Genomic DNA, 72,089 nt, shown 5'->3' on the forward strand with positions numbered 1-72,089 from the left:
GTAGGATAACTAAGTATAAAAAAAAATGATTTATCGCATTCAAGATTATGTATAACAATACGTAAAGATTATAATTTATTAAATCTACCTTCTCATGCAAATCTTTTTATGAGGATTCTCTTCTTCTATAGTTTTTGTTGAACCATCTGATGAATGATTCATATGAAGTGTATTGAAATGTTGTTGATTAGAATCATCTATTATACTAATTGGGATCTAGGAAGAAAATGCCTCAGGTTGGTATTGGTTGTCGGTTCCACCAATCTGATAATGATTTATCAAAATTAAAGGCAAAAATATTATGTGAGATATAATATGTGAAATATAAGAGAAATTTATTATTAATTCAAGATATATTACTAATCCTATGTGTTCATAAAAAAAACAGAAAATAAAAACAAAATTCAAGATATGTTACTAAACTTTTACAATTGAAGATCAACCTGCCTTTTTAAAAAAAAAAAACATATTGAAAGAAGATGTACCTGATAATCAAGAGGAGTGAAAACCCAAAATCGATGCTTTAATGTGCCAACCGCTTGCACTGAAAATACCTAACCATGAATTTGATGTTTGAAATCAATATATTAGAGGTTATATGTAGTGTAGGCATAAGAAATAAGAATTGATAAGAATATAAAGAGATATTGATGAGAACATTAAAAGTAGATTTATCTTGATTTAAGTTATTTAAAGTACGTAACTTTGGGTAGGAAATAAAAATCCTATAATATTAAGAATTCTTATAGGAAATAAAAGTGCGTTCTCAAGACAGACTTTACCTACCTTGAAAGACCACCTCAACTATATCGAGTCCTTTAAGTGCATGGACTCCTATGGTGTGGGTCACACACTAAATACTCCCCACCATCTGAGCAGAGATGTATTGTGAATCCTATAACCTAGCCATGAGTATAACCTGCATATTTTGATTAACAATGAACGGGTTTATAGAAATTTACAAACCCATGCTCAAATAAGAATTTATATTTAACCGTACAGGTCAAATACATATAGTTAATTGGATTCAATTAACTTTTTCTTTTCCATAAATTTCGTGCTATGCACTGTGTCTTGATAACTTACTTAATAATAAAATTTATTAAGAATCCTATTTCCAACATCTGATATTGACTTCTGTTATTAATGGTTCCTTTTGAAATTAGTTACTTTTCTACTTCTTTTAGTGATAACAATTCTTATTTACTTCGGCTCCCTATGCAGTACACAAATTATTGGCATGAATTTGGAGATATATCTAATAGAGATATTTATTTCTCTTTTATTTATATCGCATTACTTTCCAGTTCTTTTTTTGGATAGGAAATAAGAATCATATAATATTAAGAATTCTTATAGGAAATAAGAATTGATATATATATAAACAAAAAAGGAGCAAGCCACGTAGGAAACTACTTGCCATCTCGTTAAGCCACGTAAGAAAGAGAAAACATAAATGGATAAGAATGAGAATACTGTTGTGAAACTAATAAAATAAACTCCCAAAGTAGGGATTGAAATAGTAGAGTGAGAGATAGAATATTATTATATTTACTGATCAAAGTACTTCCAGGTTTCAATGTTACAAATGAAGTAGGATTCACCCCTATATATAGGTGATCCAAGATAGAAGGTACATGAACCCTATTAAGTACTAATACATGAATTTAGTACATCAAGTACATCCATAAATGAGTTCATCCAATGTACCAATGAATCTAGGGAGAATACATGTGACTATCATCTTGAGAATGCAAACGGACATCTTCATCTTGTAATCCTTCTTGAGAATATCAAGGGACAGCCACATCTAGAGAATATCAACGGACATCAACATCTTATCATTATTTCATAACACTCCCCCTTGGATGTCCATGACACAAAGAATATGCCTCGTTAAAACCTTACTAGGGAAAAACCCAGTGGGATAAAAATCCTAGTGAAGGAAAAAGAGTACACTATTCTTGTGTAATAAATTCTCCCCCTGATGCAAACATTATATGAGATCTTTTAGCCGACGCATACCAATATTCTTCACCAGTTTCCCAAACGTAGCAGTCAGCAAAGCCTTGGTAAACAAATCTGCCAAATTATTATCCGATCGGATTTGTAGCACATCAATCTCACCATTCTTCATTCCAACGTCGTCTTGTAGGCGAGAAATTAAATCTTGCTAATAAATTCACAGCAAATGATATATCTGGTCTTGTACAATTAGCAAGATAATAAGCGCACCAATGCACTGAGATATGGTACTTCAGGACCAAGTATCTCTTCATGTTCCTCTTGTGGCCTAAAGGGATCCTTATTAGGATTCAATGATCTGATGACCATTGGGGTACTTAATGTATGTGCTTTATCCAGACGAAATCGCTTTAATACCTTCTGGGTATAAGTAGTTTGGTGGAACAAAAATTCCACCTTCTAAATGCTCAATTTGTAAACCAAGGCAGAATTTTGTCTTTCCAAAATCTTTGATCTCAAATATATTCGACAGCCTTTTGGATCTCTTCAGGAGTTCCAATCAAATTGAGATCATCAACATATATCGCAATAATCACAAAATTTGACCCATTTCTCTTGATAAAAACACATGGACATATTGGGTCATTTTAGTTAAGCATTCATTGAGGCGGTTATACCACATACGTCCAGATTGCTTGAGCCCATACAAAGACTTTTGTATTCTAATAGAATACATATCTCTAGGATTTGATTTACATGCTTCAGGCATATTGAATCCTTCAGGGATTCTCATGTAAATATTATTGTCAAGATTCTTATACAAATAAGCAGTGACAACGTCCATCAGACGCATATCAAGTTTTTCATGCACTGCAATACTCACAAGATACCTAAATGTGATCGTATCCATTACAGGTGAATACGTTTCATCATAATCAAATCCAGACCTTTGTGAAAAGCCTTGGGCTACAAGTCTTGTTTTATATCTCACTATTTCATTCTTTTCATTCCTTTTTCTCACAAAAATCCATTTATATCCAACTGGCTTGACACCTTCAGGCGTTTGGACTACAGGCCCAAAAACATTTCTTTTAGCCAGTGAATCTAATTCAGATTGTATTGGCCTTTTCATTTTGGTCAATCATTTCTATGCCGACATTCATCAACCGATCTAGATTCATGATCCTCATCAACTTCTATAATATCAAGTGCTACATTTCATTAGGCTCCAATTAACTTTTCTATAATTTCATGCTCTTCAGGAGCTGGCTCTTCGGGAGCTGGCTCTTCAGGAGCGACCTCTTCAGGAGGTTAAATTTTGTCATGACATTTATTTAATCTCCGGAGATATTTGAAATCAATGTATACCTTATATAGGTAGGCCGGCCTTTATTTGTAGCACTTGTACATGTCCTTCAGGGACATCAATTTTAACCAGAGTATTTCCTGCAGGAATAGTTGATTTAATAACTCTTCTGGAGTCGATAAATATAATTTTCTTCAAATGAAGAATTTCTTGAACTTCTAGTTCACATTGTTTTGTATGAGGATCGAGGAAATCCAATTGTTCAGATGATTTCCTTTCGGTTGATCTTTTCCTCCCCCTAATGTCGGGATAGATCACTCATCAATAGATCATTCATCAATAGTTCACATAAATTTCTTTTGGAGCCATGTATAATATAAAGGGGGTATGTATAAATACTTGTCGACATTCAAATATTCTCACTTTTGCCAAATCATATATTCATTGGGATCAGTAAACTTCTGGTTTACTGCATGTGATGATTATAAATCAAATGAGAATAAAGATAACTATATCGATAACCATTACACCCTCGAATGATTAATATGATATAATCAACTTTCATCTGACTTGATTTTTATTATTATCTCATTCAGTGTCTCAATTTGATATCCATCTCGACGGATATCTTTAATAAATTTCTTCGAGTGTTGGGAGAGAGTTGTGCATGATTTATACAATTTTGGTTCCTTCAGGAAAAATAGAGTGACTCTTCCAGAGCCCTCAATTAATTTTGCACTACCACTGATGGTATTAAATTTGTCTCTCCTATCTCCAAAGAAGAAAAATATCTTTTATTTGTCAATATAGTGTGCGCAGAAGCACTATTAACGAGACAAATGTTATCATCACCATTATTTGATCCCAAACATTTGGCATCCATTTCTTCTTCAGGAAGAAAATAAATGAAACTAAATATTGATAAAAGATACGAGAATAGACATATGCAAAGTAAATTGATAAAACTAACAACATATCAAACAACATACCAAAGTAATGGACAATCCTACAAGACTAACAACATATCAAATATCTAGACAAATATTAAATATATGATCATTTTGCATCTTCAGGATGCTCAAAGAAATCGGCAACATCCAGATGTGTCATGTCAGTACCATCATCATCATCATCATTCTTTTGGTCGATAAAATTTGTCTCGACATCTTTGTCCTTCTTTTTCAATGATGCTTGATAAAGGTCAACAAGATGTTCAGCCGTACGACAGGTACGGGACCAGTGACCTTCCATACCACATCGGTAGCATTTTTCTTCATAAACTTTCTTTTCTCCTTCTTTCGGATCGTAGTTATTTTCTCCTTTTTGGGAAATATTTTGTTGCTTGCCACGGCTATAATCTTCACGAGGCACAAATCTACCATACGAGCATCTTCATAAACTTTCTTTTCTCCTTCTTTCGGATCGTAGTTATTTTCTCCTTTTTGGGACGGCTATAATCTTCACGAGGCACAAATCTACTACGATCACGTCCACGGCCACGGCACCCACCTCTACGGCCACGTCCACGACCTCGACCAGAATTTTGAAATTGAGTCCCATTCGCTTCAAGGAATGGACTTGCACCAGTTGGTCGGGACTCATGATTTTTCAGCAGTAATTCATTATTTTGTTCAGCCAACAGAAGACATGCAATAAGTTCAGAATATTTTTTAAATCCTCTCTCTCTATATTGCTGCTGCAGGAGCATATTAGAGACATGAAAAGTAGAGAATGTTTTCTCTAACATGTTTTCATCAGTGACTTTTTCGCCACACAATGATAATTGAGAAGTGATTCTGAACATGGCTGAATTATATTCGTTGACAGATTTGAAATCTTTTAGTCGTAAGTGGAGCCAATCATATCGGACCTTTGGAAGAACGACCAACTTCAGGTGATCGTATCTTTCTTTCAAATCTCGCCAAAGGACAAGAGGATCTTTGACAGTAAGATACTCTACTTTTAGTCCTTCATCTAAATGACGACGAAGGAAAATCATGGCCTTAGCACGGTCTTGGTTTGAGGCATCATTCTCATCAACAATAGTATTACCAAGACCCATTGCCTCAAGATGAATTTCAACATCCAATACCCACGATAAATAATTTTTTCCAGAAATATCAAGAGGTACGAACTCTTGTTTTGTGAGATTAGCCATAAGACTATGCAATAGATTCGTAGGAAAGAATATTACCTTGATAAGTAGCCAAAAGTTGTTCGGGCAAAATCTTGACACGTTTCGTGCTTCACTTTTGCTTCGTGCCTTTCCTTCACTCAAATTAGAGACTCGTGCTGATAACGTGTTGTGAAACTAATAAAATAAACTCCCAAAGTAGGGATTGAAATAGTAGAGTGAGAGATAGAATATTATTATATTTACTGATCAAAGTACTTCCAGGTTTCAATGTTACAAATGAAGTAGGATTCACCCCTATATATAGGTGATCCAAGATAGAAGGTACATGAACCCTATTAAGTACTAATACATGAATTTAGTACATCAAGTACATCCATAAATGAGTTCATCCAATGTACCAATGAATCTAGGGAGAATACATGTGACTATCATCTTGAGAATGCAAACGGACATCTTCATCTTGTAATCCTTCTTGAGAATATCAACGGACAGCCACATCTAGAGAATATCAACGGACATCCACATCTTATCATTATTTCATAACAAATACGACTTTATTATATATATATATATATATGATTAGATCGGTATAAATAGGTAAGCCAAAAAATGGGTGGGGTAATCCAATTATCCATCTACAACCAATTTATTTTCACTTTTTACAAGCCTACCTAAATACATTTTGTAAACTAAATTATCAATTTATACCACTCTTTGCACCCATCATTAATATTAAATATTTACTTATAATGCCAATAAGTCTAATTACCAATTTTTTCCCATCGTGCGCCATGTCGCAAAATTGCATACTATTTAATAATTGAACAATGAGAATATAAAAATTTGAACCAAATAATATGAAAGTTAACATAAAAACATAATCCAAAAACTTATCCCACTCCACCCTTTGCACCCCATCATTAATTTTAAATATTTATTTATAATGTCTAATAAGCCTAATTACTAATTTTTTTCCTCATCTGTGCACTATGCCGCAAAAGTACTTACTATTTAACAATTGAACAATAAGAATATAAAACTTTAAACTAAATAATATGAAAGTTAAAATAAAAACTTAATCCAAATACTTATCCCACCCTATTCTCTTAGTCAATATTCTAGAGTTCGTAAAAACTTCTATTTGTTAAAGTATGTCAATTGGCAAAATGAAAATTTGACATGTACTTTTCAATATTTCGTCATGATTTCAATCGAGCAAAATATTAGCTACCAAACACAACCAAGAACCAATTTCCTAGGTAACTCAATTTGAAGAAATGCCAAAATGAAAGCAGAACTTCTTGTACCCAATTCTCAATCACTTAGTTAACCATACATCCGACTTTTCTATACAACTATTGGAACTTTAAAAAAAAAAACCAAAATATCTTTGTTCTTTAGAAAATAGTCAAAATACAACTACTTCATTGAAATATTCAACAATACAAAGATCATTGAAACAATGAATGCTAGAAACGACATTATGAGCAAATGTGAATCATTTCAAAGCATCTATATCAGATATTAGAGATTTCAACATTTTCCTCAATAGACGGGATATTTGACCGTCATTTTTTTGAAGATTTGCTCTGCAATACGGGATGCATTACTGGGCAAGAAAACATCCAAACCCAATGGCAATGGCAGCTTTCGCTTTGGCACCACAAACCAGTCTCTAGGTAAAGTGTGTTAAAACATAGGAATTAGAATAAAAGGGCCTAAATTAGATATTCCCTCCTCCCCCAACCCATCTCCTCCCCTCAAAGAAAGCCTTATGCCTTGTTTGGATTGCCGTTTTCCGTCGGAAAATTACGTCGTTTTCCGTGATCACATTTCCCTATTACCTTTTTTCCTCACATACATCAAATCGTTACAGTATTTTTTCCATGAAAAATCATGGAAAATGCAATCCAAATACAACCTTAGGTTATTCTGTTTTTCTTAAGATGTATGAATATTAAGTAGCTGTTCAAGGCCTTATCAAAATCATACCACCGAGTTAGTTGTGATGATATGACCCTCCAAGGCAGCCGAGCTGGTCTCACTAAGGGTTAGTACACTCGAGATCCAGTGTTCGAGTCTTGTCACAAAATGGGGAATAACCCAACAACTCGAATAAGGGTTGGGGCCTGAAGTGGGGCTAGGTTCTTTTTTTTGACAAAAAAAAAAAAAAAAAGTTAGTTGTGATGATTCATCAAGCATAAAGGAGCACAAAAGCAAGACAACTTTTTTTGTTTTGGATGCTAACTATTGTGTAGAAAATTAATAGAGTAGTAAAAGTCAAACTTGTCACTGATTGGTCACGAAGACTATTCATATAATGATCAATGGCTTCATTTGCTTTTGTTACAATCACTCGTGTGAAAAGAATTAACCATTCACCACCAACCCATGTAATTTCTAGAGTGTTTTTATTTCATAAAGGAAAATGTTGTCTGGTTAGTAGAACTTTCTAATGATGTCCTATATGCTGTTAAACATTGACTTCAAATAGTAAAATGCCAAGAAAGAGAGATTTTAAATTTGTGTATTATTTATATTAGGAAAAATAAATTAATCAACTCTACACCAGCGAGTTGGCAGAATTCTTATTTGTACTTCCTAACAAAATGATCATTTTTCTTCTTCTTTTTTTTTATCAATAATTACCACTCTTTTCGTTTCTTTTTTCCTCCAAACTAATCTTCCTAATGTTCCTGTTAATCATTGTCCCGAACATGATTACAAGAAATACCCTATTCGTTTTAAAAATTATACATGCCTTCAATGCATTTGCATATTGTCAAATTGCTATTTTTATTATTTGGATGAATGATATCAATGTTTGGAGTTAATGAATATTTGTGGCATGTACAACTTCTGTTTTGTGCACATAATCTTGTAATTGCATTTTCACTTCACCCCTAGCAATTTTTATGTACCGTATGAACTTTTATTGATCATTGTCTTTACCTACGTCCGACCGAGTTAGCATTCAACAAGCTGAAAGAATGCTAATTTAACAAATAAACAAAAGAAATGCAAAACGACCTTTGACCAATCCTCCCTCCAATCATCTCAACTTCCTGTTAGCCTAACCATCTCAAGGACTCATCTAGAATCCCGAAGTAAACAGAGAGTACAAGCCACAATTCACAAGACACAGCACGATAGCAGCGAAGGCGCCAACAAAGCTCAGTCGACCAGCCTAACAAATACAGGAATCAGCTATGAACTTGTGAAACTTCGTGAAACTTAATTCAGCTTAATAGTCACAAAACTGGGATGTTTTGGCAGTAATAATAAAAACAAAATCCAGTTCTACAAAAATTCAAATCATCCACTCTTAATTTAAGTACCGCGTCATCAGCCTAATGACATTGTCTGTGTTTTCAGGCCATTTAGTTGTGCCCATTTTCAAGATGCAGCATCGCGATTTTCCATGCATATCCATGGAGTTCTTGCTGAAATAATCTTTTTGGTTGTGTAGCTAAGCTGCTACATGCTAGATTTACTTGCATCCTTGAGAACTTTGCTTCTGAGATTCTCGTCCTCATCCTTTGTTTCCTTAACATCCTTTTACCAAATCACCTACAGCAGACCTTTCTGCTAACTTGATGCTTTTCGGGCTCGAGTTGGGTACCTAAAAGCAGAAACTCTTTGGCTGTTATAAAGCCCTAGGCAATTCATTTGATAACATCAAAAAAAGTAGTGAAGATGACGTGAATGCCATAAAAATTCCAAAAACTCAAACTCTGAAGAAAAGACAACGTTATCAAACGACAAACCTTTTCTCTGAAGAAACAGAATCATCTTGTTGTTTTATCTTATAAATGTTCTCCGTGCTTGCTTTCTTCTTCTGCAAAACCAGCAACGGCAAACATAAGCCTCAGTAAGAAGAGAAATCTAAGCACTAAAAAGGGGGGGAAAAAAACCTCTAATTCTAATTTGGATCAAGTGTTAATGCTCCCAATACCTGCTCCTCTTGTTTAAAGATATCAAAAGTTGACTGGAGGAAATGCCCGTGATTATTGTTCAAGTGGAGGAATGTAATAAAAGTTAAATTTGAAAGTGCAGTCCACATACATCCTATGCCAAAAGTAATGGCCAAGAGCTAAAGCATTGATGAAACATCTATTTTAGACAAAACATCCTATACAGGAAATTATGGCTAAGACATACAGATAAAGAAAAAACTTCTCTAAACAGAAATGTTAAAGGATTTGAGTCTGTTTTCAAGGTCAATATTAGGATTCTATCTATTACAATAGTTTCTCTCCTTTCGTTTCAATAATTTTATCTTTTTTTTGACAACTGGATTGATCCTTGGATTTGAAACAAATGAATGTTTAAAAACCCTAACCAGCTAAGTGATTAAAATGATCAAACAAGAAAATAATCTTCTGTAGATAACAAGCAAGCCAGCAAAAGAAAACTGTACAGAGGTTCTGGGAGCATGTCATGGCAACATAAATCTGCAAAAGGGAACTTAACTCTTAGTGTGGTGAACATGAGAATTAACTACCTATACAAATTCGGATACGGGGAAGGCAAGTACAACATCAAGAAAAGCTTAATGACAACTTGAAAATCCTTAATAAAGGATAATGACAGCTGTCTCAAACAGTACTTCAAAGCCGCAGCAGCAGCAGCAGCAGAAATTGAAAGGTTTCATTGTTTATTCTATCAAATCACATCCCAGAAATCTCATCAATATATGAGAGGGAGAGAATTTTTTTTTTTTTGTTTTTTTTTTTGGGGGGGGGGGAAGGCGATAACAGAAACACCACAAATAGCATAATGAAGAAAAAGTAGGAAATCAGGCAACTAACTTGATGACAAGAAGTGTTGCCAAGCAAAAACCAACTTTCTTTTTCCAGATTCAAATTCTCCTCGTTCCCATCAACATATAAAACCTGACACAAAGACAAGAAGCATGTGATGACTCATAAAAAAAACTTACTTCCATTCAACATCAGCACATTCTCAATCACCAAAAAATGTCAAACGAGTGAGAGAAAACTGTGCTCCTAAGCTTGTAACAATACAATAAAAAAAACTTAGACAACCGCTGATTAAAGTAGCTAAGATGGATCAATATGTAACAAATACACCAGCAAATGGATCTTCCCAAAAAATTTTTATTCTTAAAGAATATGAGGAGGGTTTACAAAGTGTTCTTATCTCATTATGAGGAAAGGACAGAGATCAGAGACTAAAAGCAAAAAATGGAGGCATAATAAAGGATGAAGCAAAACCAAGGATGGATTTTAGAAGAGTAAATGATAGCAAAAGTAAAGGTTTAGGCTATGAATGTGAATATTATCACCTTATGTTTCTTCGTCAAAGGATCAAAAGCATCAATAACACCTTCATAAAACCTGCACAAAAGGAACTGGATAAGATAGAACACAACTTTCTGCCTGTTCTCTGACATAAATATTAAGTTTGACAAATTATCCCATATTCAATTGCAGAAATTTCAACTTTGCATTTATCAATGAAATGGAGGAGCATTCCTCGAACAATGCCCTCCAAAGTAAACATGAAAACTAGGATGTCATGTTGGGAAATTCTGCGCCAGGTGTCTTTCCAGTAGGATGTTCATGCACATAGTGTATCTATGCTTATGTATCTAATCAATATATCAACTACCAAAGTCAAAAGTAATCCCAAGTAGCATTGGAGATTTATTAATGTTATAAGAAACACTTAGATTCATTACTTCACCTCTTGAGGAATCTGACGTCCATCAACATCACTATGCCTCCTCGACATGCATCCCTGTTAGTCTTTTATCTGGTAATAGCAGTTAGCGTACTGTTTACTACCCCAGTTCTAAGCTTTTTTTTTTTCATCCCTCCGGGAGAATTTTCACTATCTGTTCATGATATCTCATCTTTTTCCCTATTCTGTTTCAAGATAACAATAGGAAAATTTTCTTTTACAATGGCCTGCATCATATCATGAGCTTCCTACAAATGGAAATAATCAATTACAGCTGCTGAGTTGATTCAAACAAATAAATTACCACCCACATACACACTGCACAGAGACACATATGTTCATATATAACATGCTCACATACATTACATTATCAATGAAAGATTAAAGCAGAAATCACCATTGACACCCAACTGGCCAGAAATATTCCTAACCACTAAAACTACAAACAAAATAAATAAATAAATCTAACAGTTAACACAGGCCACAACCTTCAATCACAAAATTGAAAATCAGAAAAGGATGACTTCAGGATGAAAACAGCGACTTTATGTAGCAACAAATACCTGAGTTTTGAGGGACTAAATCATCATGTACTATGAAATTCTTTAGTAAAAGGAAAATGGATAGGGCAGCAAATGCCCAGAATTTGGGATAGGAAAAGATTCACAGATGTCGGTCAATTAAAGGTTTGCTAGAACTACAGAAAAGAAGTCAATAAGCCAACAAGATTCTAGTTTTACCGGTTGAGATTATGCATGGGTTTTGAAAAACCATAGTCTTGCTGGATTGGAGGCAATAGTGGTGAAACAGTCTCCTAACTTGGCCAAACCAACTTCACAAAATTGGCTTTTTGGCCAAAACATCCTTTAAGACAAGTTCTACTTCTCAGTTAAGGAAGCTTCCACTGATGGTGTTTAATTGGTAAGGCAGGAGATTATAAATCGTACCATATTATAGAAAACAAAAAAAATAAAAAGATGGGAGTTTAAACTGAGAGAGAGTGGGGAGGATTGTAGTTGATGTAGTTTAGGTGGAACGACATGTCAAAATCAAGCAGAAAGAAGGCGGGGGGGGGGGGGGGGGGTGGGGAAATAAGATGAGTATAGTTACAGATATCCAACACCCATACAACAATGCTACCCAGATGACTCTCCTAGCACTCTTTAACTGTTTTAAAGAAACAGAACCACCTGGACCAAAGTCAAGATAATAGCAACATTCAGAGATTCAACTTACAAAAAAAGTACAGAGGATCAATATATTGTCTCTCGAGCATTATCAACAATTTAAGTCACTTACTCACTGTCCATGGACCACCAGACCTTTATCCTTGAACCGACTAACTCTTCACCATATTCTTTGACAATTCTAGGCTTCTTGCAACCCTGAAGTAGTATAAAATGATATATTTGGACGTTAGAAAGCAGATATGAAAATCACGTCAGGATATTGCAACAAACACAAAGCTTCAAAACGAGGCATATCAAACAGGCAAGAAATTTAGTTGATCATTGCTAACAAGCATGTGAAGAGAACAGGGTGCTTCCTCAAGTTCTCAGCAGATGCCAACTAAGATTCCATTGATCTATTTTCTATAGTAGAAATCTTTAGACTGAAGCTACAAGAATTGATTCACCTTTTACACGAAAAATAAGATTTGTACTCCCTCGTATCAAATTGAACATCCTAAATTCTTATTTGCGTGGTGACAAAACTATGTCCACTTTGCTTACTCTGAAAATTTAATTACAGGTAGAAATGCACCGACACATCAATAAGGAAACATAATACCTCAGTATAAACTTCAACTGGTTTTATAAGAGAATTGGGTTTTCTTTTCCTTCTATTTGGCGTAACTCCTACTCTTGCTCTTGGTTGCATTTCCCCTCCACTTTCTAAAGCTCCAGAGGCGAAAGATATTTCAGCCATGCTCTTCAGCTGCTCAATTTTTTCATCAAACTGCAATATCTTCGATGAACTCCTATCATCTAATCCATGGTCATTAGTGTCTGCCTCCTCAGCTTTGCAATCATCTATAAGTGACTTGCAAAGCTGAGCTTCAGTTTCCACAAGATGAGAGGCAGTTGTTTCCCCCTCCACCATCACCTGATTAATTCAAGGATTAATTCAAGATACATAAACTACGGCCAATCCCTACATTTTAATGCAAATATTCAAACAGAAGAAAGATTAGTGACAAAGCAGCAAAATATACAATGGGATTCTATACGATCTAAACTAGACTGACCAAAGACATTAGCAAGTCAAACAGGAGAATGCCAACCATTTGACATGCCTGATCTGCTAATTTTGCTTAACAAAAAACATATTATCTTGTCTTCAGAAAAAGTTCAACTCGTCAATTCTTATACAGAACTCCAGACATGGAATCAAACAACCCTCTGATGAATCAGAGACAACAGATACAGTCTCATGTCTGGAATATATAGCTTAATTTTGAAGGAAAAACTATTAATAACAATTATATTTTGATGTTGAAAAAACAGAAAGATCTTGCTGTTTTATCTTTGTACATATTCTTTGTGTTCGTTTTCATCTGCTAAATCAGCCAAAGTGAATATAAGCCTCAGTAAGAAAAGAAATATAAGCACATCTAAAAAGAAGAAGCTTCTGGTTGAAATTTCGATTAAGTGTTCATGCTTCCAATGCCTGCCCCTCCAACTTAAAGAACACCAAAAATTGACTGGAGAAAAGACATTATTGTTTCAGTGGAGTAACGTTCTAGAAGTTAAATGTGAGAGTCACTTGCACATACATCCTATACCAGAAGTAATGGCCAAGATATAAAGAATTAGATAAAACTTCCATCATAGAAAAACATCATATACCAGAAGTGATGACCAAGACACATACTGATAGATAAACCTTCTATCCTAGAAAAAGATACTTCAAAGGATTTAATCTGTTTTCAAGGTCAATATTCAGATTGTATCTATTACGATAGCTTCTCTCTTTTTCATTTTAATTATTTTGTATTTTTCCCTTTCTTTTTTTTTTCCCTTCCAACTGTATTGACTCTTGAAATTGGAAAAAAAAAGGGAATCTTAAAAATCCCTAACCAGTTAAGTGACTAAATTGATCAAAAAAACAATCATCATCCATGGATAACAAGCAAGCCAGCAAAGCATACTGTACAGATGTTCAGAGGGAATGTCATGACATCTAAAATCCACAAAAGAAAACTGAATTTTCGGTAAGGTGAACATGAGAATTAAACTAGTTATGCATATTCTGATATAAGGGAAGTGAAGAACAACACCAAGAAAAGCTTGACTGACGACTTGAAAAAACTTGGTAATAACAAAGTAAAGACAAGTTTTCTACAGAAACACGTTTTGAGGATCTAAAAGGATAAACTCATCTGTCTCAAACAGTACTTGAGAGCAGCAGCCCAAAAAAAAAAAAAATTGAAAGGTGACAGATAGAAAATCAGTGACTAACTTGATGACAAGAACTGCCGCCAAGCAAAATCCAACGTTCCCTTTTTAGATTCAAATTCTCCTCATCACCATCAACATAAAAAACCTGAAACAAGGACAGCAAGCATGTGATCACTCGTAAAACAAACTTAACCATTTAACATCAGCACATTCTCGATCACCACAAAATTTCAAACCAGTGAGAGAAAACTGTGGTCCTGAGCATGTAAAATTACAGTATAGAAACTAAGATGACTGCTTATTCATGCAGTTAAGATGAATTAATATGTCACAAATGCACCAGCAAAATGTTTTAATCCAAAAGAATAGGGCGAAGGTTTACAAAGTATTCTTATCTCATGTTGAGGTAAGGATAAAAAACAGAGCCTAAAAGCAAGAAAATGGAGGTATAATAAAGGATGAAGCAAACCAAGGATGAATTTGAAAGAGTTAAATAATAGCAAACGTAAAGGTTTAGGCAGTCATTGTCAATATTTTCACCTTATGTTTCTTCCTCAAGGGATCAAAAGAATCAATAGCGCCTTCGTAAAACCTGCGCAAAAAAAAAAAAAGAAAAAGATAGAACATAATATTCTGCTTGTTCCCTGACACATATGGCTCAAGTTTGGTCGATTTCAAACATTAAGGTCGACAGATTATCTCATTTTCAGCTGTAGTGATTTCAATTTTGTACTTATTAATGAAGAGAGTGACTACTCAAACAATGCCACCCAAAATAAACACAAAAATTAGTTGATTTTGTTATTTGGCAAATTCTGCACCAGGTGTCTAGCCACTACGATGTTCATGCACATAATACAGTTAACAATTATGTACTTAATCAATATATCAACTATCGAAGTCAAACATACATATGAAAAGGAAATTACTTATCCCAAGAGGAAAAATTACATGTCATTGAGGTCCAAGTTTCACTCACAACCATAGCTAGAAAGCTCTTGAGGACGTCCCAATTTCTTTACCTTTTTGCTGAGTCAACTCAACAAAGCTATTTCCGACGCAATTGAAATCTACCAACTTCCACAATATTAGTCGCCTTCAATCAAGTTCAGCTTTCGTGCTTTAATGGTATTCAAGTACATTGTTGAACAGCAAAGCTTCACTACTGCCCTCATCCTGTCATGCTTAGATTTAATAACAGACACTTAGATTCATAGATTCATTACTTCATCTCTCTTGAGGAATCTGATGGCCATTGACATCAATTTTTCTCCTCGATGTGCATCCCATGTTAATTTTTTATCTGGTCATGCAATTAAAGTACTGTTTACTTCCCCAGTTCTAAGCATGTGTTTTCAGTTCTGTTCAAACATAATAATAGGAAGGTTTTCTTTTCCAACAGCCCGCATTAATATCATCAGTTTCTTACAACTGGAAATAATCAACTCTGGAATCCAAGTTGATTCAAACAAGTTACCACACACATGCACACGCAGATGCACATATGTACATATTTAACATGCTCAAATACATTACATTACCAGTCAAAGATTGATCCAAAAAGCACCATTGACACCCAACTGAGCAGAAATATTTCCAACCACAGAAAAATGAAATATTAGCACAAAAAATATATCAAACTACTACATTAACATTAAAAAAAATCAACACATAGCAGGCCATGGTTTTCCATAGCAAAACTGAAAATCAGAAAAGAATAACTTTAGAATGAAATATTGGGTTCATCTAGCATAAATATAAGTTTTAAGGGCACTAAATCATCATGCACTATGAAATTCCTTTAGTAAAAGAGGGAAAGGACAGGGGCAGCAATGCCCAGAAGTGGGGAGAGGAAATATTCACAGATACGCTCAGTCAAAGAAAGGTATGCTGAAACGGAGAAAAGAAGACACTTAAGTGAACAAGATTCCCAGTTTTTCAGGCTGAGATCATGCATGGTTTTTGAAAAATCATAGACTTATTTGGTTGGAGGCAATAGTGGTGAAATAGTCTCCAGCCTTGGTTGAACCAACTTCATAAAATTGGCTTTTGAAGCCAAAATCTCCTTTAAAAGAATTTGTACTTATCAGCTAAGGAAGTTTCCACTACTGACATTTAAGGGGTAAGGTAGGAGCTAATAAGTGGTGTTATATCATAGAAAAAGAAAAGCTGATGGAATTTAAACTGAGACAAAAAAAAAAGGGTTGTAGTTCATGCATTTTAGGTGGAAGGACACACCAAAATCAAGCAGCAAGTTGGGGGAATGGGGGACAGCTTGGGGGAATTAGATGGCAATAGCTTCAGCTATTTAACACCCATATCAACAAAGCCACCCAGAAGATTGTCCTATTACTTGTAAACTGTTTCAAAGAAGCAGAACCACCTGGACCAAAGTCAAGATGATAGCAACATTCAGAGATTCAAACTTACAAAAATAGCAAAAAGGATCAACATATTGTCATTAATTTTGATCATTTAACAATTTGAGTCACTTACTGCCGGTCAACGGGCCACCAGACCCTTATCCTTGAACCAATTAATTCTTCACCATACTCTTTCACAATTCTAGGCTTCCTGCAACCCTGAATACCAAAAGATGTCTTCGCACATTAGAAATCAGATATGAAAATCATGTCAGAATATATGGAACAAACACAGAGCATCTAAACAAGGCATATCAGACAGGCACGAAATTTAGCCAGTCATTGCTTACAAACATATCGAGAGACCGGGGTGCTTGCTCAAGCTCTCAGCATATGCTAAGCAAGATTCTAATTATCTACTTTCTGTAGTAGAAAGTTTTAGACAGAAGTTACAAGAATTGGTTCACCTTTTACATGAAAAATAAGATTTTGTACTACTTCATATCAAATTGAACATCCTCATTTCCTATATGGGTGGCAGGCGGAGAACTTGTCCACTTTGCTTAATCTGACAGTTTTAATTGTAGGTAAAAGCACAGAAACATCAATAAAGAAACATAATACCTCAGACATTAATTGACTTATTAATGAACAAACATGATATTTCAAAATTTTCAGCTTCTTTGCATTCCATTCCTTTTTGTCCATCCTTCATTCTTAATAAAACCAGTGGTTTTCCTTCTGATCGCTCTGGATATCTTTTTCCTTCTTTACAAGTACTCTTTTCACACCAGAGGTGGCTTCTACTGTGAAAACAGAATTGCTTCACCTTTACATGAAAAATAACTCCCTCCATATCAAATTAAACATCCTAATTTCCTATTTGGTCGCTGCAAAACTATGTCCACTTTTCTCTATCGCAAAATTCAAATCAAACATCACTAAACAAACATAATACCTCAGATTTTTCAATTTCTTTGTCTTTCATTCCTTTTTGTCCATCCTTCCTTCTAAATAAAAGCAGTGGTTTTCCATCCAAATCACTCTGCATGTCTTTTTCCTTTGTTACAAATACATTCTTCATGCCAAAGGTTGTCTCTATGTTGTTACAGACAGCAGATTTCTTCCTCCTTGAATATCTCCCAGGTTTTTTGTCAGCATTTTCTGTTTTGTCTGATCCTGTTCTTAAGCAACCATCAGAACCTGGCAAGCTTTTCTTCTTAAGTTGATCTTCCAGTAAAACACCTTCCTTGTCAAACATGGCAATGTTAACATCATGACTAAACATGCTCTCTTTCTTCCTTGGCCTACTCTTTCTCTGAAGACTTTTACCTCCTTCAGTTGGATCTAGGGAAATGGGAGCACATCTGCTGTCAAAATGTGACGTTCTTGGCGGAAAAGAACTTGGCTTGTCATCCTTTTCTGGTTCAGGCTGCAAAACAGACTCCGTTGCAGATGAATTACTCGGTAAGCTGCTAACTTTCCCAAGATTCTTTTTCTTACAAGGTATTCTGTGAGAATCTCGGTGTCCAGTTATCCCAGAATATTCATAACCTTCCTCCGGTTTTATCAGAGAATTGGGTTTTCTTCCCCTTCTATTTGGCATGACTCGTACTCTTGCTCTTGCTTGCATTTCTCCTCCACCGTCTAAAGCTCCAGGGGCAACAGATCTTTTAGCTATGCTCTTCAGCTGAACAACTTGTTCATGGCTCTGCAATAGCTTTGAAGAATTCCTATCATTTGATCCATTATCATCACTGTATGCCTCCTGAGCTGTGCAATCATCTAGCAGTGACTTGCAAAGCTGAGCTTCATCTTGCACAAGGTCAGCAGCAGTCATTTCTGACTCCTCCATCACCTGATTAAATTAAGATTGATAAATTAAAGCCAGTCTCTTCATTTCAACACAAACATTTAAATAGCAGAAAGAATAGTGAAGAAGCAACAAAGAACAAAACCAGATTCTAAATAGTCTTACTAGACTGAGCAATTCCAACAGGAGAATATCAACCATTTCAGCTGCCTGATCTACTAATTTTGCTTAAAAGAGCATTTTCCTCATCTTTAGGAAAAATTAGACTCATTAATTCGATTTACAGAACTTCAACTATGAAAACTAACGATCCTATGATGCATTGGAAGCAACAGAATCAGTCTGACATCTCAAGCACAGCTTAATTTTAAAGGAAAATCTATAGCAACAATCATTTTCTGATGTTGATTCTCTTCCTGAACAATTTCTGGTTTTTCTATGAGTTACAGGAAGATGAATATAGAGTTATAGACTATTTCTTAACATCTCACGTATTAGACAGTGGGGGGAAACAACAACTTTAAGGAAGTCCAAACATATTTCCATCATTCACAAATACAAGGAGCAAGATAAATTACAAGAGAAGTATGAAATTTTGGAGACAGTATAAAATCATAAACCTATCTGCCTTTTGCCAAAAAAAAAAAAAGGTCCAGTTGAACGAAAGAAAAATGCGCACCACATTGGCCCCAGCTGGCATATCTCGGCATAACAAAGCAACTATATCGGCATAATCATTAATATCTAGACTCATTGACTTCAATGCATTCATGAGATAAGGTTTGACTTTAGTTGAGCAGTTCTTTAGTACTTTCTCTCCTAGCCAAGAGGAAGCTGGTGAAGTAATCTGAGGCAAACAACAAACGTGGTTGAGTACAGATTATTTTTTTTTAAAAAATGGAGAACAAATGACGCAGAGATCTATACAAGGAAGAGTACCTGATTTTCCTTTTTCACACTATTCAGAAGAGGCTTTAGAAGATCTAATGAAATTTCATCACTTGCATCTATAAGACAAGTCATAATTTCTGCCATGTTGGAGAATACAGCATGCGGGTGGTTGAACCTTGTATTTAACATTCAAACATAAGAGTATCTATCAGCACATGATAGTTTAATATGTTGATAGGTACAACACAGGTGGAAGACAAACAAATGAACACTCATAATTTGATTGTTCGAATTAGAGACCATGATTTAATCACTCAACAACACATCAAAAAGGTTTTCCCATGAGCTCATCAATTTTTTAACCTTTGCCGCCACTGAGGAATTCATGAAGCGAAAATCAGATCATATATTCAGGAAAGAAGGTTGAAGGTAATGTAACACATCTAGTAACTTCAAATTAAAGAGTATTGTAACTACCAGTACTAGAGTTACTTTGAAAAAGCTGAACGATAGCAATTACTAAATGATCCAAAGAGGACAAACAGTCAATTAGAAGATTTTGTCAATAAAATAAGATTTTAGACTTACTTAATGGTACTTAGAAAGAGTTCGAAGATTTCAGTGACAAATGCATTGCAGCCTAGGTCCAGCAAGATAACACAGCATCTGAACGTTGCAGCAATTTCAAGAATGTGCAAAGCTTTAGAATAACAGCGACCAGATAAAAGAGACAACTTCTCAAATGCAGCTAAAGTTAGCTGAAAAACTTCCTGCACGCCATCAAAATGCAAAGGCTGACAACTGAGTTCTAAATAAGTGTAGAATACAAAGCGCAGATGCAACTAAACCAAGAATAAATACCACCATAGGTTCTTCAGCTTACTTTCATTTTTTCATCCTCGTAAGGTTGATGTGGAGCTGTGATTCTTAACACCTCAGAGATGCAAGACATAACCGAAATCCTGACCTCCGTAGTAGGATGTCTAAACAGCCTATCAGAGATCAGAGCCTTCATCGAAGGCAACAGTGCATCTCGTATCGAACTGAAAGCATCTTGACCTAGGACCGATAAAAGGCCCTCTAGTTTCTAAACGACAGGACGAAAAAGAAGATAATAATTAATTTACATCAGACAGAAAAGAGTTCTCGAATATAAAATAATACGCAGAAGTAAGCCAGCAGTTTTGAATCGTGAAAAGAGAACGTTTATCAGAGAAAACGAAAGCCTCGATTAACAACATTTCTTAGGGAGAAGTAACCTATCAAATAAACATTGAACCTACAGGATCAAACACTCTGTGCCTCGTGCGTGCTTGGTGCAAGCCTATTTCTATCAATTATTGTTACTATGTGCAATTAATTTTGAACTTTACAGAAGCAAACCCAACAAAAGTTTACATTATTAAGCAGCAAAATCACCAAGATACAAACAAAACAGGATTTAATAATCTCAATCAACAAGGACTAAATCAACAAAAGCATTCAAGAGACAAAAACCAATACTTTTATATTTGATTTTGCGCATGCATGCAACATAGCCCAAAAAAAAAAAGGAAATAAGCCAAGCCAATCTCTAAATCTTCCAGATGCCTCATGAACAAGTGATCTTTACATCGAGGGAGGCAAGGAGATCATCGGTAGAAGAGATTGGCACCAGAAGCTTCACCCCAGCATTAATCAGCTTGTGTTGAAGCTCCCTCTCCGAATCCATCCTCGAATTCACAGCCAAGCTCCTTGAAAAATTCTCGATTATCCCAGAAATGCAACAACCAACACGAAAATCTAACCTTTTTGCCAACACGAAATCAAGAAACTGATTATCTCTGTCATGATAGTTGAAATCAAGCTGGAAGGACGATTTATAGTAAAGGGTCCTAGGGAAATCAGCCTAGGATGAAGGTAAAGGTAGAAGACAAAAAGATCGTACGAGGATTAGCATAGTACTAGGATTTTGGGGAGGTTTTTGGCGGTGCATATGCCTCCGTGTAGACTTAGCCGTCAGGAAACTTCATGCATGGGGGAAGAAGAGACAAAATGGTCGAATCGTGCACGGCCCGTTTGGATTAGCTGTTTTTGGAGGGTGTTTTTCAAATATTTTACTGTAACTACGTATATGAAAAACTTTTATTGTAGATATTTTTAGATTATTTTTAGAGATATTTTTAAATATTTTTATAATTTAGAATTTTGTTGAGATTCTTTTTAAATATATACTGGCTCTGTTTCTATATATTAATGTTTATTTATTTATATATATAATATTTTTATTTCAATTTTATTTTTTAATATGTATATTATTATATATTTAATATACATATACAAATATATATTAATATATATTAAAATACATATTATAAAACAAAATTGATATGTATATATTTATATATTTATATAAATATATTTTAAACAAATATTAATATTTATATATAAATACATATATTTATTTCAATTGATATAATATATATAATATACATATTAATATGCATAATTTAAATTACATATTAATATTAATATAATTTATATATATAATAAAATATACATAATTGAAATATACATATTGAAATATACATATTAATATATATTAATATACATATTATAAAACAAAGTTGAAATAAATATATTTACGCATTTATATAAATATATAAATAAATATATTTATATAGTTATATAAATATATATATAGATATATATTTATATTTAAATAAATAAATATAAATAAATATATTTTAAAACAAAATATTTATATTTATATATAAAAATATAATATTTATTTCAATTGATATAATATATATATTATACATATTAATATACATAATTGAAATATATTAATATCACTATAATTTATATATATCTTATATTCATAATTGAAATATAAATATCAAAATATACATAATATATATATTAATTTACATATTATAAAAAAAATTGAAATAAATATATTTATAAATTTATATAAATATATTATTTATATAAATATATATAATTAAATATAATTATATAATTAAATAAATAAAAATAAATATATTTAATTATATATATTTATATTTTGTATTAATATTTATATATAAATATATTTTTATTAAACAAAATATATTTATTGTATATAATATTTATATATATTTATATATAAATATTTTTGTATATTAATTTTTGTATTAATATTTATATATTCATTTATATATTTATTAAACAAAATATATTTTTTTGTATATAATATTTATATATAAATATGTATATTAATATATTTTTTGTATCTATCTTTTGGAGTTTTTATCAAAAGGACTGCATCAATTAAAAAGGTGATTTTAAAATATATTTATGAAAAATATTTAAAAAAATTAAAATAATAATCTAAATTACAAGCCTATTTGAATTGTTAGTTTTAAAAATTTTTATAGAAAATGTATTATAATAATTTGATCTATACAATGTAAAAAAGTGATTAAAAAATATGTTTATGAAAAATATAGAAATTTTTTATAAGAAAAAGTACAATTCAAACAAGAATATACTCACAAAAAATGTAAAATAATTTTCCTTAAAAAACAATAAGCCTATTCTTCGAATTGATACTTTTAGAAATTTTATTAAAAATATATATTATAATAATTTAATATACATAAATTAAAAAATACTTAAAATTTTATTTACAAAAACACGTAACAATTTTTCCGCCAAGACCCATGATCCAAACAAGGCGGCATTTTGTGTATGATGCCTTGCGGATTCTGCGTGAAACATGCATTTTGGCTAGATATTGGGTTTGAAATCCGATGTTAATCCATGGGCATTGGCGGGAATTCCTTGTGGCCTTGATGTTAATTCACTGGAAGTGAAGTGACATGACGATAGCAGATTTTGAATGGGACAAGATTTGATTTGACTGTTGTAATTTGGAGTATTTTAAAGGGATAATTTCAGAAACCTCCCCTGAGGTTTTTGACATTTACACTCACCTCCCCTGTGGTTTGAACAATTACACTAACCTCCCCTGAGGTTACTAATCCTTTACAAATTCAGTCCAAATGATTAAAATATTGTTTTAGAGAGTGAAATTAGAATTTTGTACCTGATTTGCCCTTTGTGCTACATATCCAATGAATGACAAAGTATTACAAATTAATTAATAATTAATAAACTTTAAGGAGCGTAGTTTATAGGCAAAAACGTATTACTTATTTAAAGTACCAGTTCTTTACGAGTATTTTACTTTCAAACATTTACTTTATTACAAATATTTATTCTCAAATACAGATTTGTATTACTCTCAAATATTTAATTTTTGTTAAATAAAAAATCTACCAGTTTTTCTTCCGTAGAAATATTAATATAACACTTTTTCAATTTTAGTTATAAATATTTATGTATTTAGCATAAATTAAATGATTCATGATTAAATACTCATAAAGAGCTAATACTTTACTCATGTAATGAATGAAAATCATAAAAAATTAATACTTTATGGGCCATTTCTTTTTTTAAAAAATATTTAATTTATATTAAATAGATAACCTACTGATTTTCTTTTTGCGAGAATATTACTGTAACACTTTTTAATTTTTAATTACAAACGTTAATATATTTATCATAAATTAAATATTTGAAAATAAAATATCTGTAAAGAGTCGTTACTTTAAATAGGTTATGTGTATTTGCCTATAAATTATACTCTTTAAAATAAGGAGTATAGTTTATTGATTTAGCTAGTAGAGAATCTTTTGTAGGTGGCGGGTTAGTCCTCTGAAGAGACAAAAATGGGTATGCTTTTGGTAAACTGATTAGTTTATACGTGTAAGTACGAGCGTGCACACAAAAGTGGTTGGGTCTATTTAACTGTCCGCACAATCAATAATCTTTGGTAAACCTTCGACGAAACTTCAGAGAGAGAGGGGGACCACACTGGATCAACGTAGTATTATGTAAACTATTGGTATAATAGCTGTTATGGTACTTGTGTCTAAATGAAATATTTGTACCTGAATCTCGCACCTGCTAAAAACGCCAGGCAAAAGGAAAAGAAACATATACATATTATTGTTCTTTGAAACATTTTCAAAAAAGATGGGTGAAAATGAAAGAAAACTTTAATTCCGAGACCATTTATTTTATCAACTACACTCCTTACTTAAATTAATAAACTACACTTCTTAACTTAAATCAATAAACTATACTCTTTACTTTAAAGAGTATAGTTTATAGGCAAATACACATAACTTATTTAAAGTACCCGCTCTTTACAGATATTTTATTTTCAAATATTTAATTTATGATAAATATATTAACGTTTGTAATTAAAAATTAAAAAGTGTTACAGTAATATTCTCGCAAAAAGAAAATCAGTAGGTTATCTATTTAATATAAATTAAATATTTTTTTAAAAAAGAAATGCCCCCATAAAGTATTAATTTTTTATGGTTTTCATCCATTACATGAGTAAAGTATTAGCTCTTTATGAGTATTTAATCCTGAATCATTTAATTTATGCTAAATACATAAATATTTATAACTAAAATTGAAAAAGTGTTATATTAATATTTCTACGGAAGAATAACTGGTAGGTTTTTTATTTAACAAAAATTAAATATTTGAGAGTAATACAAATCTGTATTTAAGAATAAATATTTGTAATAAAGTAAATGTTTGAAAGTAAAATACTCGTAAAGAGCAGGCACTTTAAATAAGTAATACGTTTTTTCCTATAAACTATACTCCTTAAAGTTTATTAATTATTAATTAATTTGTAATACTTTGTCATTCATTGGATATGTAGCACAAAGGGCAAATCAGGTACAAAATTCTAATTTCACTCTCTAAAACAATATTTTAATCATTTGGACTGAATTTGTAAAGGATTAGTAACCTCAGGGGAGGTTAGTGTAATTGTTCAAACCACAGGGGAGGTGAGTGTAAATATCAGAAACCTCAGGGGAGGTTTCTGAAATTATGCCTATTTTAAAATTAGGACCTTTTTTTTTAGATGTTAAAATTAGGACTTAAAATACTAACTAGTAGTAATAATTCATCTGATTTGACATCGTAAAGTTGACTGTGTTGGATTTGGCCAAGGAGGCATTGGTGATTGGTTCGTATGAATTGCATTTTTCTGAATTTTTTATTAAAAAAATTATTATAATGATTTGAAATATGTGAAATAAAAAAATAATTAAAAAATATATCTACACAAAATATAATATTTTTTTTTGAAAAATTACAATCCAAACATAAATGTAAGGGTGCAATAATTTTTTTTGTTTTTATTAATTGACAAGAAAACGTAACCCAATTGGTAAAACATTTTACATCAGTTCGAGTAATCAAAGGAAATAAATAGGGGACTATTATTAATTCTCTTATAAAAAATGTATGGTAGATTTGAATACATGTAATAACATGATAAGTTATATATAATTTAAATGCATTAATAAGTACACTTACAAATCTTTTAATTTATCTTTCAAAATAAAATTACTAAATCTTAGCATGTGGAGTTCACATAAAAAAAATACATACATTGTTGAGATTTCACTTTAAAAATTATTCAAAATTAAGTACATTATGAATTCTACAGTTCATTCTATAGCATAATACAATAATGCCTGGACAAAAACCTTTTCGGAAATTTTTTTTTGGAGATTTTCTAAATTATTATTACATCACCATTTTATTATTTTAAATTGTTTTTTTCTTCAGATACAATATATTACAAAAGCATTATTGTAAATGATTTTTTTATGCACAAAATCTTCAATCTAAATAAATTGAATGCCTTTCCCTGGCATTCCGCCCACTTCTTTCCTATTCTTTCTCCCCACTTCTCACGCGATCCCCTTACATCCATTCTTTTCCCCCTTCTTGAGGGGGAGAGGAGGTGGGAGGAGTATTGCAAGGTGGGAAGATAGAACTTAAAAGGGAAATGTAGGAGGAAAAAGGGGTGAGGCATGGTAGAGGAGCATTGGCGAAAAGGGTAGGAGGAGGAGGAAAAGGTGGTGTGGAAGAAGGGGGTGATGGTGAATGGAAAACAGATCATAATTTAATTAAATGATGGCGTATGTTTTTGTTACTTTCCTTTTTTTTTATTTTGTTAAACTTATTATAGATTTTTTTCTTTCTCATTTTTTGAATCTCTACCCTTTATGGCTTAAAAAAGGAAAGAAAAAGAAATTTTAAAAGAAATTGCCGTAGACTTTGTCTAAAATACTTATTTTCTTTCTAAAGAAAAGGGATCGAAAAGGACAAGCAAACTTATGCACATCACTAGACTAAATTTTTATTTGCAAATTCAACAATATTCATCTCACGTTTAAAGATTAGGCATTGTCTATATATTTTTTAAGATAACGAAGGGCTAGTGAAAGTGGTATTGGAAGAAAATTGATGAGGAGGAAGGATAATTTGCCAAGCAACCTTATTTATTTATTCTTTTTTGGTAAATGAGCAACCTTACTTACTAACTTTTTCTTGTTATATGTGGTTGTGAGTATGTGCAACTTTTGTGACAACAAATGTATATGAGGCAGAGAAATTTGGATGAAGGAAAATAAAATTGAAGGACTTTACTAGTGAAGTTTTGGCAGTTCATTTGCTACCATGTTAGCACCCATTTTTTATATTTTAGGTATTTATTAGGCAGTTTTCTTGGCTAATTTGTCATCTACTGATAAACTTTGAGAGAAACCCAAAATGTTTCTCCCTTGATTTGGATGATGGGATCAAGGAAGAATTTTTTTTTTTTTTTTAATTAAGAGGTATATTTTGCAATGAAATCTAAAACATCTTGCAAAGTTTGGACTTTGAAGGCAATAATGATTTTGCCAAAGGGGACAGTTTGTCCAGTTTAATTTGCAGGAGGAATAATGGTTGATTCTAAAAATTTGTATTGTTAACAAATTGTGGACAATCATTATGGTATTAGGTTAAAAGTGAACTCAACAAATTGGATGACCTTCCTATTTGTGATATTGAAGATGATAGTTTAAACAATGCTGAGTCTTGATCCTACCTAAACTGCAAGAGTTTATCTGGTAAAGATTGACCAAAATCTGCAAGACCATTTGTTCTCTCTTATGAATATATTCATACATATGATTTTCTGTTAGTTTTATTATGATTCCTTAATTTGTGTTGCCCTGTTTTTCCTGAGTATAATGACATAGCAATTAATTTTTCAAATTTTATACAATTTCTAGTAGTGTCTGGTTAACTTTTCAATCAATTATTTGCCACCACTAGCATTGCACAAAGTATCTTAAACTTGCACAAATAAGTCTAAAAAGTTGCACAAACAACCTTTAACTTGTACGAGCGTTGCAAGGACCAAAATAAATTAGAGCCGGACATGTTAGCGATTGATGTACTGGCCCTTAGAGACCTAGGTCAAGGTGTTTCCGTTTGGATTATCTGTTTTTTAAAGTGTTTTTGAAAAATTTTACTGTAACAATGTATATGAAAAATTTTTACTATAAATTTTTTTTGAAATATTTGATATATTATATAGATGAGATGTTTTTTTGAGTTATTGTGTATTACTGTAGCATTGTATTTGAAAAACTTGTTTTTGAAAAAATGACCAATCCAAACGGTAATTAAATGCATTTATCTTTTGAAGAGATATATGAGTTTGTTTGGATAGGAAGATTTGCAATAGAAATATATATTTTTAAAAAAAAATACATGTTTTTAGTTGCATCTTGTCTATAGCAGATTGCTTTCAATTGGCTGATGAGTTAATTTCAGAAGTGGAGTTATTAGAGGAAGAAGTGGATAGTATCTTCTGACATTATTTTTTTTCCCACCATCTGACACATGACAAACACACATATAGAGGAGGAAAACATTCAAAGTTATGCTGGTTAGTGCTGCTGCGAGTGTCTAAAGATTCAGTTCACTGTCTAAATTGATGGGAAATTTTGCTGATGATGTTGCTGAAGGGATGGCTTATATTCATCCCAGTGAATCCCATATGCCTTATATGTACAGCAATGAATACTACTGATCCATTTTACTGGCATGTATATCTTGCATTATAGAATATGTTCTTCTTCTATGTACAATTTCTAGATATCTGTTGGTTAATTGCTTCGGTTTAGTTGAGAATCCGACATATATTTCCCCCCATTAGTCTCTGATGTCTTCATCATCACATCACAATCAGGGAAAAGGAGTTAAAAGGGAAACAAAATGAAACAAAAAAGTGAAAAAAATGAAATACTGGACATGCATTACTCAGAATTGATTGATCACCCAAAAGAAAATTAAGCATCTTCTATTGGTTGGTGTCACTCCAAAGAAACGAATAGATACATTTGAGTTTACAACTTCCAGATACAAGATTTTTTCCATCATCTGTTTTTTTTTCCCGAGCAAGATCCAAAATTCAAGCCTTTCACTTCATCTTCGGTCCCTGGGGTTCCATGTCTGTGCCTAAACTATACAAGAACAGCCAAATAACGCACTTGATAAAAGTCATAACCGCAAAAATGAGTGACATTTTTTTCATTGCATTTCTAGTAGTAAGCTTAGTTATTCTTACAGAAGGATTGATAACTAAGAAACTCATTTCTAGTAGCAAGCTTAGCAACCAACATCATCAAGATCCTGTGAACTTGTTCATGGTTGAAACATTGTGATTTCAAACTTCTTGTTGATACCGCTAGTCAAATTTCCACAAAGGGCTGAGTAATTTCTGTCTTTTATAGTAAAAATGGTTAAAAGAAAAGGGTAGATTAATAACCTGATAATGGATTTAGACAGTAGGGTCAATGAGATCTCCAGTCACGAACGCTCTGTAGGCGGCGACGGGCCAGATGAATCCTCTCCACACGAGTCTCGAGGCCAAGGGGACATCAATGATGATCTCCTTCTCTGTTGGTTTCTTTTCATCCCTGATGGCAATCAAGTAGCTCCTGCCTACCCACCCAATCCATCCAGCAATGTACAGGAACAAAATCCCTGGGGTGATAAATTCACCCCAGTGTCTTTGGTCTCCACTCACAATCAAGTGAGGCAATCCATCCGATCCGCACAACAGCCCTTGCTTTCCATAATTATCAAACCTGCAAACCCAATCAACATTTCAGAACACAGTTTTCAACTCTTCCTGCAGGTCTGCTCACGGGTGAAAAGAAATGAAAAAAAATTGCAGGCAATACTAACCTGCGCTTGGTCTTCTCGATAGTGGCCTTAATAGCAAGAGCAGGAGCACTATCAGGGGCATAAAGCTTCAGGGATGACTCAAGTTTCTTGATTTCTTGCTTCTCGCGCTTGGCAAATTGCTTGGACTCCTTGCATGGTGTGAGGCCAGCGATGTCGGCCGAGGCGGGCATCACCGGGGCCGATAAAAGAATGGAAGAAAGTGCAAGAGCTGCAGAAAATGCCTTGAGTGATGGTGGTGAAGGTTGCTCTGAGGTTGATGTGCTTTGGTTGGGAGAATTAGCTGAGCATACAATTGTTGCAGCTCTGGGCTTTGTGCTGAACTGGGAATTCAGCTTTGGTGTAGCAATGGCTGTAGAAAGATTTGTGGGAATTGTGAGAGACATTTTGCTGGATTTTTTGTTAAGTTTTTGTGGGATGAAAATAAGATTTGCAAGAGAAGAAGAGTATGGTAGGAATGAGAGTATAGGAGATTGAGAAGAAGGCGTGTGGAGAGGGATGGTTTTTAGATTTTGGAGCAAGGAGACTAGTGGTAGAGAGTGGATAAGGTGGAGATATGAGTGTAAATGTAGCTGAGATGGATAGTCTTGATTGGTCAAAATTTGGGTTTTTGTGGGTATTGGAGATTCTCCTCCTCCACAGGAGCCAGACCACCGGTGGAAAGTATCTAGGTTGAGCAAAATAAAGTAAAAGAAATGGGAATATAAATGTTACAATTGTCAATTACTACAAGATTTTAGACAAATTTCACTTTCCACTTTAAGGCCTTCTCTACATTCACACTTGTCATCTTTGACATTTTACATCCTTATGTTACGAATTATTGCCACATTGCCTTCCACTCTAAAAGGGAAAAAATCCATTTTTCATTCCTAAACTTTGACTAGAGACACATTTCATCTACAAACTTTTAGGTACAACATATTTAGTATATAAATTAATAATTTCTGGTCACATTTAGTCCAAAAACGATAAATTGTTTAATTTGGACAAAAAAGATCACATGTTTAGCACATGATCGTTGATTTTGACTAAAAAATTGTTTTTACTTAATGGCCGTGTGCTAGACATGCTAGCCTTCTTCGTCCAAATTGAACAATTTACTATTTTTGGACTAAATGTGGTCAGAATTTATTAATTCATGTATTAAATGTGCTGCTTTTAAAAGTTTGGGGATGAAATGTGTTTCTAATTCAAAGTTTACGGAGGAAAACTGGATTTTTCCCACTCTAAAAGTCACTAATTTTCCACGACCTCTAGTGGTGGTGAAAAATTCAAATGGTCAAGAATACTGAAAAGATATCTAAACAAGTGTGGTTTAGGTGATATTCTTGAAATAAATTTCAACAATTGTTTGTCCAAAGAAGTTTGGAAAAGGAGGGCAAAATTATTTTTCAAAATCATGCGATAACCAATAATTGAAGAGCTTTACAAAATACTTTTTCTTGATCTCGAGCACCTCAAATTTTCAGATCAAATGTCATTTATATCACGATGGAATTTCCATATAGGTCTGGTTACAGGTCTAAAATTGATTTTAAAATTAGAAAATTAATCTCAATGCAGACATGTATATCGATGATGAAGTCATTTACGAAGATATTGATAAGAATGACAATTTTGATCTACATTATGAAGAATTTGTGATTGTAAAAGAAAAACAAGGACAAAAAAGACTAATACAAATGTTTTTTCTTCTCTTTCCCTGCCAACTTCCACTCTAAACCAAAATTTGACTTGTAAGCATACTCACGTGAAAATTCCATCATTATATAAATAACATCATAATATAAAAATTTGAGATGATTGAGAACAAAGACAAAGTCTTTTGCAAAGCTCTTCAATTATTGATTTTCACATAATTTTAAAAAATAACCTTAACTTCCTTTTCCGAACTTCTTTGGGCAAACGATTTTAAAACTTAATTAAAAAACATCACTTAAACCACACTTTTTGAGATATGTTTTCATTATTCTTGATCATTTGAATATTTCATCGCCACTGCTAAATGTGTGCAAAATTTTGAACTTTTTACCATTAGTAAATTCTTTTTGCACCATTATCATTGCTGGAAAATTTTAATTACCTCCATCAGTTGTTCCTCTCTCCCTTTGTCAAATTTCCGGTCTATGACTGCTAAACAAATCAAATCCTTCAACTTGATAACTTGCAGCGACCAACAGTTCTCTCTAATCCTTTTTTGATCTCGTTTTCAACACACAATCAATTTGACAAATTAGGACCATATTTATGGCCTAATTTGCACTAATTGAATACTTTTGATCGATCTTGTGGCCTTACTCGATTAACTCACTAAATAACAACAACTCTTATGCTCTAATTTTTCGAACGAAAAACTCTAAGGTTCGCAGTGCAATTTTGATAAAAATAACAATTATAGAAGTTTCATATATCCTCATCTAGTAACATGTGACGTATATCAGTACTCACAACTCGTTAGAATATACTAATCTATGAATGGAAGACCTTAATGGCGACCAAGCATCTCGGCATAGTTCTATTAGAATCACTAATTGAGTGTCTAGGTTTATATAATTCGTAAAACGAATAAATCATAAAATTATTGGTCAAAACCTTTCTTGTGTTGGCTGGGACGTGGATGATACTCATTGAGTTTGTTTGGATAGAGAGAATTTGGAAAAAAAAATTTTGCCTCACAAATCCCAATCACCTTTTTATCTTCCCAATCACCTTTTTATCTCACACACATCACATCACAAAAAGTGCTACAGTAAATATCTCAAATAAATCATCCAAATAAACTCTTATCCAAACAAACTCATTATATTCTCGGCCTCTTCGTACGCTGCCAATGTTTTCCTCCTCTTTAAATCTTATATCTCTCTCCCTCTGCACACTTCCATGGTGCATTTGGATTGCACCTTATTTTCACATTATTTACACACACTAACCTACTTGTATTATCAATATATTTTTCAATCAATTTTTTTATCTTACATACATCAAATCAAAAAAACACTACAGTATTTTTCTTAAAAAAAAATTATCCCAAATAATCTCCTATCCAAACACCTTTTTTTCCTGAAGTATTGTTTGGATAATTACATTTTTTCAAATAATATTTCACTTATATTATACACGTATTTTTCAATCTATCTTTTTATATTTTCAATCACTTTTGTTTATCTCATATATATCACATCACAAAAAGTGCTACAATAATTATTTCAAATAATACAACCACCAGTCTTTGGATCGGTGACCACCACCAATGCATTAAAGCTTGGTGGGATGGGAGGCAACCAATTTGCCACATTTAAAAAGTGACTTTGCTTAAAAAATCCAGACGGATGCGCTGATCCGGTGGTAGTTCAATCCTCTCCGGATTACCCTTAGATCTCTTTAGATCCTTCTCCGCCCCCTTAGTGTAGGATAATCTATCGTATCAATAACAAAAAATATTATTTCAAATAATACTCTATCTAAAAGATTCAACTAATGTTCTCTGTACTCCCTTAATATACATCAAGTTCATAAAATTATGTAAAATTTCCATAAAGAGACACAAGGCCCTCAGTTCTCTGCTACTTGATAGAAACATGGTCCAAAGGAGGCAGAACTCATATTGCACTAAAATCCACCAAATTCACCAAATTCCTACAAATCTATTACATGATGCCACGAATCTCATTTTGGAAGTAAATTTCATGAACTAATTAAACCTGATAGTATTATGTTAGTCCTGCTTCAAAGAATCTGGACTGGGGTGAATTGGGCCACTGTTAGAGAGCAGCTTTTTCGTCCTCTCAAGAACACCAAAGAATATTGAACCGCCTATCCCTATCCACAGCACCCGCGGCCCTATGCCCTGCAAGATAACAGTCAAAACAATGGTCTCACGTCATTTAAGCTGATGAGACCAGAATCATCCACTTTCCTACAAAATAGTGGTGACTATAACTAACAAGTCCAATAAATTTCCATTCGTACATCATCTTTAGTTCCAAGTGATTGAAAATTAGAGAAGCGGATTCATTCCATGACTCAAATGGTAAGGAACAAGGTTTCATTTGAGTTCGAAATGAATTCAATTTAGATAACTGGAAGGAGAAGAAGAAAGAAAATGGTATTTCCTCTATGGCTATCAACATATTAAACTAATCAGGTATAATAACAGTTCAAAAAAGTATCAATATATCCTTTTGAGTTATCAATAGAAATCCTGAAAACGTAAAAGACATAAAATTGGCTAACAATATCTAAAGTCTTTGTGAATCAAGGATAGAGGGTATATTATGTGTAACATATAGACACACCTTAAAAAGAGTGGAGGTGCCTTCTTCTCTGACAATAGTACCAACACAGTGGAGGATGCCTTCATACTGCTTTTCAGATCCCTGAAGAATTAACAAAATGGTAAACAACTGAAGGTCAAGCATGTGTATGTATTTAAGAAAGAATGAAGGATTAACGCATAAGCATCAATCATTAAAGCACACCTGAACCATCAACCTAGTCTTTATGACATCCAATGGAGTTGTTATAGCTCCAGTTATTGCACCTGTTGATTAACAAGAAAGAAATCCAAGAGATTCCCATATAAGATTGGATGTTCAGTTTCACTGATATGCATGCGGAAGAGGTGGAACCATGGTTAATCATTCTTTAATATTGAGTGAGCCACAAGAGTAGAATTCACAAATTCAAATACATTGAGAAAGGTATTAGTAAGATGACTAAAAATGAATTCACAGCTAGTCACCAAAGGATCACAATTTTGCAGTCAGATGCAGACTGCATAATACCTGGATCAGCATGGTGTGCAAATTAGGCAAGATTTCCTGTGCAGTATTGCAGCATCAGCAACTAGATTAACAAAAGGATCCTTGAGCTTTTTATTTTGGTAAAAGTATAATAAGCGTTATGCTAAAAAGGTTAATGGGGAAAGTTCTCAAGGGTTCTTATGAACGTCTCTTGTATTTGAACTATGTAACCACATGCCTCTGATGATGCACCCACCGTTCTAGAACTAGAGTTGCAGAAAAGGCAATTAGACAGTTCTGCTAGTGAAATGGAGTGCATCTGCTTTCATAAAGATGAACCTATGGACATACATGGAGTGGATTATATAAAAAAAAAAAAAAAGAGACCAGGAAGCAGGGATTGAAGTTGTGAAAAGCAATGGAGACCACGACATTAACAGGAGCTTGGAATCAAAGCACTCTGAGTAGAAGTAGGAATCACAACCACAAACAATAATATAGTGACCATGGAATTTGTATCGGGAAAAAAAAATTGATCATGGTATTGTCTATTATTAATGAATTCATTTTCATTAGAAAGGTTAATCAGGAGATGTTTAAAAAGTGCAAGCAAAGACATGATAGATCTGAGACAGGAGCAGGTGCATCAACTTGCCATTTACCACAAAAGAATTAATTGTGGTTTGTACTTCACTGGTGTACAAACCATTTCAATTTGAATATGTCACATTATTTCTGCTGTCTGACTCAGTCTTTAATGTTGTGTTGTGGACAGTGTTTAAATCCAAGGGCAGTTGTCAGAATAATTCCTAAATTTTGATTTAATTTTTCAGGAAGGTATAAACATGAAATTCAGTCCCTTACTGGTAATATGAAGAGACTAATACTCATAGATGTAGAAGTTGTAGTCATCTTACTTAGACAGAATAGTTTTGTTTTAGGACAAATCTCAAGGTAACTTCAACGACATTTACCATGTTAAGTCAGCTTCGGGTAGGAGACAACTAGCAGGTGCATTCCAGTTGCTATGTTTGAGCATTACAATACCTTTTCCAAGAAAGTCAATTCACCGTCTTGTCAATGTGGAAGGGATAGAACAGCATTGACCTCTCATTTCGCATTGTCTTGTCAACTCTCTTAAGCATTCATAAGCATTCAAACCTTGCTTTTGCAGTATCTTACAATTTCTTAAGCATTGATTAAACGGAAAAGCAACCGGTGACAAACATAACAAAGTCAAACTCTACAGCTAATATATGTAACCATACTAATCAGGAAAATTTCACAACCTGACCACTATTGAGCGTTGCAGAAGACTAGAAAATATTAATTGATGAAACCCTTATGCATTTCAAAAACAAAATCCTACAAGATTGTAGTTACCAGCAAAAGCACCAATCATTGCAGTTTCAGGATCATTCAGATCCCTTCTAGCCTGCAAAAAAGTTAGCAAAACAATAAATAACCATACTTCAAAAGTAGAGTGGATGCTGAGAAGCTGTAGAACAAAGGCAATAAATCTTTTATATGGTCATGACAAATTTAGTCCTTGTTAATGATCCATTATCAAAATAAGCCATAGATTTCTACTCAAGTGACACTACACAAGCCATCTTTCCAGAGATCAACCAATTACCAGAAAAAAGAAGATGGAAATATCAGGTGGCACAGTTGAACAACAATAGTGTTCATTTTTTCAAAAGATATGGGAATGTGCTCAGTTTATCTTGTTAGAGGTTGACTGGTTTGGCTATTTTATAACTTTGTGAGATGCTTCTAAGCCTGCTACATCAAAGTAGGAAATAAAATCTCATTTCCACGGGAAAATATTAGGCCTCTTTAGTAAATGAAAGAATAATTATTTGGATCTCTTACCGCTAATTTATAACCTATTCTAAGCTGCTCATAGATACAGAACTGTACAGCATCAAAAGGCAAGTCTCGTAACAGAAAGGATCCAAATCCCTGCAATAGTAAAGATAAAGGTGAAGGCAAACGTGCAGTAAAAGACTTTCAAAAGATGGAAAACCTATAGCACCTTAAACAAAGATTTAGACCCTGAAAGATAAGAGCATGGCGTACAGCATAGAGGCCTCTAAAGCCCTCCTTTGCTACAATACAGTGCACAGCATTGGGGGCAGATGAAAATTGTCCAGTCTGCATCCTTTGCTTAACAACCTAAGTAGTTATAAAAGATAAGGATTTCATACAACACCCATAAATAAAACAGAATAACCAACTTTGAATACCTCAGTTGGAACACGAACAATAGAAGATGCCACCCCACCCACAGCACCTGCTGTCTGAAAAAGCATTCAAAATCTTTAAACATTGCAAATTAAAACATGGAAGACAATTATTTCTTTTTTGTCTCAGTCAATAAGACATAGGAAAGTTTTGATTTAGCTCATTTCATCACTATAGAAATACAATTAAAGCTATTAGACAACTCCTATCAGCTATCTACACTTAGTTTTGCCCCAAATGAAAAGGTATTTAAACAATAATGAAAAAGTTTGAGCAGATATAATTAGATTTCCTGGATCAGGAAAAAAAAAATGGAGTTAGCAGAAAAGTAAAGAGACAGGAGTTAATTATGATCTTGAAGATGATTAGTTCGAATTACAAATTAGCCATCCCAATAGGAACTACAGGAGGCATTTAAATCAAAGAGTAGAATCTGCTACTGGAAGATAACTCCTTAATTTCTTCATTGTTGTATCAATGTAACAATTTGCAGTTAAATCAATTTAGAAAGAAGCAGCAACTGTAATACGCCATTAAAGAGATGGCACTTTTATATTGTATAGTTTCAAAACTAACCAAATGAGCCAAGGCGCTGAGACTTTCAGGGAAGCTCTTCAAAAGCATTTGCTTTGTGGGTTCATATACACCAACAAATATTGCTGATGCCCTGCAAAATGTTAGAAAATATGTCAAGACTTGTCCTGCACTCTCGCTAAGAACAATGAAAAGCAGTTAAAGTTATTCCCATAAAGACTATAACTCCAAAAAGCTTCAACAAATTTCTTCATGCAAGAAGTAAAAGTACAACACAAGTATCAGAAATTATGCAGGTTTCCTTGCAGATGCAGATAATGCCACCATAAATAGATAAACAAGTTATTAAATTTTTTGTGCAACTAATGTTAGTGATTCCCATGTCAGGATTCAAGAATTCAATTTGGCTATATTAAACAGAAAGCACCACAGTTAACCATTTTCAGACTACCATAGGCAATGTTTCTTAATTATCATTAAGAACCACTTTATATATTTCTTCCTTCTAGACTCCTTCCAAGGAACCTGTGGCTCGATTTACCACTTTCTCATGCCTCTGTGGTCACATATTACTTGCAAAGGCACCTAAAGAAGGAGAAAACACAGACTCAAAAATTAAAGACAACAAAAATAACATATTAATTTTGCTTCCTCCAAACATGTAAATCATGGAGAGTAACGAAGCACATACATTATTTTCAAAATTTAGTATGTCTTATCATACCAAACCAGGTGAACAGTTTTTAATGCATGTCATAAGAGCTTCACAGTATTCAAAGAGGCAGACTGCTTAAATGATTACACATAAACACATCCAGCCTGCATGATACCTTGAGCTTACCCATTAACCTTACAAGCTTCACTAGTTTCCCTTATGTATAAGCTTCTTGTTATCTTAAAAAGACTCGAGAGATTCCAGAAGAAACCATCTACATCACTCTGCAAATGGGTTTCCTATTATCTGACTTAGTCTCATGATAAGCAATTGTATTCAAAAATACATTCCCGGAGAAGCTCATGTAGAAGTACCACAAGAAACACTTAAGATGCGCCCTTAATGTCCTGCTGTGCATAAAGCCATGACTATCTAATTTCTAAGTGGCGCCAATTCTTGAAGTGATCCAGTCAATTAAGACAACTATTTAATGGATCACAACAAAGAAGTTTTTCTTGTTTAAAGGCCAAGTTGAAGACTCTCTGATTAAGAACATGCTGCCACTGGTTTGGGCTCTTTGTCTCTCTCCAGCTACAATAGGTGTAGGTCATAATATATCTCTTAGGAAAAGAATATAAATGTCCCATCACTTCTCCCACAACACATAGAAAACTAGTAAATCAAATTATGGCCATATCTACAGGAAGAAGTTATCTTCAATATAATTGCAGCCTCTATACCCAATCTACATAATCAAGGTTGCTCAAATCAACTTTAGACTGCATTTGTATGACATTATCATCTATCTGTTTCTCGTAGAGCACAAGAAAAACAGCAGTTGCAGTTATAAGTACTTACGGTAAGACCCCAACAAGATTTCCAGCCAATCCGGAGTAAAGACCCCTTAATATGATCTTTCCTCCACCATGAACTGCCTACCATAAAACAATGAAAAGCAAAACAGATCACCTCAGCTCACAAGAAGAAATACATCAATGTAAAGCTTCACCAAACAACAGGTGGAACTGTCATCTGATCCTTTTTAATCAGCTACTTTTTAATCTACAAGACTACAACAAAATGTGTTAACAAAATAAACCTGCTTGAAGTCTTGTTTTGATGGTGTCAATTGGGTACAGAACAGATTCAACGACAACACCAGCTGTGGCTCCAGCTACAGCACCCTCTGCAAAACCATACGATGGAATACTGCAAAGGGTTGTAGATTGGACAAAACTACCAATATATATAAAACAACTTTTCCAATGAAAGGGTAACACATTTCTATCTAGAATATGCCAGTCATTTATACAGATAAATTGTAGTGCTATATGATAGGACTGCCAGTTACCAATATTTTAGTATGATGCCAAGCAATACAAGCAGAACTAACAGTTCAATTTGTCAAGTTCGTGAACTTTGTTAATGCTTGTACAATTTTTGGCATCGACCTAAAGTTAAAACATGTGGTAGTAATTCAATTATTCAAAGCAAGAACCCCAATTTTAGACATTTCCACACAGCCATCTCATCTATAAGCTTCAGTCAGACTACACTACTTTCAAATTTCATGCACTCACTTCAACATACTTTTGTTTAGAGGTCGTTTTGTTTTTCACAAACCAATATACAAGACATTTCAGTATATGTAACCTAAAACAACCATTCCCTGCGGCTTGGATTGTGAGACTAATGCATGCACTATTTTACCCCCCCAAAAAAAAGGACTTACACCATCCATTAGACAATTATCTGGTTACATGGAGACAGATAGGGCTGATAAACCCACAAAAATCATAATCCAGACCAATTAAAAGCCACTTTTATGCTATATAATATTATTGTCAAATCTCATTTCAAGCTTTCCATTGTTGAGTTGTCCTTTATATTCCCACCGAAAACTTGCTTCCCAAAACTAAAGAAAAGAATTCCAACCACAAAATTAAAGAATTGAAAAACTATATGGACATACAAAGCATGTAGCTACTTGCTATTAATAAATGAAAAAAGCAACAGATTTTGTAGTAATATGTCTTTGCAACATAATGCACAAGGTTCTAGCAATTTTTGTCTGAAGATGTAAAGCTCATCGGTACAAAACTTATGTTAACCATGCTATGTCAACATTTCTTTTGACCCAACAATGATATTCAAGAATAACATAGAAAGCATAAACCTACCATATAAAAATCTTATAAAATCAAATGGATCATGTTCATTACGGAATGTAGTAGCTGCACCCTTCATCTGATGTTTAAAATTGCCAGTCTGATGTTTCAATATATCTGCAATGAGAATAATTACAGGCTTAGATATAAAACTTTTCTCCAAGTCTCTCTTCCCACAGAAAATAAAAGGAAAACAATGCAACACTCTGAAATCCTATACATCTAACCCAGACAAAAGCTTGATACAGCTGACAAGAAAAGCTAGTTACATACTTCCAAACAGCTAGAGCAGTAACATCTGCATCACTAAATCTTCTTACTGTAGCTTGAGGCATTATAACCACATTTGAGACAACCCAAAAAAAAAAAAAAAGAAACTCTGCACCTAGGCTTCTGGAATTAGATTATTCTTCATTTCTTTCTGATATGTTGCAAATTATTCAAGTCAGCATCATTACAGTAAGATTATAAGATACGGCCTCTGTTGCATACTTAAAAGGCAGGCTTATCACTTATATCCTGCTATGGGCCTGGACATCTTAGATCTCCTCCGAAACTTAGGTCTGGTTTCAACTTTAAAAACAGCATTTCCTCTTTTCAAACTTTTGTCTGCGGAACAACATGAACTGGCTTCCTAGCATATTTAGCACGGAAAAGAAATACTTCTAGCATCTTTAACTCTTAACAGCTATGTTCCGTAGACAATTAAAATTAGATACATGTGTCACCTGAAGCAAGATTTAAGCCTAATGCGGTACATTTTAAGATAACAAAATACCTTAAACGTACAAGTTATACCATTTCACTTGGTTTATAACTTCCCTGTTAAAAGTTCTAAAGAAACTGAATCAAGAATACAATCAATCTTGCATTTAGTAGAGATTACCTGGTGAATCTGTATCTGCATTGATGGACATCTTTCAATATTCAGCTAGGCTGCAAAACACAAGTAAAAACTGATCAGAAAAATGAATAAACTGAAAAGGGTCAAAAAATCTTGAAATAAAATCAATGATCTTTTAATCTTCAGGTGATCAAAATTTTACTAACTTTCTAGTTTGCAGTGGAACCCTTTAATCCTCAGGTGATAAATGGCACTCTCAAGTTTGCACGGCAATTCTTTCCCTATTCTATCTAACATTCCATAGAAATAGAATCCGGCTCTAATTTTGGATTGCTTAATTTAACTACAATTAATTACCATTTTTAACCTCTCGCTGAAAATAGTTAGTGACGTGTATTAGAGAGAGACCAATGGAGTCGGAGAACACCTGCAAATTAATGAGCAGAGAAGACAGATTACTTCAGAAATGGGGTTAAGTACTTTAAGGCCCTCAAAGTTTGGTGCAATTTGTAATTTCCTCTGTAATGTTTGTTTTTAGGGATAATTTCAGAAACCTCCCCCGAGGTTTTTAGGAATAATTTCAGAAACCTCTGAGTTTCAAAAATTACAATGAGTTTCAAAAATTACAATAACATTCATTAAGATTAATTATATTGTAACATTTAGCACCAATCAATAATTAAAAAGTGATATTAAAATAGCAAAAATAATATGATTCTATTCTTGCCCCTCATCTACTACATCATTTAATTAATTTAATACCAACCCACACATTAAAAAAAATACTAAAATTTGATGTTTATCATTAAGGATCAAATCACATATAACATCAAAAAATAGTATATCATTTTATATTTTTTACTTAATACAAGATCCAAATTACTCTTTTTAATTACATACCAATTGTTAAATATGATCAATAATAAATAATAAAAAAATTTGCAACTAAAATATTATAGAGAACAAACTTTAACATCATAAATATTCTTGTCAACATATTAAAGTTAGTTGCTGATATTTTTATGGTATTAAAACTTGCACTTTATAATATTTTGGTTACAAATTTTTTTTTCATTATTTATTTTTAATCATGTGTGATAATGGATTTATAACTGAAATGTGCAATTGAGATCTTACAATAAGTAAAATATATAAAATGATACACTATTTTTGATACCATATGTGATTTAATTACTGATGATAAACAACAAATTCTAATATTTTCTTTAGTATTTGGGCAAATATTAGATTAATTAAACAATTTAGTAAATGAGCGATAATGGTGAAATCTTATTATCTTCTCTGTTCTAATGTCACTTTTTAATTGTTAATTGGACCTAAATATTCTAAGGGGATAATTTCAGAAACCTTCGTTGAGGTTTTTGACAATTTCATTTAGCTCCCTCGAGGTTTTAAAAATTATACATATCTCCCTCGTCATTTAAAATGACAATACTACCCTTAAATATTTTAATGAAATTCCCTTGTTTGGTATGCTTATATTTAAAATGACTTTTAAAAATTATTTTTTCATACTTTTTCCTTCTTATTCATTTTTAAAAAAAATTTTTCCAATAAAACTGTAGAATTAACACTACATTACTTATAGTTTCTATTGTAACCAAATGTCAAACTAGTAAATTTTTTATCAGTTAACTTTTTATGCAATCCAATGTTTTTGTTGATCTTTGTTTTCTATTTTTTTGGCATTAAAATTAACAACACATCAAAAAGAAATGACCCAAAATCACTACTAAATTATGATGATCTCACTGCTCAAAAAATTTATAAATTCCAAATGAATTATTTCAACATTTTCTTATCTATCTTATAAATCTAAATCCATAATAAAATACTATCAAAAGTATCATATCATAGTGATAAAATTATTATTATTATAGTTGTTTATCAAATAGAAGTTATGAACATGAAAATTTTGGTATCTTTTCCTTATAATTATACAAGATAATCTTATAATTGTATGGAAAAGTAAATTAAAACTCATTACACAGGGGCATTGTTGGGTATTCACTTAAAATTTGACCAAGTCAATATTATGTTAAGGTTTTGTTATTAAAACTATCAAATCAAGGGAGGTAAGTGTAATTTTTTAAACTTCAAGGGATCTCAGTGAAATTGTTAGAAACCTCAAGGGAGGTTTCTGAAATTATCCCTATTATAAGATAGTAAACCTCAAGGAAGATTAATGTAATTTTTAAAAGCTGGAGGGAGATCAGTGAAAATAGTCAAAAACCTTTCGAAAACCTGAGGAGAAGTTTCTGAAATTGTCCCATGTTTAAACCCATCTAAAACTTTGTAACTTTTTGCCATGTTCTTTGCCCATGAAAACAAAACGGGTAAGTTAAAATTACCATTGATCCTACTTTCTTTCCTTGCTTTTCCTTCATTGACAAATTATGTTTGGATATACATTTTAATGAAGTTAAAATGTTGGCACACAAAAATCACGTGCATAGCGAAAGCAATTTTATCACATATAAAAATATATTGGAAAAGAAGGAGAACAAATACTCAATAATTTATTTAATTCAAAACTCAACAATAACAAATATCAAGTCTCAATTATAAATATCAATAACCTTTCGCTCACAACAACTCACAAATCTCAATTATGAGACTTTCTCTCAAATCTATCTTTCAAGACTCAAGTCAACTCTTCAATTAATAACCTACTAGACTGGTAGTATTTATAGACTCTAAAATTTCATAAAACAAATATAATTGTAAACCAAAACTTACTTGAAACTGATTTGAAATTTCCTAATTTAATATGAAAACTAGACAAACAACACACTAAAACAATTAACTAAAAGGATTAGAAAACTAAATACAGTTTGGTTCAATTTCTTTCATTGTCTCTCTTAAACCAAACTCTTCATTGTCATCTCCAATGCTATCACGAGTTTGAATCTCCATGAAAAACTCGATTGCGATAGACACAACATTCAATCTCAACTTATGATTGGTTTTCAATTTCATTTTTACACGTAGTAGTGGATGAATCTTATACTTCTTGAGCAATTTCTTCAATTGGTCACTCTTGTCAAAAAATTCAAACATATCCACCTATTCTTCATCTAATACTCCATAATTCAATTCATCCATGTTACTAATAAAATCTCCCAAAACCAAAAAATCATAATTTTTTTCACCAAGATTCTTAACGTCACCATATTTTTCTGTTGATTGATTCACATTGACAACTGCATCAACCTTGATAGTGTCATACTTTTCAACTAAATCATCCACTTCATAATTGAGATCAACCAATTCCATCACATGATTTTTCTCTTCAAAAAATTTATCAATCTCAACAAAATTAACAATTTCTATATTGTCACGATCTTTAATCACCTCTTTACTTTGACTAATGATTTCACTTTCTTTCTCAACTACTTGTAAAATTTTTTCTTGAGTCACAAATTCTTTATTTTCATGTGCACCCACAATTTCTTCTTTATTTGCCTCATCAAAAACTTCTTTTTCTTCTTTTTCCATCACAAATTTCTTCTTCATCAATCATCCCAAACAAAATATGCAAATTATAATTTTCAACCATAACAAAAATTTCAAAAGTCTCTTTATCATCAACAAACACATCTTCTTTAAATTAACTTTGCATTCCAAACCAATTTTTGACTTAGAATTATATTCATATGAAAATTCTATCATCAAAATATAAAAGAGATCTAACCAAAACCACTAAGCCAATTGATTAGAGATGATAAGTCTTTTATAATACTTTTCAACCATTGATTTTCGCATTATTTTGAAAAATAATCTGACCTTCCTTCTCTTAATTTCTTTTGATTGATCTTAAGAAATTCACCCAAACCACACTTTTTAAGATATTTGTGCATTATTCTTGACCATTCAGATTTTTCTTTATCACCACTAAATGTGCGTAAAACTTTAAATTTTTCATCACTTACAAATTCTCTGTCCATGACAACTCAAAATAATTTATTTATCTTGACAAATATTTTTTTTCTTCCCTTCTTGAATTTCTTGACTTCCCTGGCTTCAGATTTGATCAAATTTTACTGTAACAAATCAACAATCTGACAAGATCTTTTTTGTTTTGATCACTGCATAACATCAATAATCATGACAGAATCCTTCTTTTTAGACCTCTGTCCAATTAGGGTCTTTTTTTCAAATTCCAATCAACGGACTAGTACTTCAAAACCAACTCTTGTGATTCAATTTTTTAATATACGTATCACAACCTTAAAACCTTTTTATGGTATAGGTTTCTCTATCAAAAAATTTTGCACCCTTTCCAACCACCATAGACACCCCAAAATCAAACTCTTGAATCTAGAACTCTGATATCACTTGTTGGCATAAAAAATCACGTGTGTAGCGGAAGCAATTTTGACACATATAAAAATATGTGGGAAGAGAAGGAGAACAAATAGTCAATAATTTATTTAATTCAAAACTCAACAAAAACAAATATCAAGTCATAGCCTTTCACTAATGACAACTTACAAATTCAATTATGAGACTTTCTCTCAAATCTATCTTTAAAGACTCAATTCAACCTAACTCTACTCTTTAATTAATAACCTACTAAACTAGTAGTATTTATAAACTCTAAAACTTCCTAAAACAAATACAAATGTAAATCAAAACCTAATTGGAAACTGATTGAGATTCCCTAATCTAATATGGAAACTAGACAAACAACACACCAAACAATAGACTAAAAGATTAGGAAACTAAATACAGTTCGGTTTAATTTCCTTCCAAAAAGAACCAGAAATCACAGCCAAGACAAATTAAGTTCGCAAGAAATGCAGATTAGAGGACTTCACCTGCATAACTCTAAGCCTTGCTAAAGCTGCTAGCCATGCTTTATTTTCTAACTTGCTAAATAATTACAATATACTTCGATGATAATGAGGAAGTGATACACTTAATAATCATTTAGTCACTTGACTGGTTCCGGCTGATTGTTAAACTAGCTATTTGTGACAAATTCGTATATTCATTTTTTCGTTCGGTGCAATCTTTCCTTCAAGTGACGAATTTTTGCATCAACTCTTGCAGAAAATCCAATTTGAATCCTCTTCCTGGAGTTCTGCTGCTCCCTCAACCACATTGGTTTGTTGCTTACATCCGTTCTACCGTACTTGATCTCTTGGATCACATGATCATCCATGGGGTAGAATGATCTTTGGATTATAGTGAAAATGAAGTATGGAAGGAGTGTAACAACTACTACAAGAAATGTTACAATCCAATACATTGGTGCAGTCCCAATGGCCTCAATAAGGATGTGAAAACCACCTTGAGAATGCTCAGGAGGAAGCATACCATACAAGACTAAGAAGATATACCAGCACAAGATGCTTCCCCAGATCAGAACATGGGTAATCCAAGTGAAGTGTGTGACTATGAGTGCAATCTGGCAGTTTACTATCCAGATTACACATGTATACATGATGGTTCCGATGTGTGCTAGATCTGCCACCTTTCCATCTTGTCTGAGTGCAGCTGGAGAAAATATGTATATGGTGACTGTGAAGATAGCTACAGAAGAAAGAGTGGCATTCAATATCCAGCCAAAGATACGTTTCCAGCTGAAACATATGTTTCTTTGTCCCTGTTGATAAAGTGCTGGAAACTATTCCAGTGACGGTAAAATGGTTAATCAAGTTAAAATCTTGCAAGAAGATTAGCTTTTTCAGGGGACAGTAGGGATGGGGACGCGTGAGAATTACATGTTTATCTGAGGTTTCAAACAATGAAGGCTAGTGTTATGAAATCGTAGAACTTGTTTCTTCTCACCTGCAGACAGACATCAGCTGAAACATCCTGCTCTAGAACACCTAGTGCAATCACAGGCAAAGATGTCAACAGAACATTGAATAGGACCATATACCAATCGTCATACAGATCATCACCCGAGAAATTGCTGTAAATTTCATTGTAGAATAATGTCAAGCCAAATGCAACATTTTTGTACACGAAGTAGAGAATCTGTAGCAGAACAAAATTTGTGTCAGTGAACCTTAATAAAGTTGATTATCTTTCTTTTCTGGGCACTTGCATACACGCAACACAAGATAGGATGGAGTATTACCATCTTGGAGATTCTCTTGTAACACCAATGCCCATGAACTATTAGTAAACGTTCCAAGAAATAGAACTGAGGCAAAGAAAAGTCACTTGCCATGACCGCCTGCATGTTGCATTGACACAAGGTTTCAGAAACTCATTCCATATTAGTTAGTAATTGATAAACAAGTAGCAAGTAGCTGTCATCCATTCTTGTAGATAAAATGCTGTTTTTCAATGTGGAATCCCTCAGTTAATTGCTGTGTATGCTTGGATTCAATTTATCAAACCTTATTCGCGAAATTAACAGTAATGAAAAAAAAAAAAAAGAAGCCAGCCAAATGTTTACCTGCATTCCTTCCATGCCACTGATTCCGACTCCAATATCAGCTTCTTGAATCATACCAACGTCATTTGCTCCATCTCCAATTGCTAAGGTTGTCTTACCTGTGTATTCTTTTACAAGGCGAGTGATCTGAAGTGCCACAACATGGCAAGGTATAAGACAAACATGTATGTGCATAAAAGCTTGTATTAGGCATGATTAGTAGGCAAACAAAGTTACTAGTAGACTTGCGAAAGAGATTTGCAGATGTCACGTCTAATAAGTGTGCTTATATTTCATTGAAACGTTTTAGATTTTATCATGCATTAAAAAAAGGTTATAGCAGTCAGAATATTCAGAAAAGAAAATGCAATAGAGTGAAGCAACTTTAAGAAGGGGCAAAGGGAAACCTAGCTTGAAAAATGCCGTGCAAAAGACAGAAGGTACATGCTGGAAGAAAATTCTTAGACCGATGTTTACAAAGTCGGCTACATATGTCCCGATTGATTAATTCGCTTAACCACTACATTCAGTTAGATGTTCCGTGGAAAAAGCATGTCAATTTCACTAACAGCATAAAATTTCAGTTCAATGCAGATATTTAGTTACTCCTAGACATTTCTTGGGGAAGTAATGGCTACAGATCTTGGAGACTGACAGGAGAAAAAGAGACAGCACTCAAAGTAGGTATAAAGGAAGAAGAACAGGACAGATCCTACCAAAGCTTTTTGCTTGGGAGAAACACGGCAGCATATCACTGAATCACACATTACTGCTAACTGTAAGAACTGGTTGCTGATCTCGCTTCTTAGAGCAACTTCCATGGCTTTCCCATCCACTATCAAAGCAGAAGGGACATCCTTGTTGTTGCCTTTAACAGTTTCCTGATATGAATTCCTGATTTGGGATAAAATGTCTTCTTCCACAGCCTGAAAAGCTAGACATAGACAAACAACTTAATTCCAGTGAATTATTTATATTCATGCTGTTGATTATCTCTAGCAGATTTTATCTATCATGGAAGTTATAGAAAATTGTTTTCACCTTTAACTGATGACTGGATTCAGCTTCTTTGCTCAAAACCAAATGGAATTGTTTCATGTCATGGCGAAGTAAACTGCAAGCAAATCTGCCAATCACACCTTACAAGTTAGTATGGAAACTCAGAACTACAACGACCTGATTCCAACGTTTTTCATAGCATTACTACAGTCGCATCAGCTAGAAGGATGGAGTGATCACAGTCTTACCCAATATTCATTGCCGTTTCTCTTTTATCACCAGTTAGCAGCCAGATTTTCAGCCCAGCTTGTGCAAGTTTATCAATGCACTCAGGAACCTGTTATCAAATCTCAGAGATATATTATGTTGATTTTTGAGTATCTAAACACTGGCAGGAATATACCAATACCATGTCAAGCAGTGAAGTCCAAGGATAGCTGATCTTAAAATTGTACTTGTATCTACAAAGCAAATCCTACTAGTTCCTATCTCCTTCATGTTATCCACCAAAAGATTCCCAAAGTATAAAATTGACTGTGTGAAATGTTGCCAGAAAAAAGCATATTGATTTAAAATTTTGTGTACTAGTTAAGACTATGAAGAGAAAATATTCCAATATAAGGCCAATATGGAGAGTTAGATACCCGAAACAATTGTCAATCACAAATACCCAAATTCCTATGTCACTTGTTCAAATCCTGAGGGAAAAGAAATGGACTTGATCACGTTTTAGGAAACGTAATTTAGGAAACGTTACTGATGAATTGCACATGCTGAATTCCTGTAACGCTGAATAAAGGGGAATACAGAAAAAGGAACGACAGAGAAAGGTAGGAAGTGAGCTTACCCCCTTCTGTAGCTTATCCTCAACTGCTACTGCCCCCAGCAAAAACAAATCTTTTTCAATCATTTCAGAGGCATGCTCAAGTAGCTCTTCTCTTTCAGTACCTACTGTTGCCTTGGCTTTTGTAAACAATGTATTCCAACTCTCATATTCTACCACTTCAATCTTCTTGTATGCAAACAACATCGTGCGTAGACCATCTTCTGCATAATTTGATAGATGAGCCGTTGTAGCCTGCTGATATATCCTACCATTGTCCGCTAGTCTGTCAAAGATGATACTGACAACCACAGTAAACAGCTCAATTAGATGATAGAAACCCTGCAAGTCTATGATTGGATTACATAAAAAAATTTACGTCTAAAACAAACTGCTGTCACTGTCGAACCTCATCCAAAATACAGAAGGATATATTTAGTGGACTAAGCAGAAAGTTCACAATGACATGATTACCAACTTAACTATCTCCAGAAAAAACTAATTCTAGTGGCATAGATTTCTTGGCCTTAATTGCTTTTCAAGCCAACACTTACTTGTCAGCTCCTTTGCAAAATAGAAAGATCTCCCCAGCCTCGTTGCTTACTATCACAGACATTCTTTTCCTTGCACTGTTGAACTCTAAAAGATTCAAAAGCTTGTACTCCCTGAAAGTTGCATATATACATGTTGTTAAAAAGAATCAGACGTTGCAAAATGAGTAACATTGTCAATAAAAGAGAAATATGAATGGAAAAGATTAGACAAAATTAATGTCAGGCATAATTTCACCTCTTTACTTCAATTCCTGAAGAAGGTTCGAGCTCTTGAAGAAACATCACAGACTGAGTTCTTTGACAGAACTTAAATCCAAACTCTTGCGCTGCTATTAGAAATGTAACTTCTTCAGGGGACTCTGCTTCATACTTCAGTCTCCTGCTGTTACCATCTTCAACCGGAATGCCTGTATGGCACAGAGCCATAACTCTGAAAAACATTATCATGTCATGTACATTTGACCCGTGGATCCACATTTTGTCCATAAGGCGATCATCTCTGAAATTGAAACCCTTAATATTAGGTTCTTTCCCTGATACAGGAATTCTTCTATGTTCAATATCTGAATTCTCTATGGCATGATCACAACCTAAAACAGCTTGCTTTGCATCAGCTTCAGCTACAGAGTACTCAAACATCTCAATGCTTTCCCCTGTGGAATCTGATCCATCTATGCTGATCCTATACCTTTCTACATCAACATTCATTCTTCTGGAAGCTGCAAGATCAACTTCATTTATTTCACCACCATAAGATATTCCTTCTATGGAACACTTCCTAAATTCCATTTGATTACAAGTCAAGGTTCCTGTTTTGTCTGAGAGGATCATCTCAACCTGTCCAAGTTCCTCATTTATATTTGATGTTCGGGCTTCCACTGCCTTACCTGATAATTCATCATACATCCTCATATCCTTATTGATAAGCATGGCTTGTAGAACTTTGACAACTTCAATTGAGACATACAGTGATATGGGAATCAGGTAACCATACAAAATGAGGGCCCTTACAAATTGCAAGAAAAACGACGTTACAGGCTTTGATGGATTGAGTGGTGAATCAGCATTTTCTTGCAAGCGAAGGTACCACCACATATCGGCTTCAGATTTTAAGACCAATGCAGAGCCAATTGAGTTTACTACTGACATCATAACTAATAACAGAAAAAGAACATATATAAGATAGTCTAGCCTTCTCTCTATGCGGCTCCTTTTCGATGGTGATCTGGTGGAATTTCTCACTGCTTTTGCATCTGGTCCACTAAATATCACTACTCCATACACGTATTCTGTATTCCGAAGTTTTGAGTCTCTTAATAGAATTTGGGTTGGGGACAGGGGATATGTTCCATTATTAAACTCCAAATTTCCTACAAAACTGTAGAGGTTTGGATTTGGATCCTCACATTGTATTGTGGCTTGGAACTTTGTATATTCCACATCATCATCCAGACTAAGTGTTGCTTCTAAGCTCCTTTTCAGTTTCAGATTGGTTTCTCCATCAAGGTTCATGGTCTCAACGTAGCAAACACCATCCTCATAGCTAGAAGACAACAAGAGGAGATCACTTGGAAAGTATTCGTTCTTGTTTACTTTCACAATATCCCCCACAGAAAGTTCTTTCCAGGTCTTTTCAACAAAAGAACCATTCCTTGAGTGAACCTTCACTTTCCGGGAGTTCACATCCATGTCCTGGAAATTTGATTTAAGGCAGTATGAAGACATGCATCCAACTTCAAGAAAATACTAGTCAGCAAAGCTTTATGAAATGCAGATTAGAGATCTTGGTTTCTAAGGGAATAAGAAGATGCTTCTTTAAATGCTTTTAACAAGAAAAACAATATCGGATAAACATTTGGCAATTAGGTAACAAATGTTCAACTAGTTCACTCACTTCTTAAAAAGTAGGCCATGAAATTGATTAAAAGAAAGCAATTCCGATGAAGCACGAAGAAAGAAGTGAAACGTGTCAAACTTTTAGGATTTTTTGAGCAAGTAAAGTGGAAAAAACAGAAAGCAAATTATGATTGCATAATTAAAAGAATCCAAAAATGTGCAAGAGTAGCTACCTGCAAAAATCTACTCCAATCTTCTATAGCTTCTTTGAGCATACTGATTCCCACAACGAATACAAGGGGTGTAATCATACTTGCAGGACCAAAAGGAGCCAACTTGGGAATAGATAATGCTGCTCCTAACAGAAAATACAGATTGGCAACCCTGCGAAATTGCTCGAAAAGTGCTCTAGGAAGGAATGTCATGAAATTGTACTTAGTAGTCGACACGTAATTGCTGGGATACTTGTGTGGCTTGATCTTATGCAGCTCAGGCTGATTACAGAACACTACTCGCGAAAACCCCGGCTGCCCAAGAAGCTGTTGATTTGGTGCATCATTATCTGTAGTGCGAGGATTCAAGCACGAAAACGTATACAGTTTACTCCATTTTATCTTCTGCTTCCTCTTCCCTGATGCCTTCACCATCTTCTTCAGTGCCTAACTGTCAAGCTTTCCCCGTTTCTCACCACTCCTTCACAGCCCTTTACATCTTTTATCGAAAAAGATGCGATCAGACAAAATTCTGTAATATTAATTCACTCAACAATAACAACATAAGTGCTCCCCGTTTCATTTGTTGCCTGTAGATGGTTTTAACTGAAAACATGAATATTCTCACTCGAGCTTTTTGTTTTAGTTGGGGACCTCAATCGCCACTCTCAAAGATTCATAGAACTACTCAAACTGAATTTTTCTCCTACATATGTTTTTCTTTCTTGTATGCATGCTTGATAAATTTGATGTGTCTGGCTGGCCGTTCACCATCTGCAATTCCCAAGTGAAACAAGAAAACTTAATTAAACAAAGAATTTCTTGAATCAATGCCGGCCTTTCTTGTTTGCCTAAAATGTGTTCCATCTTTTAAAAATCGAACACCATTGACAAGTCCAAAGTTTCACAAGGTATTATAATTTATGTACTCCAACTGAACTAAAATTTTACGAAAATTAGTAGTCAATGGATTAATCAGACGTCACTAACAAATGAGGTAAAGGCTGTCGTCACTGCTTAAATATAATTGGATACGTCTACATTCACTCGCCCAACCGCGTTTCTTGGAAACTCCACGCCTGATTTGAGCAAATGGGAATTTTAATCTGCTGAAACTGGGAAGTTAATTAGTTGTCCTCTGGATTCGAGGACAGAGATGAGTTGCCTTTATTGCAAATGGCAGATTACGAAGCATAGAGTCAACTAGACCATTTGTTTGATGATTACTAGGTCTAGTTCCATCTTTCTTAGTATCTTCTTGGGTTTATGTATATCTTTTTTTTTTCTTGGAAATTATTTGGAAATTCAATCAATTAGATAAAATTTATTGAAGCATTTTTTAGGATGTGATATAAGTCGTATAAAAAGGGTTAGAAATACAAAATGTGTTTAAGTGTTAATTGAAAATATATTTTTCTAACAATAAATGTTATTTGAAGAACTTACGATGCTTTAGGAAAACAAAATATTATATTTTACTTAATAATATGAGACGATAAATAGACTGTTGTACATATTCGTGTATTGACTTGTTCGAGTTTGAGTCTTGCACCCGTTGAAGTGCATGCGATTTGTTAGAATCACTACAAATCACTTACCTCTGTTTGATACATAGGAATGGTCCAGAATGGAAAGTTCTTTCCACTTAAGATTTTTTTTTTTTCTTGTCAGAATGGGCAAAAAATTATTTATCATTCTATACTTAGGTAACCGAAATCAGAATGAAATGTATATTTCTTTTCCAATGCTTGGTATAATCTTATTGAGAAGGCAAAATGGAATGAAAAATTTAGTATGTTGATTTCATTGTCCTAAATATGACATAAAACACATAATTAAGCAGGAATTAGGATGGAAAATAATATTTGGTTAGGGGAAATGTAAAAGGAGTAAATAGAGTTGGGCAATTGTCTGACAAATCAAAATTACAACTACTCAAGCCTAATCTGCTATATGTGCAATGTGAAACAAGTTTAAATGATACAAACTCAATAAAGTGTAATGCCACGAATATTTTGAAGTAAAAGTAACAAAAAAAATATGCCAAACTTTCTTTCAATAGACCAAAAATAATAAATAAAATGATATGTAACTAAAATTCCCTTTTGTTGGAAATTTTCAAAATTTTTATTTAGTGATTCTAGGATGTACATACATGTATTGTATTATGAATCAAATGATTTTAAGATGTACATATATTGTGATAAATGTATATTTATTCATGAATATATTCATGTATGTGGGGATCCTTGAACGTAAGGATAGATTCATATATTTGATCATAGAATTATGTGATGCATGAATTTAAGTACATGAATTTGTACACAATACCTTGAATATATTCATACAAGTATTTATTATGTTCATTTGTTTCTTAAACAATTTCTCCTATATAAAGAGGTTAAGTAGAGAGTGCTTTACTGCCAAAAAAAAAAAAAATCACTTTCTTACTATTTTGAATTCTCTCAAAAGCACTTCTTAGTTCAAAAGGGTTTGTCTTATTTTGTGCAAGAGTTTAAGACAAACAAATTTCATCTTATCTAAAAGGATATTTGTCCAAGTTTATTGCACGTTATATAGGATAAATAAAGTTTAAAGAAAAGTGATGTACAGTCACGATTTGAAACCAATTCTTATTACTTTGTCTGCCAGTTCATTGTAATACCATCAACGCCTTTCAATAAACAAAAGGTACTCATGAAGTACTTGATTTTGGAAATTAAAAATGATAAAATAATAGACCAAAAATAATAAATAAAATGATATGTAACTAAAATTTCCTTTTGTTGGAAATTTTCAAAATTTTTATTTAGTGATTCTAGGATGTACATACATGTATTGTATTATGAATCAAATGATTTTAAGATGTACATATATTGTGATAAATGTATATTTATTCATGAATATATTCATGTATGTGGGGATCCTTGAATGTAAGGATAGATTCATATATTTGATCATAGAATTATGTGATGCATGAATTTAAATACATGAATTTGTACACAATACCTTGAATATATTCATACAAGTATTTATTATGTTCATTTTTTCTTAAACAATTTTTCCTATATAAAGAGGTTAAGTAGAGAGTGCTTTACTGCAAAAAAAAAAAAAAATCACTTTCTTACTATTTTGAATTCTCTCAAAAGCACTTCTTAGTTCAAAAGGGTTTGTCTTATTTTGTGCAAGAGTTTAAGACAAACAAATTTCATGTTATCTAAAAGGATATTTGTCCAAATTTATTGCACGTTATACAGGATAAATAAAGTTTAAAGAAAAGTGATATACAATCACGATTTGAAACCAATTCTTGTTTACTTTGTCTGCCAATTCATTGTAATACCATCAACGCCTTTCAATAAACAAAAGGTACTCATGAAGTACTTGATTTTGCTGGTGCAAGGCTTTTGTTCTACAAATGTTTGTAGTTTTTACAGCAAAGGTACTATGATAATTTTGTTTCTTTTTTCTGAACTTTCTTACTCGTCATGCTGCAAGAGGAATTGCCTGTTACATTGCCTATGTTAATGTTCCAAATGCACTAAAAAAAGGTTATTTTTGTCGGAACCTAAATTAATTAAACTTAAACTAAAGTTAGTTAAAAAGAGTATGATGCCATATTTTAAAATGAGTAAATCTTATATATACTGTGAATGTATATATAGTCAGTGTTAGTAAATCTTATATTCATTCAGTACTGACAATATATACACTATCAATGTATAGAAGATCAATTCTTTTAAAATTTGAGACAGTTTGAATACCATTAACGCTCTTGTTTACCAAGCAAAACTCTAATTAGCGCATCACAAGGTATTAAATGTGCACGAACATTTTGGCAGCACAATATATATAATGTCAAAAACTTCAAAATTTTAATACTCTTTGCAGTCCAGAAAACTGGAAACATCAATCTCTCATAAGATTCCCAATGCCTTCATCTTTCATTCCTTTTTCTAGTACATAAGACTCTAGTACCCCAAAAAATTAGAGAACAAGATTGAAAATTTTTGCATGCGCAAATTTGGCAATTGAAACTTACGTAATAGTACAATTAAGATGTAGGCAAGTGAAGGGCTTTTCTCATTTGGGTCGAGTTCTTCAAGGTTAGTTTCATTGGTTTTTTTGTTTGTTTTGTTTTCAAGTTGTTCGGCTTATTCGGTTGCAATTGCTAGGCCGGCTGGTGGCCCCAACCTAAATTTGGAAGCAAGCACGGATGGAAGAACTTGTTTCTTTGTTTCTATCAATTTACCCATAGAATATCACTTCCACAAAAACAAATTTGGTACTGTGTTTCTTGATTCCCCTTTAATCAGATCAAATCCCCTAAGTTTGACGTTGTCCTTGGGACAATATGATTCATTTGGTCAGATTGGTCGCAATTAAAAGAACATACATACCTTTTGACAAAAAAAAAAAAAAAAAGAACATACATAGCTGAATAATTATGGTAGCATCTATAAACAAACAATAAAAGTGCAAATTAAGAAGAATAAGAAGAAGGCATGGTATAGTAAAAAAAAAAAAAAACCCTTATGTAATTTTCATAATTGTTAATGCAAACAAAAATCTAACCAAAGTAAATATTTGTTTCCGGTAAATAATTGTTAATCCAAAAACAAAACCTTAATAGCATTTGAAAAAGGTTTTAATAAAAAACACGAGAAGTTGAAATCATACCCTAGTCAAACTCATACATATAGGCATCATATTAAGGCGTGACTTGATTTGGATTATTTTTTTCTGAAGTCTAAATTTAGGCATTTTCTTCTGTAGGCAACACCTCTCTTGAGCATTGACACATTCAAGAGTGAATATTATTGGTTGTATATGCACACCGTACGTTTCAGTACCATTTAGACAACGTTAGTATGTAAAAGGTCGTCGAGTCCATACTAGCACTCCATGAACTCGCTGAAATTCAAACTTGGGCTATATACATTAAACTTTCCTACTAGGCTGGGTAGAATGCAGTATTATGTAGTTCGTCTGCAAGGAAGTATTTTCTTAATTAGTTTTTTCAAAAGAAAAGTTCTTTTTGAAAGCTTTCCTATAAGGTAATTGTGGATGTATATTAACTGGTTCATTAATGATCAAAGAATTAGGGAGAAATAACAAAATTTTGTCTCAGAAATTGGCTCTTTGGGATGAAGTTACTGTTTTTTCCCCTAATATGGAAGAGGCGGACTTTAAAAAAGCGTGGAGAAAAAGGGAGATTTGAATTCAAGATCTCTAAATCTTGAGCATGGGATGATGCTACTCAATGAAATAAATGTCATATACACGCCATTATTATCTAACAAGTGTTCAATGGATACTCATAAAATATAGTTTATGTGTTAAATTTTTTTTAAAAAAAAAAGTAAAATTGAATAGATACAGCGTTCAAATTTAAGGAAAGATAATAGTATGTATATTCACATTATATGTTGAGTCTCACTTAAGCGTGTTAACGAGTGACTATTCTCGTTAGGAAAATACTTTGTTATATATCATCATTATTGTTTTTTTGGAAAGTTGGTCATGATCGTGGTGTTAAATTAGGCCTAATTATTGGAGTGGTTAAGCAAATTTTTCTTAGCAAAAGGCTAACTTTAAGTAGAACAGTAAGCTGTACAAAGGGCAAGATTGATTACATCAGGTACTATGCATGGTGTCTATACTACTTACAAAAAGTTATTCATCTCTGAGATAGGTTTCCAGGCATCTATTGAGCCTCTCTGTTTGTCCATCAGTTTGTGGGTGATATAAGCAGTGGAAAGGTGTAGCTGAGTGCCCAACTTCTCAAATAATTCTTGTCAGAAATTGCGAGTGAAAACCTTGTTGCTATGAGAAACAATACTTGAGGGAAGGCCATGCAAATTATACACATTATCAAATTAGAGTTGAGCCACTGATCTAGCAAAATACTATGAGGTTATAGCCATGAAGTGTGCATATTTTGTGAACCTGTCCACTACAACCAAAATAACATCTGAACCAGTAGATTTAGGTAACCCTTCTATAAAGTCCAATGACATATGTTGTCAAGCCTGTTATGGGATTGGTAGAGGCTATAGTAAGCCTGGATACTTGCAGTTCTCACTTTTGCTTCTTTTGCTTATGTCACAATTGTCGCGCCCCATTTTTTGCGATGAAAAAGAAATAAGGTGTTTATAAAAGATGGTGTTTACAAGGGATGTGGTTTTATTTTTAAAATAAATGAAAAGGACCTAGAATGGGACTTAAAAAAAATGCGACAATTTGGGTCCAAAATTTAGTCTAAAAGGATTTTTAAGAAAAAATAGGAGTCGCCATTTGGTATTGAGTTTTGGTGTACCAAGTCACCCAAAAATATTTTTTGACAAAAATAAAATCAAATAAAACCCCTTTTTGACAACTCCAGGTCTTTGAAAAACAAAAGAAAATGGGTTCGGGAGTCACGGTTGAAGAAAGGGAAGGCAAATGTTCGATTAACTCAAACCTAAGGCACCCTTTCAACCTAGTCTAAGCTAGTTGCGAGATTTAGTTAAAATTTTCCTAATCTAACCCTTAATTTTATCATGTTTGGATGTTTCCTACATGGATGCAAATAAAAAATATCGAAAGGGGCAAAATGTTCATTCAAGGGTTTAATTGAACCAATCGCATTAATTGCGAAAGCCAAAATAATTCCTTGGAAGTGTCACGAATATGCAAATAATGAAATTAAAAGAAAAGAAAAGAAAAGAAATTAAATTATATACATAGATATAAGTGATCAAAGAAAAAGGGAATGCAACATAAAGAGTACGGGAGGCAAAAACTCGTGACATAATTTTCTTATATAGGGATTAATGGGGTATTTAAACTAAAAAGTTATAATCACCCATTTTCCATGTTTGAAAAAATAATTCCCCTAATATGAACAAGCAAATGAACCTACTTATCATACAATTTCTTAAATGAAGTGCAATTCTAAGTGATATGATTAACACATATAGAGGATAGGGGATAATATAATAGGGAATATCATGCAAATGAGAAAAGATCCTTAAAAATGAAAATATGCATGAAAATGTAGTGAATTATCACACAAAGATGAATCTAGCGCAGGACGGCCTAAAGGGTCTAGCATTGGACTAACCCATTTTTAAAAATCCTTACTAGCGTTGGACTAGCAAGTAAACGGAGGGGAAAAACCACAACTAGCATTGGACTAGTGTAGTGACGTCATGCATTTTAATACATAATAAGACAAGTAGGCATAAATTAAAACAAATAAACACATAAGAGCACGTAACACGTAACACATAAGCATAATATTTAGATGCAAAAATCTTAAAGAAAGCGGGTAAGGCACGTAACACATAAGCCACATAAACACACAACCTACCTATTACATCGGGGAGCGCCTAACTACAATCTAAAAAGGGAAATAAAATAAAACAAATCTAATTATCCTATCTATTACATTTTTTAGGCAATTAAATGCCTCTCAAATAATTATAAGAATTAACTAAAAAAAAAAAAGAGAATTGGAATAAACATCTAAATCAAATAAATAACAAAACATATAAAAATGTATAGACACATAAGAGCACGTATGAGCACATAAAAGCACGTAATTGACTCTTAAATAATAATAGGGGTACCTCCCTTTTGAAGTGATGGCTAAATGGAGTCGAATTGCCCTATTTATACTCAAAATGAACAAAAGAATCATGGCACCAATTTAATTGAAAAATAATAATAACAAAAATACTAAATTCACATTAATATGTCGAACGTAAAGAAATTTAAGAACATCTAAAAATTACAAGTTAAGTATATTCAAAAGTAGCATAATTAGCTATTAAAGAAAAGAAACAATCATAATAAAAAGAGTCAAAATTCATCAGGGACTGAATTGCAAAAATTGAAAACTTTTGGGGACAGAAACTATATTTTTTCAAATTTCGGGGGTCAAAATTAAATGAAAGATAAAATTCAAGGACCAAAGTGCAATTAATTTAAGGACCTAAGTGAAACAAACTTAAAATGTTCCTGGCCGAAGAAACTACTCCAAAGATCAGGGGCTAAAGTGTAAATTTTGGTTTCTGATTTGGGAGAAAAAGGTCATCGGGCCATCATTTTTATTTATTTGGGCCAGACGCTACCTAAGCCCAGCCGAAAGTCCAAGTCAAAACACACAAGCCAGCCCGTCTTCTATCACTCAAACCCAACCAAAAATAAAGCATGGGCCTGACCTTCTAGCCCAAATCGAAATCCAAAAGAAATAAACCAAAACCCAACTAAAAAAAAACAAGCCCACCCGAAAATAAAAACATTAGCCCAAACCATTTCTTTTTCTTCTTCTTCGGCCAGCTGAAGAAGCTTCAGCTGGCGGCCATGGCAGCTACCGGCGGCGCCGCCGGCAAATTTTTCAGTCACAAAAAATTGCCAAAATACACCCCCACTCCATTTTTCGCGTAGATTCCATTTCCGAAATTAGTTTTTACAAAAGATGATTCGAAAGTGTCCAAAATGCCAAAAGACAGACCAGTTTTTATTTTTTTCAAATCACCATATCTTTCACTAAAAATTATAAAAAATATACTACAACACTCCTTGTAACTTCTACAATACAACTATGATTTTTATTTGACAAGAAAACAACATAAAAGGGCTAAAATAAAGCAAAACAGCCCCCTAAAATTCCTTTTTTTTCATTTTTGGCATTTTTTCAAACAGTTAACATGCATACATAAAAAAACATTTTCTTTTCCTCAATCTAGTTCATGCCATTTCCCAAATTTCAGCAATACAACAACAACAATAAAAATCAGCAAAAGCAAGATAAATTAAAACCAAAATGTATCTCATATGTCTTAAAAAAAAACTGTAAAATACCTCAATGAAAGTGGAATTGCCTTGGCTGAAGTTTTTCTGATGCCTGTGAGTGTGTTGGGAAAATATTGGGAAAGAGGAAAGGCCGAGGGAAATTTTCTTCTTCTTTCGTGTTTCTCTTCTGCGTTCCAAGCCGAGAGAGGGAAAGAGGGAGGAGTGTTTTTTTTTTCTGTGAGAGAGAGAGCCGAGAGATGTGTTTTTTAGAAGAGAAAAAAAATTGGAGAGCTTTTTCTTTTTTTGGCTTGTCTGATGAGTTCCCCCCCCCCTCAAGAGAGAGCCGAGAGAGTGTATTTTTAGCCCCAAAAAGTGGAGTTTGTGTGTTTCCTCGGTCAAAATGATGATTTTCTTAGCTAATGAAAAGATAGGTGCATGGCAATTGAGTGTGAAATGGGTTAATAGTTGTTTTGGTGGGGAAATGATGAAAATGATTTCTTGATTTTTTAGTTTTCTCTCTTTGTTTTAGTTTTTGTTGTTTTTTTTTTCATTTTGTTTTTGTTTTCTTTCTTTTTTTCTTTTTCTTCTTCTTCTCTTTTTTTTTTTTTAAACAAACCTGCAAAAAATGAGAAAAATGCACATTAAAATGCAAGAAAATAAATAATTCATTAAATATAAAAAATTCAAGAAAACATTGAAAATTGACAAAAATTTGGTATCTACAACTTGCCCCTCTTTGTCTAGAGTTTCAAAGAAATTCAAGACAAAGACGTAGGCACCAAATTGCTTACCTGTCTCTTCTAACTGCACCTGAGCTAAAATAAACAAGCCAACACTTGGTTGAAATTATTGGACATTGCAGAAAATGTGACCGAACTCATGTAGAGTTGCCTACGTATCCCACCATGGGAATCAAATCAAACGTAATTTGAATGCAAGTAAACCACAATGAAACAAGTGCATTGACTATTTGTGATCTTTGCAAAGTCGAAAAAGTCTGAGCTCTTAGAACTTCTAAACATGAAACACAAAATGAATGAGAAAGCACAATTATTAATCAAAACAGTCAAGAAAAGTAACTTGTCATAACTAGAAAAAGATGCGCGGAGGGATGCAGTTACGCTCCAAGAAGGGGGATAGAAGGGTGCGCGGTGAACGCTGAGACTCACCAACAAAAAATTAAATTTGTCTTTTAGAAAAAGATGCGCGGAGGGACGCGATTACGCTCCAACAAAAAATTAAATTGTCAAGAAGGGGGATAGAAGGGTGCGCGGTGGACGCTGAGACTCACCAACAGGAAATTAAATTTGTCAAGAAGGGGAGATAGAAGGGTGCGCGGTGGACGCTGAGACTCACCAACAGAAATTAAATTTGTCTTTTAGAAAAAGATGCGCGGAGGGACGCGATTACGCTCCAACAGGAAATTAAATTGTCAAGAATGGGAGGTAGAAGGGTGCGCGGTGGACGCTGAGACTCACCAACAGGGTGAAGATAGAAGGGTGCGCGGTGGACGCTGAGACTCACCAACAGGAAATTAAATTGTCAAGAATGGGAGGTAGAAGGGTGCGCGGTGGACGCTGAAACTCACCAATAGAAAATTAAATTTGCCTTTTAGAAAAAAATGCGCGGAAGGATGCGATTACACTCCAACAGGAAATTAAATTGTCAAGAAGGGGAGATAGAACGGTGCGCGGTGGACGCTGAGACTCACCAACAGGAAATAAAATTTGTCAAGAAGGGGAGGTAGAAGGGTGCGCGGTAGACGCTGAGACTCACCAACAGAAAATTAAATTTGTCTTTTAGAAAAAGATGCGCGGAGGGACGCGATTACGCTCTAACAGGAAATTAAATTGTCAAGAAGGGGAGATAGAAGGGTGCGCGGTGGACGTTGAAACTCACCAACAGGAAATTAAATTGTCAAGAATGGGAGGTAGAAGGGTACGCGGTGGACGCTGAGACTGACCAACAGGAATTTAAATTTGATCTTCTGATCTGTCAAGAAAGGGAGATAGAAGGGTGCGCGGTAGACGATGAGACTCATCAACAGGAATTTGATCTTCTGATCTGTCAAGAAAGGGAGATAGAAGGGTGCACGGTGGACGCTGAGACTCACCAACAGAAATTTAAATTTGATCTTCTGATTTTGATTTTTTTTTTTTTGATATAACAGATTGGTGGGATAGACCCGAACCCAATTAAATAATGAAAGAAATAAAACGCAAGTCCTATACTATCAAACTGAAAGAATAAAATGCACGTTGCTCGAGTTGGTGGATTTGCAATCTTTTTTTTTTTTTTGAAACTTTAGAAGAAATGAAAGAAACACACTTTTTTCTTTTTCTTTTTTTCGAAAAAGTCAAATATGACGAATTTTAAAACTAGAAAAATACCAATGACAATTCTCCCTTCAACAGATTTGAGAGGTACATACATATGTCACTATCCTCTCGATTTTAAAAGACTTTTTTTCACAAAGCCGATTTAGAATGCATTACCAAAATTGGAGCTCACTCCTTTTGATATTTGCTCCAGTGCAAATCATGTTTAACAAATGCCATATTTTTCATGCTTTCGAGAAGGCAGAAAGAGTGAGCACATAATGCCACTACCCATGTGATTCCTTGTGATTCCTTTTGCATTGAGAACCATGCAAGCATGATCTTTTGATGTCAAAACTGCTCCCTAAGAATTTGTGCTGCAACTTGTGTTGAATCTTCTTAATTTTCTAGCATCAGTCGGCCATACTTTCCTTTGTATCACAAATCAACTCTTTCTAATGACCAGATTTGAAGGAATGCCCGTTTCAAGTTACAACACTCTGCTTTTCGTTCATGATTCTCTTGTGCTCCAAAACCTTACATTGATGACCTTAGCATTTCGGATTTTCCTTAAGGTCACCCCCCATTTTCTTTTCCTTTTTCTTCTTTTTTTTTTCTCTCCCTCTCTTCTTTTTTTCTTTTTTCTCTTTCTCTGTTTTTTTTCTATTTTTTCATTTCTTTTTTTTTTCTTTTTCTCTTTCTCTTTTTTTTCATTTTTCTTTTCTCTTTTTTTTCTTCCTTCTTTTTTGTTTTTGTTTTTGTTTTTTGTTTTTTGTTTTTTTTTTAAAGATGCCCTTTCGAGTTTTCACTCAATGAACAAATCTTGTCGACAACCTTTATCAATTCGAAAATGCGTTTTAAGAAATTATGGTATCAGTGCGACAATCCTTTCCATGCAAAAATGGTAAAGGTGTATTGACATCATTTGCCATTTAATTAAGTGATTTTTATGTGAAATACTTCTAAGGCAGAGATCGGGACTTTATGATTTTTATGATGGGGTCAGATGGGGTGTGGAAGAAATGTTAAGGTTTGAAAGTAAATCTTCAAAGAGGTTTCAAAAATCCTAAGACCGTGTTCTATCAACATTTGCCCCAGTATGAGGGTATTAAAACTGAAAAAATTGCCCCAGTTTGGCTTTTGAATCTTTTTTCCTTTTTTCTTTTTCTTTTCGTGTTTTTTATATGACAAATAGGAGGTAAAATTTGTCCCATTGTGGGGTTTGCAATCTTTAGAAGGCTATCAAATGAATGATTAAATTATTTTGGAGATTCAAAGGAGAAAACTAGGGGTAAGATGTTCAAAGAGAAAAGAAAAAGGCCCGCCTTTAATCCGCCCTAAATGGTATCTCAAAAAGAAAAATCACATAATCAGATAAAGAATTTCTTACACATATCGGAATTGATTGGCAGAGGAAAAACCTGTCTATCCAGTTCTATGAGAATGGGCATTCCTTCGGATAGCACTCTTTGAACAATAAATGGTCCTTGTCAAGTTGGAGCAAACTTTTCTTTAACTTCTTCTTGAATCGGAAGAATTTGCTTCAAAACTTTATCCCTTACTTCAAATAAGCGAATTTGTCTTTCTTGTCATAAACAATGAATCATCCTTTGTTGCTAGTATTGTCTATGACAAATAACATTCAACCTCTTTTTCATCCATTGGAGACATCAGCTCATTGTACTCCTTGATCCATTTAATTTTTTCTACCTGAGTCTTTGTCAAAATGTGCAAGGACGGGATCTCAATTTGGCAGGTATTATTATTTCCATTTGTAGCATAAGGTGTTGCCCCAACTTAGAAATATAAGCTCCAAGTGAAATGCTCTCAAAGTTCAATAGCAAAAATTTACAAAATTGAAGAAAGAACTCTATCCTTTTTTTGCTTTTCTTTTTTTTTTTCTCTTCCCCTTTTTCTTTTCTCTTTTTTTTTTATTCCCCCTTTTCTTTTCTCTTTTATTCTTTTTTTTTCTTTCAAGTTGACTGCTGAAGTATGTACTCCTTTTGAATAAATAGCCGATCCTCCACTTTGCAAGGCAGTATTATTGCCCCCTTTATTTCGTGATTGACCTCCAAACTTGCAAGTTTTGAGTTGCGCTTTTTCTCGATCTTAACCATAAACACCTGCACAATGGGGGATTTTGCAAAACGCTTGAATTTTTTTTAGAATTCTTTTTCTTTTTCTTTTTTTTTTGCAATGATATAACAATTAAGACTCATACAAAATATTGACTTATCAAGATTTAAAAAATATATACTTGATCTTGGACATACCCTACAAATGCATTGTAAAATTTTGCCTCAATTTGAACCTATTTGACAAAATCTCGCAAATATATTACAAAAAATTTGCCCCAATTTGGGCATATTATAAAATTTTATTCGAGTGATTCTCCATTTATTTAGGTAAAACTAGAAAAAAAAATTTCAAAATTTAGAAAACTAACGTGCAATGTGAGTTGATGTACAAATGAAAAATGCATTTTTTTCACAAAAAACTTTAAATGTCATGTTGAAGACTCCATGATAAATATCTCAAAACAAGACCAAATTGTAAAAGATCTCTTCCTCATTTTGGGATCGGTGTTGAGGGAAAAGGGGTCCCTTTCTTGTTAGTTCATATTTTAGAACCAACCAAATGGGTATTATTCATGATTTTGAGGTGGCTCAGGGAGATGGTATGTCAGAATCTGTCTTGCTTGTGGCCAAATTGTGTCTAACCCATTCAATATCACATTTTTGTGAAAGCAAATAGTTTATTACTCTTATTTCTTGAAAAAACTTAGTCAACATATAAGCTCTATAGGCTTATAATGTATGGGTAGAAACGATAGCCAAACATATGAAAACAAGTTATGGCCTTATGATCACGAGTGAATGGTAGGTTCCTTAGAGGCAAGATTTTCACTTCAAATTGTCATGAAAGATAAGTCAGCAATGACTTTATGAGTTTGTAATGTGGCTTGACAACGATAGCTAAAAGAAATAGAATTTTCAAGGACAACGCACTTAAGATCGCATTCCTTTCCAAAAATTGCCCCAGTTTTGGACTTAGATCCTGGGACCCTATTTTGACTCCTCCCCTTCTTTTTTTTTTTTTTAATATCAATCACTAGAGGGAATTCAGCATTGGATGTCTTTGCATTTTTTTCTTTTCATTTCATCATTTTTCCTTTTCCTTTTTTTCACATTTTTCTTTATTTCTCTCTCTCCCTCTTTCTTTCATTTTTTTCTTACCAATACTGAGATCCCAAATGTCAATGATAGAATTGAAAACTCCCTAATTTTTGGAGTATAGATGGCCCCTCTTTCTTTCCAAAATTGAAGATCAAAATATCAATGACAGAGTCAAATTTCCCCAACTTGTAATTCTTCTCTTCTTTTTTTTCACTCTTTTTCTTTATTTGATGTCCCCTTCAAAAATTTTGAGCATTTTTGCCATTTTTTTTCAATTCTCAAATATTCTTCCCCAGTGTGGGGGTGCGATCATAAGTGTTTTTGAAATCAACCACCAATTTAGGTTCAAATAAGGATGCAAAGGATAAAAAGTGTTTAGATAGTAGAAACGATGGCCAAAGCATCATTCTTATTTCTCATGACAACCAAAGTAAAGGACAGCCCATTGGGAGAATCCATCCCCTTTTGACATTTGAAAAATTTTCCATGTAGAGTCACGATCATTGAGACTTTTATTTAAAACGAAACTTTATTTATTTATTTATTTTTTTTAGAGTCTCAAATGAAAAAACAAATGATAAAATCTGTATAGATAGAGAAACGAAAGCCTAAAGTATCATTCCAAATTTTTAAAACAAATAAGAAGTAATGTACATTTTTGCTTTCACTCAGATGTTGATTGAATCTGATTAGACACACTGGACATTTTCACGATAAAAATTATCTCACTTTGAAGCTAGTCAACCAATGCGACTGACTTTGGAGGTTCAATAGAAGTGGACAAAAATTAAAAAAAAAAAGTGTCAGGGTTGATCTTTTATGACAAACTATCAAATTTGATTGACCCCTTTTGTTTTCTACTACTCTCATTGAATAGTTCAGACCGCAAATTTAGTGTATACAAAAATTTTTGGGAATTGAACATATACTCATGAATTTTCAAACAAGAGATCGAAAAATCTCAATTTAGCCTTATTTCTTAGAATTCATCATGAAATCTCCTAATGAGCAGATAAAGAATGAATATATACAAAACAATAATTGTATAAATAAAAATTTTATTATTCAAATGTTTGAAAATTTTTTTTTAACTCAAATATAATACATATGAGAAAAATCTCAAAAGAATACACTTTCAAATATATATACACTTTCTCTTTCTATCTTTTGAGTCGAAATGTATTAGAAACAATGAATCAAGAGATTTTTGAGATGCTTTAGACAAGCATTTTCAGATGAGTTTTTCATTTTTTATTTTTTTTTACATTGTAGGATCTGCCCAAGAATCAAGTAACATTTGTAATTTTCAAAACTTCTAAAACAAAAATGCTATCAGATATAGGAAAAATATTTTTTTCTTATCCAATTGAAATATCTTTTATAAAATGTGGAGAAGGGAAAAAAATAAAAGAAAAATATCCAAAATTAGTAAGCAAAACTGTGAAATCTGTATGCATGTCCTATGGGGGAGCCCTTTTATGCCAAGAGTAGGCCTAGCATGAAAAATGTAATTCTCAGGGGTAGGCACCATACAATACCTGACGGATCCGATCGACTTATTGAAATTTGAATAAAAGACAATTTTAAAAAATTTGACGAATTGGAGTGACAAGAGACAATTTGTCCCAACAAAATGAGAACAAAGTTTGAATGGATTGATTGCTTTGATTGACACATAAAGTGATATTAAAAATCAATTTAGTGTGAAAAACTTATTTTTTGAAAGAATTAAAATGTCTCGACTAATTTCTTTCGGTGAACCATAGATCGAAACTTTAAAAGATAATAAACGGGTTAAATGAATCGAATGAACTTGATGATTAGTTCAAAAATTGACTGAATTATCCTAAAAATGAATAAAACTGATCAAATGAATTGGATGAAATTGAAGATTTATTAAAAAATTGACTGAATTGTCCCAAAAAAGAATAACGAATTGGATGGAATTGATGATTTATTCAAAATTAGCTGAATTATCCTAAAAGTGAATGAACAGATCAAATGGATTGAATGAGATTGAGAATTTATTCAAAATTGGTTGGTTTGTCCTAAAAGTGAATAAACTAGTCAAATGGATTGGATAGAATTGACGATTTATTCAAAAATTGATTGAATTGCTCCCCCATTTGTAGTTTCAAAACTCATGAAATTTGTTACAATGCATTAGTTTATGAGCCTTTTAAAATCGAAATTTGGCCTCGATATATTTATCATTTCAATAATGAAGAATTATTTATAAATTTCATCAATTTAATGTCCTTTATGCAAGGAATTTTTATTGATTCTGATAAAATGGTCAAAAGATGATTATTAGATGCTCATATTCTAATGTGTAAAAGTTGTTCCATCATTCTCAATGTCATCATCGTGGAAAGGCCCGATCCTACCTTACCTTGTGCACTACCCCTTTGGATGATACAAAAAATATAATCGTGCAAGTCTCATTGGATTATATATCTGAAACATAGGGCGGTTTATTCCTAACACGGGATTCCCTAAATGGCATTCCCTTCTAAGGTGGACGCATGATGCCAGTTTATCAAAGCGAATAAATATGCAATACCACAAATGAAATGTGACCTAAAGGAATCCCTTTTTGTATGCCGGAGTGAGTCTAAAATGAAATGTATGCATGCTGCAAACGCAATGCATTCAATTCAAATTTGTCACATCAAATAGGATAGGCTCCTAGAGAGTACCATACCAGGAATCTTATTTTCTAGGGCTTATGAGTGCAATGGAGACAAAAACAAAAAAAAATTAGTTCAATCAGATAAATACACATAACACATTGTAGCAAAATAATACACAGAGATAAAACAATAAAAGGAAAAGAGGGGTGAGATCCCTCCCCTCGTGAATAGTGTCCCTAATAGGGTAAGACAGACTCTACCTTAGGTGATTTCTAAATGGATGCATGAGGCTGAACTCACTAATGCATCTAGACTCAATAAAGTTTCAGGTTCCCAAACCTTCAGACAAAAGGGCGAAGGGTCCTCAATTCCAAAGCCCTTGGTCTGTGGCTCGAGTGATCCCCCAGACCTTGCTACGTGCACGTCGTGCCACGACCACATGTCCAAGTGAATCGATCCTAAATCCTCAATTTTCGACTAAAAGCTAAAGGCTATCAACCCAAAACTTAAAATGGAAGATTGAGTGACCCCTCGGATCATACTACGCACACGTCGTGTCGCGATCACATGTCCAAGTGGGTCGCCTAATCCTAATAGGGAAGAGTGGCGTGACAAGCCACTAAAAGAAAAATAAATAAGGGATAAAAAATAAAACGTATGCACGTATGCTAGTGCTCGGTTTGGAGGGGAGGGATCGAAAACCAATGCGAGACTCTAGGGTAAAATTCCCCACCCCAAATGCAAAGCGCGATACAAATAAGTAAATAAATAAATCATTCATCACATACACGAGGAACGATGAACGAATACGAGGGTGAAATGCAAAACATCCTAAAAAAATGCAATCTATATCATCCAAATATGATAAATAAAAAGGGTTAAAAAAAAGAAAAGACAACTAAACCAAATGCTTGGACTCTTTAGATTCCCCAGTGGAGTCGCCAAGTTGTCGCGCCCCATTTTTTGCGATGAAAAAGAAATAAGGTGTTTATAAAAGATGGTGTTTACAAGGGATGTGGTTTTATTTTTAAAATAAATGAAAAGGACCTAGAATGGGACTTAAAAAAAATGCGACAATTTGGGTCCAAAATTTAGTCTAAAAGGATTTTTAAGAAAAAATAGGAGTCGCCATTTGGTATTGAGTTTTGGTGTACCAAGTCACCCAAAAATATTTTTTGACAAAAATAAAATCAAATAAAACCCCTTTTTGACAACTCCAGGTCTTTGAAAAATAAAAGAAAATGGGTTCGGGAGTCACGGTTGAAGAAAGGGAAGGTAAAGGTTCGATTAACTCAAATCTAAGGCACCCTTTCAATCTAATCTAAGCTAGTTGTGAGATTTAGTTAAAATTTTCCTAATCTAACCCTTAATTTTATCATGTTTGGATGTTTCCTACATGGATGCAAATAAAAAATATCGAAAGGGGCAAAATGTTCATTCAAGGGGTTTAATTGAACCAATCGCATTAATTGCGAAGGCCAAAATAATTCCTTGAAAGTGTCACGAATATGCAAATGATGAAATTAAAAGAAAAGAAAAGAAAAGAAATTAAATTATATACATAGATATAAGTGATCAAAGAAAAAGGGAATGCAACATAAAGGGTACGGGAGGCAAAAACTCGTGACATAATTTTCTTATATAGGGATTAATGGGGTATTTAAACTAAAAAGTTATAATCACCCATTTTTCATGTTTGAAAAAATAATTCCTCTAATATGAACAAGCAAATGAACCTACTTATCATACAATTTCTTAAATGAAGTGCAATTCTAAGTGATATGATTAACACATATAGAGGATAGGGGATAATATAATAGGGAATATCATGCAAATGAGAAAAGATCCTTAAAAATGAAAATATGCATGAAAATGTAGTGAATTATCACACAAAGATGAATCTAGCGTAGGATATCCTCCCATAGGTGATTCATGCATGCATTTCACTAGTTTGTGCCTTAATTTAGCATTGTTTCCTCTTCCAATATAAATCCTCCCTTTCTACCTAATAATCCCTTGATCATAAGAAAACTCGGGAATGTTGGCAACCTGTGTAGCTAAGTTTCGCAGTAACTCCTTAACTTTTGGGTCCTTCTCATAGTTGCTAGAAACCTCTTTTAACCAAGCTGGTTTAACTATTGAGATAGAGAAGCATTTAGTGTTCCCCTCCTCCTCTAGAGGCTCCTCTATTCTCCTTGAAAGAGCATCTACTACCACAGTTTCTTTCCCCCTTGTGAATTGAATTTCGTAGTCTAAACCAAGGAGTTTGGTTAACCATTTTTGCTGAAGAAGTGTAGATATCTTCTGATCCAGCAACTAGTTTAAACTTTCATGATATATTTTGATGATGAAATGAGCCCCAAGTAAGTAGTGTCTCCATTTCTGTACTGCTGTGATAAGTGACAGTAATTCTTTTTCATAAATGGACAGGCCTTGATTCTTAGGTCCTAAAGCTTGACTCAAAAAGCCTAATGGTCTGCCACCCTGCATCAAGACTGCGCCCAAAGTTTTGTGGCTTGCATCCGTTTCTAACACAAAAGGCTTACTAAAATCAGGAAGTGCCAATATTGGAGTTTTGCACATTATTGATTTGAGTTGATTGAAAGCAAGTTCTACTGCTACATTCCATTCAAGCAATCCTTTTTTAAGAGATCAATAAGTGGTTTTGCTATCAATCCATATCTTTTGACAAATCTTCTATAATACCCGTTAATCCCAGAAATTCTCTTAAGGACTTGGCTGTAGTGAGAGTAGGCCATTTAATCATGCACTCAATTTTTGCAGGATCTACTTTCACTCATTCTCCTGTTACTATATGCCATAAATACTCAATCTGATTTTGACAAAAAGGAGCACTTGGAGAGTTTGGCAAACAGGGTATGCTTCTTGAGGGTAGATAGGATAGTGTCAAGGTGCTGTATATGTGAATCAAGGTCAGCGCTATATATCAGGATATTATCAAAGAACACCAGTACAAATTTTCTGAGGAAAGGTGAAAAATAGAGTTCATGAGGTATTGAAAGGTGGCTAGAGTGTTGGTGAGGCCAAAAGGCATCACCAAAAATTTATATAACCCCAAATGTGTTTTGAAGGCTGTTTTATGGATATCTAAAGGGGACATTCTAATTTGGAAGTAATAAGACCTCAAGTCTATTTTGGAGAAATATTTTGCACCCTTAAGCTCATCAAGTAGGTCATCTATTATAGGGATGGGAAATTTGTTTTTTATGGTGATGTCATTGAGCTTCCTATAGTCTATACAAAATCTCCACATTCCATCCTTTTTTTTTTACTAAAAGAACTGGTGAAGCAAAAGGGCTATGGCTCTCTTGAATGATTCCACTCTGTAACATATTTGTGACTTGTTTCTCTATTTCATTCTATTGTAAATGGGGATATCTGTATGCAGGTATGGTGT

General features: G+C 33.4%; 4 protein-coding genes across 5 annotated transcripts; all 4 read right to left on the reverse strand.

Moving 5' to 3' along the window:
* Window positions 1-8,444: 8,444 nt before the first annotated feature.
* On the reverse strand, window positions 8,445-21,293 carry LOC113782110. The gene is made up of 15 exons (XM_027328020.1): window positions 21,195-21,293; window positions 20,466-20,669; window positions 20,171-20,352; window positions 19,631-19,757; window positions 19,371-19,538; window positions 17,837-18,736; window positions 17,012-17,097; window positions 15,056-15,107; window positions 14,577-14,660; window positions 12,906-13,220; window positions 12,414-12,499; window positions 10,717-10,768; window positions 10,220-10,303; window positions 9,176-9,246; window positions 8,445-9,030 (listed from the first exon to the last, which is right to left on the reverse strand). The coding sequence occupies exons 1-15, from the start codon at window positions 21,291-21,293 to the stop codon at window positions 8,997-8,999; spliced, it is 2,544 nt and encodes an 847-aa protein (XP_027183821.1). The 3' UTR covers window positions 8,445-8,996.
* A 7,480-nt stretch (window positions 21,294-28,773) lies between these two features.
* Window positions 28,774-30,219, reverse strand: LOC113782646 (photosystem I reaction center subunit III, chloroplastic). 2 transcript variants are annotated; one of them, XM_027328518.1, is made up of 3 exons: window positions 29,735-30,219; window positions 29,313-29,634; window positions 28,774-29,002 (listed from the first exon to the last, which is right to left on the reverse strand). In XM_027328518.1, exons 1-2 carry the CDS (start codon window positions 30,115-30,117, stop codon window positions 29,325-29,327), a joined length of 693 nt encoding a protein of 230 aa, XP_027184319.1. In that variant the 5' UTR covers window positions 30,118-30,219; the 3' UTR covers window positions 28,774-29,002; window positions 29,313-29,324. The 2 variants fall into 2 exon arrangements, with proteins under 2 accessions (XP_027184319.1, XP_027184320.1); XM_027328519.1 differs by having other exon boundaries at window positions 28,774-29,007.
* A 2,984-nt stretch (window positions 30,220-33,203) lies between these two features.
* LOC113782657 (S-adenosylmethionine carrier 1, chloroplastic/mitochondrial-like) lies at window positions 33,204-41,319 on the reverse strand. The gene is made up of 13 exons (XM_027328532.1): window positions 41,131-41,319; window positions 40,967-41,016; window positions 40,093-40,197; window positions 39,012-39,098; window positions 38,771-38,843; window positions 37,300-37,390; window positions 36,726-36,779; window positions 36,559-36,654; window positions 36,352-36,441; window positions 35,860-35,911; window positions 34,213-34,274; window positions 34,030-34,110; window positions 33,204-33,581 (listed from the first exon to the last, which is right to left on the reverse strand). Exons 2-13 carry the CDS (start codon window positions 40,995-40,997, stop codon window positions 33,450-33,452), a joined length of 954 nt encoding a protein of 317 aa, XP_027184333.1. The 5' UTR covers window positions 40,998-41,016; window positions 41,131-41,319; the 3' UTR covers window positions 33,204-33,449.
* Window positions 41,320-45,938: 4,619 nt separating this feature from the next.
* Window positions 45,939-52,198, reverse strand: LOC113782111 (probable phospholipid-transporting ATPase 4). Its single transcript, XM_027328022.1, has 11 exons — window positions 51,785-52,198; window positions 49,951-51,407; window positions 49,716-49,826; window positions 49,186-49,462; window positions 48,587-48,675; window positions 48,381-48,465; window positions 48,056-48,265; window positions 47,421-47,486; window positions 47,037-47,135; window positions 46,742-46,933; window positions 45,939-46,577 (listed from the first exon to the last, which is right to left on the reverse strand). Exons 1-11 carry the CDS (start codon window positions 52,196-52,198, stop codon window positions 45,939-45,941), a joined length of 3,639 nt encoding a protein of 1,212 aa, XP_027183823.1.
* Between the last annotated feature and the right edge of the window lie 19,891 nt (window positions 52,199-72,089).

This window comes from Coffea eugenioides, chromosome 9, assembly GCF_003713205.1.
Source record: "Coffea eugenioides isolate CCC68of chromosome 9, Ceug_1.0, whole genome shotgun sequence".
NCBI lineage: Eukaryota > Viridiplantae > Streptophyta > Magnoliopsida > Gentianales > Rubiaceae > Coffea > Coffea eugenioides.

Excerpts from the sequence above, each read along its gene's own strand:
- LOC113782110 (XM_027328020.1), bottom strand. The coding sequence starts at position 21,293 with ATGGATTCGGAGAGGGAGCTTCAACACAAGCTGATTAATGCTGGGGTG. Across the intron at positions 17,098-17,836 it reads AAGAAATTGAAAAATCTGAG|GGTTGCAGGAAGCCTAGAAT; the intron begins GTATTATGTTTG and ends TTTGGTATTCAG. Across the intron at positions 9,031-9,175 it reads TCTGTTTCTTCAGAGAAAAG|GTACCCAACTCGAGCCCGAA; the intron begins GTTTGTCGTTTG and ends TTCTGCTTTTAG.
- LOC113782646 (XM_027328518.1), bottom strand. The coding sequence starts at position 30,117 with ATGTCTCTCACAATTCCCACAAATCTTTCTACAGCCATTGCTACACCA. Across the intron at positions 29,635-29,734 it reads ATCGAGAAGACCAAGCGCAG|GTTTGATAATTATGGAAAGC; the intron begins GTTAGTATTGCC and ends TTGGGTTTGCAG.
- LOC113782657 (XM_027328532.1), bottom strand. The coding sequence starts at position 40,997 with ATGTCCATCAATGCAGATACAGATTCACCAG. Across the intron at positions 35,912-36,351 it reads GAATAGGTTATAAATTAGCG|GCTAGAAGGGATCTGAATGA; the intron begins GTAAGAGATCCA and ends ACTTTTTTGCAG. Across the intron at positions 33,582-34,029 it reads GCACCTCCACTCTTTTTAAG|GGCATAGGGCCGCGGGTGCT; the intron begins GTGTGTCTATAT and ends GTTATCTTGCAG.
- LOC113782111 (XM_027328022.1), bottom strand. The coding sequence starts at position 52,198 with ATGGTGAAGGCATCAGGGAAGAGGAAGCAGAAGATAAAATGGAGTAAA. Across the intron at positions 48,676-49,185 it reads AGGATAAGCTACAGAAGGGG|GTTCCTGAGTGCATTGATAA; the intron begins GTAAGCTCACTT and ends ATTTGATAACAG. Across the intron at positions 46,934-47,036 it reads ACAAGAGAATCTCCAAGATG|ATTCTCTACTTCGTGTACAA; the intron begins GTAATACTCCAT and ends GTTCTGCTACAG.